General features: G+C 40.9%; 1 protein-coding gene and 1 pseudogene across 1 annotated transcript; both read left to right on the top strand.

Moving 5' to 3' along the window:
• The first annotated feature begins 31,240 nt into the window (after positions 1 to 31,240).
• On the top strand, positions 31,241 to 37,885 carry LOC123781511 (spermatogenesis-associated protein 31D3-like). The gene is made up of 4 exons (XM_087858764.1): positions 31,241 to 31,821; positions 32,710 to 32,755; positions 33,334 to 33,391; positions 33,665 to 37,885. The coding sequence occupies exons 1-4, from the start codon at positions 31,630 to 31,632 to the stop codon at positions 37,845 to 37,847; spliced, it is 4,479 nt and encodes a 1,492-aa protein (XP_087714890.1). The 5' UTR covers positions 31,241 to 31,629; the 3' UTR covers positions 37,848 to 37,885.
• Positions 37,886 to 44,544: 6,659 nt separating this feature from the next.
• On the top strand, positions 44,545 to 54,560 carry LOC148107182 (spermatogenesis-associated protein 31D3-like; annotated as a pseudogene).
• Positions 54,561 to 72,089: the final 17,529 nt, after the last annotated feature.

Genomic DNA, 72,089 nt, shown 5'->3' on the forward strand with positions numbered 1-72,089 from the left:
CATGACTTTGCCATTAAGCGTGAAGTGACTGGGAGAGTCCTCGTGAAAACAAATAAAATCTCAGATCTTCCATTGCTAATCTCTTTGCACTTTGCTTTATTTATAACCGTGGAAATGTGTTGTAGCAACAGCCTATTTCGTAAACACGGCCACCTCATTGCTCCTTGATACACAGCAAGATATTAATAAACAACCACCTCTCATTTTAAGGCAACTTGACATATAGAACTTGGCTAAAAATTAAGCAGCAAATGGATGTTTTAATTTATTACATGTCGTCCTTGTATTTGTTTTAAAGGGATGTTGAGGTGGCCTTGATCTGATTTCTGGTTCAGGTGGGAAGCCCAGATGTCTGTCATCTATCTCCTTATAGCCCTGACCCCCTCAAACATCTTTGGAGCAGAGGGTTACTTCTATTGCTTATAAAAACCTTAAAGATCTCTTGAAAAACTTTTTAGATATTTTTCTCTTTCTTTCAGCATAAATTATGAACCTTCTCCCTCTGCCACTGGATATATAGAGAGAACATTGTCATGGGAAGATGGTCACAAGAGCTACCCGTGGGAAAGGTGGTAAAGACCATTCTAAAGTTTGAGGACTGAGTCCCAGGGGAGCAGAGGAGAAAGGATGTTGAATTCTGTTGGCCAGACTGGGGGTGTGGGTGTGATATGGGGTGACATTAGTGGGGGGCTGAGAAAAGAGATGGAAAATCCAAGAATTTCCTTGGATGGGAAGGGATTGGGAGGGTGTGTATGTGTGTGTGTGTGTGTGTGTGTGTGTGTGTGTGTGTGTGGTGGGGATAGGGAAGAAAGTTTTCCAAAGCAATGGAAGAACCCAGAACTCTTTGTGTTTGTATTTAGAAAGAGAAAGAGGTCTGTACGGTTGGAATGTGAGAACCAACTGGAGGGGTAGGTCCAGGAAAGAGCTGAACACATCTTGCTTCCCTAGTTCATCAATGAGAAAGAACGAAGATGTGGAAACTTTAGTTGGCCCACGTTAAGTTCACCATGATAAGAAAGCAGAGAGTCATGGCAAAAGGACACAAACGGGGGAAAAGGCCAAGAAGGACAAAGCTTTCTGTTTTCTTAGGAATACAGCTGGTTATTATGATTTGAGATGGCAGATGTCAGAAAATATACCACCAAGGGCCTGTCTTAGCAAAGGTGTTAACAGAGCAGGTGCTTTAATGACCTGTGCAGACACGTCAGTGTGGGTAAAGTGGCTCCAAGGCTTGTGGCCACCATTCGTGATCGACAGAGCATCACTGTTTCTTCAGCTTTCATTTTCAGCGTTTTTATTTCCAGATTTCTTTTGGTGATTAATTTTTATCATAAGATTATATTCATTTTAGATGAATAACATTTGTGTTTAAATATGTTTTCTGCACTCTTAAGGCTGATTTCATTGGCCTGAGGTTAATTTTTTCTCCTTGAGGAATATAGTTCCATTTTTGCCAAGAGACTCCATGGGAAAATTCTACTTTATCACCGATTTTAAGTAATTTGAGTATTCCAAATACATCAATTACAATTATATTTGCCAGAGTTCCACAACTGAAGTGTATTACCTGTGCCGAGTATTTGCCATTTGCCAATCCCAGTGAGCTTTTCACCTGTCTCCATTCTGTTCTGTGCCCACCACCGGCTGGGCTTCCGTGCCGGCTGATGTCTGAGGTACCAGCTCGCGCCATCCCTCTCAGGGTTGGGGCAGTCACCCCTCCGTTTGTTCCTGTAGGCCTCAGGATGCTCCCTTTTGTTGGAAGCTCCCATCTGCCATCTTCAGTCCCTCAGCCCCACCTATATCTTTGTTAATCCCTCAGTTGCTCTCTGAACATTCCCAGTTTCCTGCAGGACCTTACTGATGCATTATGTAGATATGCTCACAGAAAGCACATTGAAGATACATCTATGATGCTTTCGTAAGTTTATTAAATCAAGTGCATTCAGCGGAGTACAATTAGGAAACAGCTTTTTTTTCTTTACGTTGAAATGTAACGTAAAACATTTTAAAGGTGTACTGACAATTAACAATGTTCTTTAGGGCTTTTTCTTCCTCACCTCTTGAAAACAGCTCAGACAGATTCGTATTTGGTTATTATTGAAGAGTTATATTTTGGGGTATTAGAAAACCTAGTTCAACCTAAAACAAACACACAAAACCCCAGACTTTCCATCCTGCATGCAATTGAAAAGCTTCCTTCAAGCTCTCTACCCTCTCCTCAGCTCAATTCTGACTGGAAGCTTGGGGTTTGACTGTGACAAACATGGGGAGTATCTCTTCTTCCACTCTTTCCTTTCTTCCCCTGGTGCCCCCAGGCTCCCAAACTGTGGATTTTTGTAAATATCCAGCATGAGAGTAAGATACCAGCCTCCCCTCTGGCCAGCGCTGGCCTTCTCAGTGATTCGCTTGAAAAGCCTTCCTCGGTTGGCTCCAGGCAATTGATGGCATCCCTCTCATCTGTGTATAAAAATTTACCTTTGAGGAACTTTCTTTCTAATGAATTTCTAGCTTTCCCTTTTATAGACTGCCAGGAAGGTGAGCCATGGATGAGCGTGGCCCCCTTTTAATAATTCCTGAGAGGACGTGTCTAGTGCCTCCCTAGGAGGACACTGTCATCTGTTTCAACAGCTTTGCGGCTTTAGCTAAAATCCTGAGACATCAGGAGATGTCTAATCTCATATCCCATTATGTGTGCATATATTAAAAGGCATATTAAGAAGAAGAGGAATACAGATGGAAGGAAGAAAGTGAGAAAAAGAAAAAAATTTGTGAGAAAATAGGGGGAGAGAAAAATAAGGAAAAGTGGAGAGAGGAAAAACAAGAAACGAGACCCCTAACCTAGATGTCCTGAAATTCTTGCTAATGACTTCCCTCATATTAGTAGACTCTAACATTGCCTTGGATGCTAAAGTATGATATTTTATTTGGAAAGAGTTCAGCGTAGTGAAATTAGTGATAAGTTCCCAAAAAAGTAGGCACTGAGGAAAAATAGACACTGAGAAATACTAAATTGCTAGAAATTATTTTTTAATTGTAGCAAACATTGATTTTGCTCCTCTAATATCCATTTCATTTTCCTTGAGTGACAACCATGAAGTTTAGCAGAGATGAATCTTATCTTCAGGTCCAGAGGAGGGCCCTGTTTGGTCTAAGCCCCTCAGAAAAATCCCATTTCCTGCCATAGTGATTGATAGGACTTTAAGCCAATCAGTGCATGGCATTTCCCTAGCACAGAGATTGTTATCAGGATAGTCCAATCGGAGTGAAGTTTGGGACTTTGGTGTGATGGTTCTAAAACCCAACCTTGGCCTTCACTCTGACCTTGGATGTGAATGCAGAATCACTGTCAGTGCTGCTGGCCGCCATTTTATGAGGCCAGCCCAAAAACAAAGCCAACATTTGAAGGCAGACAGAACTGAAAGAAACTGCAGAAAAACTGAGTCAGAGCCTGGACCAAACCATGCCTGGACCAAACCATGCAAAATCCTATAGACTTTTCAGTGATAGGAGCCAGTAAATTCCCTTAATTGTGTAAACCAGTTAAATAGCTTTTCTGTTATTTGCCACAGAAATAATCTCCACCGATAACATTTCTGTTGCATTTGAGTAAATTAAACTGAATTAAAACAGTCCTCATTAAAAGACAATACATTTATAGCTTCTGAATAACGAATACATTTATAGTTTCTGTTATGTGCACATTGTAAAGGATCAAAACTAAATCCCCCAAAGCTGAACCTTACTGCCTCATTCACACAGAATAAGGGCTATGGAACTTCCAGGAAAACAAATATTTTTTTTTATTAAATATTTAAATATTAAAGTTGCTTGAAGATAAAGGAAAAATTACAGATGAGCCAGAACTGAAAGAATTTGAAAGCACAACAGTTATTTTGACATAAACTTCTGCCAAGCTAGGCAGAATGGAAATAAACAGAAAAACAACCAACCGAACAAAAACACAGCTGATAACACTTTAAGGTCATACTGTCTGCCAGTGACTTTCGTATACATCATCACACTGAATTCTTACAATAATGTAAGCTCTTGTCCCCTCCCCCCCGCTTCCCCATTTTACATTTGTGGAAACAGGCTCAGAAAGGAAAAGGAATTTGTTCAAGATCATATAGTTATTTAGTATCAGAGACAGGCTTTGAGTCCAGATTATGCTCTTTCTGCAACCTTGCTGTTTCTTTATAAGACAGAGCTAGAAGCTACACAGGTCTGTAACGCCAGGTAGAGTCGGAGCAGCTCAGCTGAAACTATCGTCCACTGGTTCCAGAGTGCATTTAGCACTTGCTTCGTGTGCTGGAGGCTGTTACACTGCAGACCCTAAGCTTTAGCCTTTTCGGTATTATTTAATTTACAGACAAGCCTGGCCCCTTTCCTTGGGAATAGCAAACACCTAGGGCAGAATTGGATTCGGTCATGTTTGCAGCCACATAACCTAACCAAACATAGGACGCCTTACTCTGATGCACTGCTTCCTTCTCGTTTTCCCAAAAAGATTCACGAACCCTCTGCCAATATGATAAGTGTTGGGGGAAATGAGTTTCTGAATTGTCATTCTAGGAATTGCCTTTTGCAGCTGAAACTTCACCACTTAGTCAAGCCCTCCCCTGCCATCTGCTCAGCTCCAAAACTGCTGCAAAGGTTGAGAGGAGCAACTTCCATTACAAAGAACCGCATCTATGATAGAATTTCCACGCCATGGAACCCTTTCTCATTTTTCCAGCTTATTGAACACGGGTTCCAGGGGATCATGCTTTTAGGCTCACCAGCGCACTGTCATGAGGTACCAGGTCTTCAAAGGCAACCCGTTTATCACCAACTCATTGTTCACAAAAAATTGTCTGAACCAACATCATAGTCCATGCTCGCAAACTCCTCTCGTCCCCAGCTCTGGACCAATCCAGTCTTAGATCGGAAACCGGGTTCCATTTTGGAAACTGGGTTCCATTTAAGGAAACCGGGTTCCATTTTGATGGCTTCCTATCATTAGTCTGTTGGTGTCTGTGAGTGATTTGCTGGCTCCTACTTGGCACTGTTCCTCAGGTCTGATTGTCAGACCCTTCTCCAGTTTTCATCAGGAAACCTTTCTGTGCTATGTTCTGGAACCTACACCCTATCTTTTCTTCCTGAGCTCAAGTTTTTAGTTTATCGAGGACTAAAGTTCTTTTATCATCAGTTCAGCCCTCATAGAGGCCTGGGTAAGTCTTTTATACTTGCTTTCATGTCTCTGTAACACTTCATTCATTCATTCATTCATTCATTCATTCATTCATTCATTCATTCAATGTGTCTGTTTATTAGAGAATTTTTGCCACGTAGTACTTCCATTCGGAGAGATACAAAGTGTTTTAGGTCATGCTCCTTAGAAGCAGAGACTGAGGTGGGAATTCTTATGCAAGACCATGCCCTACTGAGTTGGGCTGGGTTGAATAGTGCCTCCCCTAAACCCATCTCCACCTCAGAATGTGATTATTGAGAAGTAGGGCTTTTGGAGATATCATTCATTAAATTTAGAGGAACATCCTGGATGCGGGTGAGCCTTTCACCCAAGGACTGGTGTCCTTGTAACAAGAGATGACATGGAGAGAAGAAGGTGAAGTGAAGATGGAGGCAGAGATTGGAATGATGCAGCTACGAGCCAAGGAACACCAAGAAGCTAGGAGAGAGGTATGGAACAGATTCTCTCCTAGAGCATTCAGAGGAAGCATGGCCCTGCTGACCCCTTGCTGTTGAAGTCCGTAGCCTCCAGAAGGGTAAAAGAATAAATTTCTGTTGTGTAAGCCACTCCACTGTGTGGAGCTTCATTATGGCAGCCCTAGGAACCCAGTGTATACTGTCTCTGCAGAATATCTCGTCTGAATCTCAGGTGTCCCTGGTTAGGACTGTCTGGGCACCGTGGAGCCCAGACTCCTACATTCTTTGCCTTTGCTTTTCTGAAGCAGCTGTTTCTTCCCCGCATTGACCGTCCGTCCCTGGGTGCTGAAGAGCAAGCAGAGGAACGGACCGGCCCAAGGCTGCTAAGATAGCTTTTACTGCCCCAGCGTAGTTCCCTTCGCTCATTCACCGTGGCACACTTCTCATCAGTAGTACTGGATGCTGGAAGAGAACCTGGCCGTGTTTTCAAAGTTCCAAAGAAAAGCGTTTGCTAGGTGCATTTATCATTTAATATCTTTCTTTTATCCCTGATTCAGCCCTGAACACCCTGCCCATAAAACTAGGTTTTTCCGGTCTTCTAGTCATTTGACAACAACGGCAACAACAACAACAACAACAAAAATCGGTTGAGAAATACGGTTTAATATATGTAAGGGTGAAGATGACATGCGGGAATATTCACAAACTAGGTGCTCTTGGAGGGCAAGGACTGTATCTTTTTCTTCTCAATGCTCAGCACCTGCTACAGGGCCTGGGACATCATAATCTTCCAGTGAACATTTGCCAAATAAATTAATCTGTCATTGCACTGATGACCCTGATTTAGCTCATCAGGGTCACTGGGTAGAAGTTTTATCACGGCATCCCATACACAAATTCTAAAATTGCATCTTTGGATGGGACCATGACTTCTTAGGTGGGGAGGTATATGAGTGAATAGCTATGTTCTCCAAGTAGTACTTCCAAATAAGTTCTCAAGACCAAATACTCACCACTTACCTGTTAATACACTGATAAAGGTATGTGCTTTATAATATGTATTACCAGTACCAAACTGTACTTTTATAATTGAAAATTTTTGTTAGTGACTGAAAATTCTTCATTTCTGGTAGGTTTCCTGGATGTGGGAAGTAATTGCAACATTTACTGAGTGCTTACTATGCACTAAGACTGTGCTAAGCACCGTACACCCAGCAGCTCACTTAATCATTGCAACCTATCTACAAGGTTGATATTATCACCACTTTACTGATAAGAAAACTGCTTTTAGACAGATTCATTAATTTGCCCGTGGCAGAGCCTGGATTCAGATGGTTGTTTTCATAACTGCCAGACGCTCTGCTGGTGAAAGTCAAGCTTTAATGGGCTAAAACTCAAGCTTTAATGGGCTAAAACTCATCTAAGGGAGTTTGATAAAAATATAGATTCTTAGGTCTCATTCTTAGAGAATCAGCAGGTCTAAGGTAATCTAGGGAATCTATATATTTGTCACACAGGTGACCTGAATGCAAGTGGTCCAGAGACCACACTTTGAGAAGCACTGCTCTATATATGAGATGTCAAATATGCAGTGTGATTTATTTATTTATTTTTTACTCTAATGTCGTAGATGCAATATCATTTTCTCCCTTATGGATGCCCAGTTGTTCTAGCACCATTTATTATGATGACCATTCTTTCCCCACTCCCTGTAGTTTCATTTTTGCCATGAATCAAGTGTCTATATATACATGGGTTCTGAACATGACCCTCCTGTTTTATTTCTTCCATGTAATTCTTTTTTTTTTTTTTTTTTAAAGATTTTATTTATTTATTCGACAGAGATAGAGATAGCCAGCGAGAGAGGGAACACAAGCAGGGGGAGTGGGAGAGGAAGAAGCAGGCTCATAGCGGAGGAGCCTGATGTGGGGCTCGATCCCAGAACGCTGGGATCACGCCCTGAGCCGAAGGCAGACGCTTAACCGCTGTGCCACCCAGGCGCCCCTCTTCCATGTAATTCTTAATTATCATCCACTGAAAACATACTTTGAGAAATTCCACTGTGGACCAAAGGGCAAGAAATCTTGGAAAACCCCGTGGATCGTTTTGTGACTGCATGTTAGAGCCATGAAATTTAGACATGGCCATTTACGAAGCAATGCTCAGTTTTTCCTGGGATTCCCCATTTAAATCCACTGGCCTACCCAGTGCAATTTCTGGTATTTGTAGGAATTACTCTTTTTTCCTCCCAACTGTCATTGCTCTCCTTCTCAAATCCTCTTTTACCAAATCAGCAGGACATTTTGGAAAGCAAGTCCTCTTTTATTAAGAGCATCCTATCTTGCATTCAGATGTCATTAGGGAAGAAAGATGACATATAGATGTAGCAGTATTCACCTCTCAGGTTGTTTTTGAACAAACCTTTCCCCTCCCTGCAATTTGTATTGCCTCAAATGGGGTGCCTACTATAAATTCAGCATCACTGGATCCAATTTAAAAATGAGAAAAACAGTAGATTATACGTATTTCCCCACTGGAACAAAAGGCTGCCATTTAAATATGACTCGATGCCAACAAATAATTTTGATATACTGTCAAGCAAACTCTTAAAAACGTCTTTCATTTTTATAGTATTGTGTGATACAGGTTAAAAAACATTTGCAATGAATTGTGGGTGGGGAAACTGAAGCATAGAGCTGTGAAATTATTTAACTAAAACCATCAAGGAAATGGTATCAACAACCAGAGATTCCACTGCCTAACTTTTCAGTTGAGTTCTGGGGTTGGAGGCAGTTAACCAGCTGGATTTTCAAGAAGGGCAAAAGCTCTTCATTAGAAATGGTTCATGCAGATAGGAAAGGGGAAAAGAAAAAAAGGAGAGAGGGAAACAAACCATGAGACTGTTAATGAGAGAGAAGTGAGGGTTGATGGAGGGATGTGGGTGGGGGATGGGCCAGATGGGGGATGAGGACTAAAGAGGGCACTTGGTGTCATGAGCATTATGGGTGTTGTATATAAGTGATGAATCACTGAATTTTACTCCAGAAACCAATATTGCACTGTATGTTCACTAAAATTTAAATTAAAAAAAAAAAAAGATTCATGCAACACCCAAGTGTCCATTTACACCTGCAGTCAAGCAGTGACCCAGCTTGCCACAGGAAGTGTGGGGCTAAATGAAGGGTTGGCATCCAAACGATTACAGTATGGCCGCCTCAGATTCTCAACACTGTTGAGAACTGATACCTTAATAGCATAGAAGTGTTCTGTTTTCCAGTATTGTGATAAACTCATATGAGGCTGTGCTGTGTAGTAAGTATCTTTCTCCATTCTCTGTCAGTGAGAAGCTCAACAACTGAGTGTTGAAAGAACTTCACTTGTTCTGCAGTTGGTCATACAACTCTTGGAGCCTCAACTGATGATGTAATTGATAGTCACTTAGGGAGAAGCAAATGGATTTGGAGACCCAAGACATCACCCACAGCCACTGCACTAATGGAGGAAGGTCATGGGCTTTCTTCCTTATGCAGAGAGACTAGTTTCTCTCTTTTGTGCATAATTAGCTGAACTTTTTCTTCAGTAGACTGTGCGATTCTCCTAGTAAGGTAGTGACTATACTTGTATTTTCCCTGCGCTAACGCAGTCATATTTTATTGTTAAATTGTAAATAAGGGTCATTATGTTGTTAATTGAGATTGATAGTTTCTTGGACAGCCACACCCCTGACAGGCCAATGGACAGTGCTGGGGAACAGGGTGGTGAGCCTTACTTGAAGGTGGAATAGAAGTTTCTCGAGCTTCCCCGATAATAAGATTGACCTAAGGTATTGGCTCAATATTCAGATTTCCAGTCTTTTCCTTTGGGAATGTTGATTCACAGGGTTTGGGATATGTCCTCAGAATATGTATTTTAATAGCTATATGACTGTTCTCATTAGGGGAGTGTGGGAAACACTGCCCTTGGAAGTGTGATTTTGAAAAGGCGATTCCAGTCAGGGGTCCCTGACTCCCAAATAGTCCCCATTGTTCCCGTGGAGATATTTTTCTCTTTCTTAGTCCTTTTCCAACTTCTGTTCTGTACTTGCCACCAACTGCCATCCAGTCCCACTTGGGCAGGTTGTTCTTAGCTCAGATTCTCATGCTCATCACTGTACCTCAGTCTAGAGTCTCCCCTGATCTCAGGTCATTCCCATTCCACACATCGCAGTCACTGTGGTACCAAATGATTTGCTTTTCCATGCCTATCTCAACGTCTTCAAATCTTTTGATCTTTTTCATGTTCCATTTTCTTTTTCTTTTTTGGTGGGGGGTGGTGAGGGGCAGAGGGCAGGAAGAGAGAGAATCTCAAGCAGGCTCCACACCCAGTGCAGAGCTTACCATGGGGCTCGATCTCACAATCCTGAGCCAAAATCAAGAGTTGCATGCTTAACCAACTGAGCCACCCAGGCGCCCCTCACGGTCCATTTTCTGCATAGAATGCCTTCTCTCACTAGTTTACCCACTGCACTTCTGTTTCTTCTTCAAGAGCTCAGATGTCACTTCCTTAAGAGTCTTCCTCAGCTTCCCTAGGCAGAGCTAGTTCTTGTCTCTGTGTTCCCATGGCACATTGGATTTCTCCTACCTGTAACATATGTTCGATTGTAATGATCTGTTTACCTGTCCGTCTCTCTCAGTCGGCACCTTGGAGAGGGACAGTGTCTTCATATTTATATTCCAGTGTCGAGCACAGTGCCAGGTACACAGTAGGAATTTTATAAGTATTTGCTGAGTGAACTTTAGACTTTAATAATTATATATTAAATGATTATTATCAAATAAAAAAGATATGGATTAGTTTATTTATGTAAGTCCAGATATTCATTTATTCATTTATCCATTTATTCAGACAAGTATCTGTTGGACCCCTATTATAAGCTAAGCATAAGTGATTCAGTGATAAGCTAAAAATACACATCATCCTCGCCTTCATGGAGCTTTGAGGTGAGAGAAATCTATTAATACAATAATTATGAAACGAATAGACGATTTGCTACAATGAAAAATACCAAGGATAGGCATATGGGGGCAATGAAAGAACATAATGTGGGGGTGAGGGGTGAAAAGTGATCTAAGTGCTGATAATGAAAAGGAATTATCTAGGGAGGAAACGGAGTGAAGAACCTTCCAGGCTCAGGGAAAAAGCCTGTTCAAAGGCCCTGGGGTAGGAGGGAGTATGGCAAGAACAAGGGACTGAAAGATGGATGGTATGTGTGGGGCAGAGAGAGCAAGGGGACCCATGACCCAAGAAAAGCTGTCACCTAGAGGTTAAGCAGTTGTGTCTTTATTCTAAATGCAGTGGGAACCAGTAGAAGGAAACCTGAGTAGTTTGGCGTGTGTGTAATTGCAGCTTTGTAAGGATTTATACCTATCAAATGATGATTTGCTTTACTATTTATTTTTGTTTTGACCATGCAGTTTACTTCAGGACAGGAATCACGTCTTACATTTCTTAGTGTTCCCATCCTCTAGCACCATACAATAAATAGAGTGGGCGACCAAGAGATGTGTTTCTTGTTTTATTTCACATTCTTGAAAGTGAGGCTTTTTGTAAACACACTTAGAAACTTAGTTAACTAGACCCACTGGATAGCTTAAAATGACATAACATTTTGTGTTTAAATTGTGAGAAACATGGTGATGATATGGTGAATGGACTGCTGGTTATTCACTACAGTCATAATCCAGTAAGACCGTTACATAAGTGCTCAGGAAACCAGTCAGCGTTGGCTTGAGAAGAACATGTTTCCCTTGCTTAATAAAGTCATTTTACCACTGATGATGCTTGGGGTTTTGCCACTAGGAATCAATACTAGAGCTGTAATGATGCTTTGGACTTTTTAAGAGTCCTTTTTGAAAAAGTAGATAAATACCTAATTGGGAATAAAAGGTATATTAATATTTATCAACTGACATCTTTGGGATATTTTGATGGGGATTTAAATATAAAGGAAATTATGTATCGGGGGATTGCGGGGGCATCAGTGATGAGGAAATGAAGTCTACTTCCTCAGTTTTGCTTCTGTTGTCGCCTCTAGAAACGAAAATCATTTTGTGAATGATGGCATTTATTTTGCTATTAACCGAAGCTGAATCTGTCTGAACGTTGGTTTCACCGTAAAACAAAGAGTACTTTTCTTCCTAATCTTTAGGACACTATGAAGTTTAATGGTATCAATGACGAAAAGTGCAATGGACTCTGGGAGATAAATTGCTTTGTCATATAAGCTGAACTGGTGGCACCATTTACCCAAAGCCTTTGTGATTCAATGGAGTTTTCAAATCAACTTCTTAGAAACAAGTTCTTTTCGTAAGGCCAGGAATTCATTAGAACATCACTGTACTAATATTGGGTGTACTTTCTGATCTTCCATCAGATTTTTTCCAGACTTCTTTATTTGCCCCATTGCTTAATTAATTTCTAGTTGCTGGAGGGGACTGGAATGAGAAAGGAAGCCTTTGTTGATGTTTTGGGGCAAGGGTGGTTTTTTCAGAATATTCCATGATGATTTGAAAAAGTAAGAACTCTGTGCATGACAGGGACACATTTCCACCTTGCACAGTCAATGAGACTTTTCTTATTTCCCTCTAGGGCTTTCTCTACTCTGCCCTGTGGATTTCTACATCATTTTCATATTTGGCAGTTGTTCCTCATGAAATGAATTACGACTATGGCAAATCTTGAATTAAAAGTATTTTTAAATGAATAAAGCCATTCTGTTATTAAATGTAACTACTTTATTTCCTCACATATTCACAGGAGATGCCACAGATCTTATTTGGAGTTTTAATAAATTTTTAAAAATCACCATCAAGGAATAAGATTCTGATTACTCAAGCAACCACGCTAACCAAAAACGGATCCACCCCCCCTTTTTTTTACCTTTTCCTCCGAGAGATGTTCATCCTAATTTGCCCAATAAGTCTGAGGCAGCGATTAGCAAACTAAAGGCCAAATCGGGCCAGCAGCCTTCTTCTGTAGACAAATTTTTATTGGAGCACAGCCATGACGACCTATTTAAGTACTGTCCGTGGCTGTCTTTGTTTTACAACAGCACAGTTGAGCAGTAGCAACAGAGAACGCATGACCTGCAATGCTGAAAACATTTATTATCTTCCAGAAAAAGTTTGCTGACCTTGGTCTAAGATAATGTTTCTGTATATTCTTTGACTATCAATTATGTTAGGAGCTCCCCCGGGAAAGCAGAGACCAAATAGGATTTCTCTTTGTATCTTTAGGGCCTATCACACTGTCCTGTTGGAAAGAAGTGCTCAAGTCCAGAATGAATGAAAGTAACCTAATCCAGCTCCATAAATAATCATGCTTTCCCCACCCCAACCTTAAAGACTATGGGAAAGAACCACCGAAAACCAGGCATAGGGTGATTTTCTACTGGGACAGTTTTGGATTGATTCTCAGGAAGATCTGTGTCAATTATTCTGATCTTGGTGTGCTGAACAGAGTTGCTTCTGTTCTCATTTCAGCAATTCAGGGAGGGGAAGACAGGGATGTGGGGGAGGGACCAATGCAACTTTTGCTGCGGCAAGAGAACTGGGGCAAAGGTATTTATGAGGATGTCCCAGTGTCCAGGTGCTGGGCAGCATGGTCAAAGAACAGCTAAACTGACGTCTTGGAGTGTTTGTATTCCCCAAATCAGTCGCCGCAGCAGGCAAATTCTGTCTTAACATTTGGTACTGTGTGAAAAAGGAGATGTTTGGGAGGCAAATGTACCCTGTTCTCTGTACTCCTTCTTCCTTTGTTTCAATGCTCTTGTTGACTTTCCCTACATATGTATATGTAGATTAGTTTCTGTAAAAAAATTTATAGATCTGATACCTTGTTTGCATAGGCATTGGAAAGGCCCCAGGAAAATACTCTTGGCCAGTTTCCTTAATAACCAAGCCAGAGGTGGGAATTACGTAGGAAGTTTATTACCACTCTGGCCCTTCTCACCCTTCTACTGTCAGACATCACTAATAGATCCCTGCATTCGTTCTGACAGAGATAGCCTCCGAATCCTCCCTAAAATGTTCCAAGTAACTGCCACCAATTAGTCAGAATTGGCACACGAGATGAAACCTTACTTGCCAAAGCCGGTTTTGCGTATTTCTAGGTGTGAGAATCTTATTCCACCTTTTATTTCTTCCTTAGCTCCTCATGTGGAAATCGATCCAGGCCCCAAAGGCAGGAATGGGGGAGGACTAGCAAAGCGAGGCATTCTCAGCAGAATGCTGAGCACAAATAAAGATGTGAGGTGACCAGCTGGAGTAAAGCAGAGTCCACATTGGAAAGTCGCATGCGGTGAACATGGAATAGGAAGGAAGAGCTAGGTTAAGGTAAGTGTTGGCATCCAGGCCAAGACATTTGAACGTGATTTGGAAAGCCAGTGCTCTCAAAGGCTGGTAAGGGTATTAGTCAGGGTTCTCCAGAGAAACAGAACTGATAGGATGGGATATGTACACACACACACACACATACACACACACACACGCACACACACAGACAGAGGGATGGGGTGGGTATTTGTCTTAAGGAGTTGGCTCTTGTGAGTGTGGAAGTTGGCAAGTTCAAAATTTGCAGGGTAGGTGAACAGGCTGGAAATTCCAGTGGGAGCTGATGTTGCAGCTTTGAATCTTAAGGCAGTCCGGAGGCAGAATTCCTTCTTTGGAGGACCTCAGTCTTTTCTCTCAAGCCCTTTTCAGATTGGATGAGGCTCACCCACATTGTGGAGGGTCGGATCATCTGCTTTGCTCAAGGTTTACTGATTTAAATTTTAATCATATCTAACAATAATTTCACAGAAATTATTCGTTAGAACAAGGTTAGTTTAAGTAAAACAGTTGATTTAAAGAAAATTATTAAACATTGGATGCAGATGGTATAGGGATATGTCAGGTATATATGTACTAAAATGGCTGAGGTCAGAGAATGGTAAGTGACAGACTCGCTATACTCTTGTCACAAGGAAATGTCATAAGGAAGTGGGGTTTTAGGAGATTAATTCTGCTGCCTTGAACAAAGGCCATGGACAGAAAATATTCACCAACAAGTAATAAATATGAAAATGTTCTCTCTTGTTATAGTAGTAAAATTATGCTTTTTTAAAGATGCTAACTTTTTGCCAAATTTCCTGAATCTAATTTTCCCAGTCTGCTTTTTTAAAAGTAGTTGTTTATGCCTTTTTGCCCCCTGTAACAAACAGAAGTTTTAAATTTTATGTAATCTTAGTAGTTGGGTCTTTTGCTTTATGATTTCTTAGAACAATTTTAAGCTTAGAAAGTCATCCTGGGTTTTTTTGTTTGTTTTTTGTTTTTTTTTTGTTTGTTTGTTTTTTTAAAGATTTTATTTATCTGAGAGAGAGTGAGAGCACAGGCAAGGAGAGCAGCAGAGGGAGAGGGAGAAGCAGAGCAGGGAGCCTGATTCAGGGCTTGATGCAGGGCTCTATCCCAGGACCCTGGGATCATAACCTGAGCCGAAGGCAGATGCTTACCTGACTGAGCCACCCAGATACCCCTCATCCTGGGTCTTAAATTCACAGGTCTAACACCTTGTTCGAGTGGGCATTTGGAAAAAGATATTTTTAAATATTTAATTTTTTGATGTATCTGGGACTTATTTTGTTATACACTATGAGGGATGCGTCTAGACTAATTTTATTTTCCTTAAATTCCTACTCAGTTACTCCTGGGCAAGTTCCTTTGTAGTGATGTCATTTTTATTTTCTAGCAAATTCTTATACGGATCCAAGATAATTTCTGGACTAGCTCTAGTCTGTGTTCTGTATCTATACATTGTTTCTTCTTTCAATAGTAAATTATTTTAATGATATGGCCTTATATTTAAATATCTAATGTGGCTAGTCCCATCTCATATGCTTTTTTCAAAATTTTCTGTGATAAACTTATTTTCCTTCCTGGGAACATCAGAATCTAGTCAGATTCTCTAGAAGTTTCATAGAATGTTAATTGGATTTTGTGTAGATCATTATGAGGGTTATAATGAATTCATGTATAATTCATTTATGTATGAATTTATGCACATTTTCAATCAACTTTTGATGTTTGTGACTATAGAGCACAGATAAGATTAGAGTCAATGAATTAATCTAAAATAATAATGAAGACATTTTATCTCCATTGCTTCCTTCACTTGAGCAATTTAGTTGTATAAATAGCCAAATTGAATTTAATTCCCTTCATTTTTGCACCTAAATGTCTGGTCTAGATGTAATCCAACAATCAAGGATCCAAAGACTGGCCTCAGGGAGCAGAATAAAAGAAACAATGATACACATTGTCAGTGAAAGAATTTAGAAACTCTTGAAGGGTAATTCACATTTCAACTTTTAACTTTCCTTTTAATTTCCTGGGACTGCAAATGGAAACCCACAATCCCTTCTGCAGGGATCTTCACCTGGGGTGTTTTAGAATTTCTTTTTCTCATTTCCTCTGCCCTTCTCATGGTGGTAGTATCTGCACCTGTTCTCCTGGCTCTGGCTAATTCTTGGTCCTCTTGAATCTCTCCTGGCAGCAGAAAGCAGTGATCAGACAGGTTGAATGATTCAATGGAAATGTAATCTGATCTCATCTTAGCCACATGTAAGAAGCAACCTGCTGTGAACCAGAATTGTAATGCTGGGAATTATCTGATTCCCGCAGCCCTCTCTTCTTTCTCTGCCCTGGTGAATGATGGCCAAGGAAATTTAAAGCATGTAAAACATGGTAAACGTCGATTTGTTGACTTGGCCATTGAACCGGACATTTTGCCTTCTTGCAGGTAAAACTAAAGATAACAAGTTCTAGATTTTATTTATAAGGGCAAAGCTTTGAAGTGTATTCACTTAAGTTGCTTCTTGATTCAGGGAGGGCTTCTTTTCCTTTAAACTATACTTCCAGCTTTGGAGCCAGGTGCAAAAGAAAAGCAAATCAAAACACCAACCAAAAAGCAAAGGAATCTCTGTCAATAGAACACCTGAGCTGCAAAGATGGACGACCTGCAGAACAGAGTTGACATGATGTGATCGGTCAGTTCCCAGATGTGAAGGAAAGGAATCCTCTGCAGCTGGCTAAGGAAGGCCAGATACAACGCAGGAAAACCGAGAACTGGTAGGAGAAAGTGGAGAGACTTATAGAAGAGAGAAAAACTGGACATAAAAGTATAAGGAAAAGAAAACACAGCAAACTTTAGAGTCGGTGGTGATCCCTGTTACACTCCCGGCCCCCAGCGATCACAACTCCCGGTATTTGCCCTTGTGTAGTCCTCGCTCTTTGAACTGGAATAGGGCCTGTGACTCATACTCCGTGACTAGAAGTGGCAGAGTGATGCTATACCCCTTCCTGTGTCTGTACAGGAAGCCTTAAGAAGTTCCGCTTCTGGGCTCTGAGCCCTGATCTTCTTTAGAACTCTGTACTCTGTTGGCGTTTTATGGAGAGGCCATGGGAGAAAAGCCCAGCCATTCTGTGCCCCGCCAAGCCCAGGCCCCTGCTGACTGACCAGCTGAAAGAATCCGTACGAGTGACCATTGGCCAGGTCAACAGAAGAGTCACCTGGCTAAGCCCAGCCCAGATTGCAGAACTGTGAGCAAATAAAACGTCCATTGTATTAAGCCAGGAAGTTTTGGGCTGGTTTCTTCTATTACAAAACATAACTGTTGGTATGATAACAGAGGAGAAGCATCAAGGACCAAGGCCCACGGACTCTGCTGTCTGGGACAGCATGGTGTAGAGTGAAGATGCAAGGCCTGGGACCACAGCAAGCTCGGGTCATAGCCTCACTTTTTAGCTTTTTGCTCTGTGGCCTGGGGCAAGTTATTTAGTCTTTCGGGGCCTCAGTTCTGTTATCTGTAAAATGAGAAAAATATTTCTTCCCTCACAGGATAGTTAAGAAATGAAATGAGTGAAAGTTTGGGGTATATATTAAGTACTCACCAAACATGAGTTCTGTTCCATTTCCTTCTTAGGGTTCCCTCCCTCACCCCCGCCCCATCCCAAGGGCTGACCTAAAAGACCTTAACTCTTAAGGTCTTAAGGGTAGTCCTGTGCCCTGCTAAAGGTCACTCTGTCATAGGTCAGTTTTGCACTGTGTATGTATTTGATAAACAACCACTACGTTTATATGGAAAAGAAGTAATCCATTAAATTCGAAGTGGTGGATTTTTTTTTTTTTTTTAATGGTGGTAGGTTTTGGGGCCAGTGTGCATTCATGTCTATATCCTGGACTTACACCCCTTCTCCTCTGGAGTACCACAACTGTTTACTAGACTAAGCTTGGGTCATGAAGGAACATTACACCCAGTTTATTTTATTGCAGAAGGTATGAAGGCATGCACTAGATTTCCATTAGATTTTCACAGAAAACCCACATTGCCATCTCTATTGTTCGTGAAGGTCACTTAGGCAAAAATTGCACATTTTGAGGCAGCACTGGGTAAAATTTGGTGCCAATTGAACCCCTGCCTTTATACTGGAGGGGTAATTAGGACCCTGGAAGGAAAGAAGTCCCATATTGAGTGTCTGAATTATGTTAAAATTGTGCAGACTCCAAGTTTCCAAGCCTTCTGAGAGAAAATACACATATACATACACGTACACACATGCACACACACGCATGAAAGAGAGGACTAAAGAGAGAAGAAGTAAACCTGCTGTGGCCTCAGTTTCCAATTGGTAAAATGAGAAAGCCAGCCTACAAGGTTCTCCAAGGTAATTTCCGGCTCTGAGTGAAGCAGACCTCTCAAATCCTGGGCCTGTATTAGCCCTTTGTGGGCAGGGAAATGAAGAACACAGGTTGCTCTCCAGCAAAACTTTAATTGCAGAGCTTTAATTAGAAAAAGAATCAAAATTCTCTTTCAGATTATGTTTTTTTAATTTTATTTTTAATTGTGCTTTTATTGTTTCCATTTTATTTTAAAAGAGAAATGAAAGCTGCAGTTTGCCAAATTGCTGCACACTTTTCCTTGCTATACAACTACCCTAGCAAGTTAACCTGAAACAATTTTCTAAAATGTATTTTTAATGAGAAACTGAGATCCCTGAAATTTGTCTTGAACATTTTTTTTTCCTTCAGACCTCTTATAGGGCTCTGGAGTTTCCATACCTCAGTGCCAAGGGCATGGCAAAGGAATTCGTCTCAGTTTAGTAATTACCTTATGTTAGTCTTGCTCAAAGTTGTTTTTCTCTTAATTGGTTAGAAGAGCCATTCAAATGCTTTGATTCTAGTCATCAAAGTTCCAATGGGAAGGGTAGGTGAATGTGCATGGAATGTTTATCCTATAAAAATGGCCATATCCAAAGCTTATGCAGAGTCAAGTCTTACAGGGGACTCTGAATAAGGGCAGGTCAATGTGAAAGAAAGCGTGAGAAAATGAAAGAGCTGATGTTAAGTCTGGGAGTATCCTTCCCTCTCCAAATTAGGCCTCACGATTATAGTGGACATTTATTTTTGCCCCTTCTCATGGCATGAGGGAAAGATCTTCCCAAAGTCCCCCTTTGTGCTTCCAGAATGCTGACTCACTCCCAGACTCCATAGTGGAGCATGCACATTAGCCCACAGTTTCTCAGACTTTCTGTGGTGAAGGGCCTGTTTGCTTCCTCTCCCACTCCCCCATCCACCATGGGCTGATACTTGCATAAAATACAGTGCAAATGAATCACTGAAAAAAATGACACACAAAACAAAGACAGACAAAATACAAGCCTTGGTTTTAATTATTAGACTCAATTACTCTGTCATATTGTAATAGAAGATTCTAACCACCCTCAATTTCTTTTTTTTCTTTATGTTAATCACCATACAGTACTTCTTACTTTTGATGTAGTGTTCCATGATTCATTATTTGCATATAATACCCAGTGCTCCTTGCAACATGTGCCCTCCTTAATACCCATCCCCCCACCCCCTCCCCTCTGAAACCCACAGATTGTTTCTCTCATAGTTCATCTCCTCCTCTGATTCCCCCCCTTCAGTTTTCCCTTCCTTCCCCTAACGCCCTCCATTCTATTCCTATGTTCCACAAATGAGTGAAACCATATGATAATTGTCTTTCTCTGCTTGACTTATTTCACTTAGTATAATCCCCTCCAGTTCCATCCATGTTAATGCAAATGGAGGGTATTCATCCTTTCTGATGGCTGAGTAATATTCCATTGTGTATATGAACTACATCCTCTTTATCCATTAGTCTGTTAAAGGGCATTTTGGCTTCTTCCACAGTTTGGCTATTATGGACATTGCTGCTATGAACACTGGGGTGCCTGTGCCCCTTCTTAACTATCCTCAGTGTCTATACATGTTGCAGGTGGTAACAAGCATGTGGAAACAGGTACTGGTCCATGGACCACACTTTGAGTAGCACTGACTTAGACCAGGCCAATAGTACTCTCCAGTTCCCGGTAATCATTTCAGGAGTGTTCTTATGACCTGAGCTGGTGCCATTCACCTGAATGTTAGGGCTTTAGTTGAGAACACTGGGACAATTCTGTTTTTTCTTGGCTGGATGCCATCTTGGGACCACAAGAGATGCTGCTTGAGAATGAGTCAACACTGAGAAAGCAGAACCAGGGGATAGTGAGTCAGAACCCGGATCTACTCCTATATTGCAGAGAAATAAAAGCCAATAAATTAAAAGTGTGCAAGCCAGAATTCATCTGGTTTTCTATCATCTGTGAGGGAGTCTTATGTGATTACAGTGATTAACTTGCATATTTCTTCATGAACTCTCAATCAGCTTCTCTTTTGCCAGCCCTCTTTCCAAAAGAGTATGCCATTCTGCTGGTTATGAAGCTTCCCACTGCCCTCAGTACAAAGGTCAAATTTCTTAAACTGTCATTCAAAGCCTTTCACCGTTGATTCCCCTTCTACTTTTTCAGCCCAATTTTTGCTACTCTCATCCTCAGGCACGTACCATGCTTTAGCGTGACCAAACATGTATTTTTATGTATGTTCTAGGTGTGCTCATGTTCCCTCTGGCTGAATTGCCTTTACTCTTCCCACACCCTTTTCTGGCTTTCTAAGAATAGAACCTTGAGAACATAAAGTGTTCATTACTCTTAAACATTATGCATCACCATCATTCCTGCTGATTCAAGGGCTAATTTTGCAAGTGCTGGCAGGAGGGCAAATTGATGCACTCAGACATTTGATAAAACTTGCATTTAGACCCTAGAGATCTCATGTCATAGGGAATCTAATATGGTTTTACTAAACAAATCTCAGGAAGCAACATGCTTAGACAATGTATGACTTTAAGTTACTATAAAAATGAATGAGCAAGAAATGAAAACATATGTCCACGCCAAAACATGTACAGAAATAGCAGATTTATTCATAATAGCCAAAAAGTAGAAACAACCCAAATATTCAACTGATCAATGTGTAAATACAACATAGTATATCTATACAAGGGAATATGTTTGCTGTAAAAAGAAAGAAGTATTGATACACGATACAACATGGGCGAACCCTGAAACATTATGATAATGAAGGAAGGCAGATACAAAAGGCCATATATTGTATGATTCCATTCATATGAAACATCCAGAATTGACAAACCAATAGACAAAGTAGATTAGTGGTAACCTAGGGTGGGGGCAGGAGGAATGAGAAGACTGAAGGGTGAATGAAGCCTATGGGGAAGAGTTTCTTTTTAGAATAATGAAAATGTTATAAAGTTGATTGTGATGTTCTAAAGTTGATGAATGCACAACATTGTGAATACACTAAAAGCCACTGAATTGCACACTTTTAATGGGTGAATTATATGGTATGTGAATTGTCTCAATAAAGTGGCCTTTAGAAAAAAAAAAAAAAAAAAAGAAAGTGTATAGGAGTGTTATTCATAGTTGCCAAAACTGGGAAGCAGCCAAGGTGTCCTTCAATAGGTGAATGGATAAATCAACTGTGGTACATCCAGACAACGGATATTACCCAGTGCTAAAAAGGAATGAGCCATTAAGTCATGAAAAGACATGGAGGAGCCTTAAATGTATATCATGAAGTGAAAACAGCAAATCTGAAAAGGCTACACACTGTAGGATTCCAACTAGATGACATTCTGGAAAAAACTCTGAAGACAGTAAAAAGATCAGTGGTTGTCCGGGGTTAGGGGGCAAGATGGGATAAACAGGCAGAGCATAGGGGATTTTTAGGGCAGTGAAACTACTCTGTATGATACTACAATGGAAGATACATGTCTTCATACATTTGTTCAAACCCATAGAATGTACAACGCTGAGAGTGAACTCTAATGTAAACTATGACTTTGAGTGAGAATGATGTGTCATTGTAGGTCCATTGATTGTAATAAATGCCCCCTGGATTATTGAGAGTGGGGGAGGTTGTGTGTGTGTGGTAGGGAGGCAAAGGGACATACGGGAACTCTGCACTTTCTGCTCAGTTTTGCTGTGAACCTGAAACTGTTCTAAAAAAAAAATAAAGTCTACAGAAAGAAGAGGAGGAAGAGGAGGAAAGGGAAGAGGGAGAAGAAGAGGAAGACGTCCTGAATACCTCACAAGGCTCATCTCAGTTGGCACCAGCTATAAAATTTTCCCTGACCCTTCTCTCTTCTCCTTCCTGGCAGAAGAATTAAGTACTCCTTTATCTGTGTTTTCATTGTGTTCTTATTCCTGCTTCCTTTACAGTTCATATCACTTTATTATAGTGGTTGCAGGTCTCACTAAACTATGACCCGCTCAAGGGCTGAGGCAATACCTTGTTTTGTTGATGTTTCTACTAGAACTACTACATAGTAGAGTTCAATAAGTTTGGTGTGTGAATGAGAGACGTCTTACAGCTAGCTACTGTTGTCAATACAGTTTAAAAGGATCTTGTCCCAGAATCTGTTCTTTAGGCCTTTTGCTATCCTGAAAACAGCTGTCCCCATGTGGTTCGTCCCAGGGACACTGATGAGGATGGGAATGAGCGAGCATTGAGGACTGTCCCTAGAAAATGGAGAACATATGAGAATCTTAAACCAATGGCTTATCGAAACTTATCTATATGGAGTCTCTTCAAATAGAAGCATATTACTCTACTAGAACTTTTGGAAAATCCTCCTCCTTGGAGACAATGCAACCAAGTGCAGTATAAAATCCAGGACCAGACTTATGTGGTGACACAGGTCAGCTGGGAAGATGTCATGGGGTTGTGAGAGGATCTCACTCTACCAAAAGCCACCTCCGGATGGCTGCCTGAGATGCTCCTGTGAAAGCTTTGTTACAAAGCTTAGGGGTTAGAGGTACGTAAACTGTGGGAGATGTATTCCTGAGAAGGATGGCATTTTAAACTTCTGTTATTCACTTATGCTTTACTGAGAGTCATACGTAAAATGGTTCTTGAAAGCAGGTTTTCAGAGGGCAGTGGAGAAAACCTATAAAGACACTGGTGCCAAGAGTGAAAAGGAAAAGGTACCTAAAGGGGTAATATAAAAACAAAAGAACTTTACTTTTCTTCACAAACATGCCAGCATTTAATGGACAAAATGGATATTCTTAGCCACACAGCTGCTTTAATTGTAGGACTAGGGTGACTTTTTAAGAAATCCCTTAGGGGGATTGAGAGCACCGGGGATTTCGTTGTCAATGCTCCACTACTTGCAACTTACTGATCTACAGAAGTCACTTGCCCTCTCTGATCCTCGGTTTTGTTCTTTCATAATAGGGACACAATAATACCTGTCCTGCTTACATCATGGGCTGATTGTGAGGTTGCTCCCAGTAAAATTCTTTAAAAATTAGCAAATCATTTACACTTGATGTTAGTGTAGAGAGGATAAGTGCTGTGAACCTCCCCTACTGAATATCAGTTGGGGTTATTTTTGGTGAGATCATATATATATATATATATATATATATGGAGAGAGAGAGAGAGAGAGAGAGAGATGTACCTTTAATGTCTTGTTCCTTTAAATTTTGAAGGAACTTCTACCAGGTTCTGAAAAAAGTTTTAACTCAAGGCACATAAATGTACCTAAGGATATCTAGCCCACATATGCCCTTTTAAAAGAGAAAAGCCATTCTTTGACTATCTTATTCTCAAAGAATCATCAATTTGTATCAGAAAATTGGAGAGGTTAGACATGCAGAGCTGCCTTTCTAAGGAGCATGATGTGTTTGAGCATTTGCGACCCACAGTACCTGTCACTTTGTTCATCTGTTCCAGAGATCACCTGGCAATTCACAAATGCAGCAGGACACCTGTCCCATGTACCTGTGTAACTCTCAGCCGGTAGAGGGCTTTTTGGTAGAACAGCACCATGAGGTCCTTAAGGACAGAGACCAGGACTTAAAGGTGTTTGTATCTCTTGGTTGCCAAAAGTAAATATTTATTAAATGAAAATGTGGCTGGGACTGCATGTCAGGATGAGGAGGAAGTGGTGCGTCTTGGCAGATTTGATCTTCCAGGCAGGTTACCTGTTCCTGCATAATTGAAAGGAGACTCTGCTGGGCCAGGGTGAAGGCTGTCCTACCTTTTCCCAGACGATCAGGTTAACAGTGTTAGGCCAGGGGTGTCAAATAAAGGGCATCACAATTTAAGAAAGACATGAGAAGTTAGAGGAGGCAGTTCAGAGGACAGCTGTCATGAGGATAAAGAGCTTAGAAAAGAAGACGTAGCAAGAGTGGAAGGAAATATTGGGATTATTTAAACCCGACAAAAGGAGCCTGGAAAAGTGTCATAGGTAGTTGATTTTCAAACATATGTGGGGATGATTATATAGGGTGGAGCTTCTAAACACTTTTCCATGGCAAGGCACTCTTAGATAAAGATATACAAGCCCACAAGGGCAATCAGGTGAGCCTCTCCAAGACTACATTCTGCAGAGAGGAGTCCAAGATGGCAGAGGAGTAGGAGACTTAAATCTCGTCTGGCCCCAGGAATTCAGCTAGAGAGCTATCAAACCATTCTAAACACCTACCAACTCAACTGGAGAATGAGGAAAAGAATAGCAGCAACTCTATGAACAGAAAAGCGACCACTTTCTGCAAGGTAGGATGTGCGGAGAGGTGAATCTGAGGTGGGAAGATAGACCATGGGGTTGGGAGTCTCCGTCAGTCAGCTACCAGCAAGTGCTAGAGCCGAGGAGCACAAAATCAGACCTTTTAGAAGCCTGCTCCGCTGAGGGACATTGCTCTAGTGACTAAGTGGGGGGTGGAACCCTCGCTGGGACAGTGTGGTCTCAGGACCCTCAGGGTTACAGAAAGACCAGGGGTGCCTGAGTGCGGCAGAGCTCCCAGGTATTGGAGCAGGGAAGCCGGCAGCACAGAGTGAGCCGAGGAGTGGGCTCTCAGCTCAGGGTGGCCATAAACCGTGGTCTTGGAGCCGGGGCCCAATCAGCAGAACCAGGGAGACTCCCCTTCCTCTCCCGGGAGGAGCGGTGTGGGAGCGCACCACAGGAATCTGTTGGATTTGGAGACTCCAGACAGGACCATGTGCCAGAGATAGAAACGCTCGGTCACAGGCCTGTGAGCACAAGAGTGGACCAGGGAGACAGGAGTGAGTGACTGCTTTTCTCTGAGGGCGCACTGAGGAGTGGGGCCCCGAGCTCTCAGTTCCTCTGGGGCCAGAGATTGGGAGGCCACCATTTTCATTCTCACTCTCTAAAGCTGTACCAAAAGCCTTCAGGGAACAAAAACTGCAGAGAGCAAACCTGAGCAGATGACTTAGCTTGGCCCCTGGCAAAGGAGGTGCAATCCCACCGGGGAAAAGACACTTGAGAATCACTGCAACAGGCCCCTCTGCTGGAAGATCAGCAAGAACATCCAGCCAAGACCAAGTTTACCAATGAATAAGAACTGCAAAACCCCAGCTCTAGGGGAGCACAGCACATAGAATTCATGGCTTTTTCCCCCAAGATTCTTTAGTCTTTCAACTTTATTTAAAATTTTTTTTTCTTTATTTCTTTTTTCTTTTTTAATTGAATTATTTCCTTTTTCAACCAACTTCTCATCAATTCCTTTTTTAAAATCATTTTTAATTTTCATTTTTATACTCATATTCTATCCCTTCATTGTATTTAACCTTATTTTTTGTATAAGTTTTCTTTCTTTAAAATTTTGGGATGCAGTTTCTCCTAACAGACCAAAATATACCCAAAATCTAGTGTATGGCTCTTGTCTATTCACCCAACTGATCACATTCTTCTTTTTTTTTCTTTTTTCTCTTTTTGTCTTTTCTTTTTTCTTTTTTGTTTTACCCAGGTGTTGGGTCTCTTCTGATTTGTTTAGTATGTATTTCCCTGTGGTTGTTGTTGCCATTTTAGTATTTTGTTCTCTCATTCATCTGTTCTTTGCTGGACAGAATGACAAGATGGAAAAACTCGCCTCAAAAAAGAGAACAAGAGGCAGTACTTATTGCCAGGCACCTGATCAATATGGACATAAGTAAGATGTTAAGATGTCAGGACAGAGTTCAGAATAAGGATGATAAAGATACTAGGTGGGCTTGAAAAAAGCATAGGAGACACTAGAAAATCCCTTTCTGGAGAAATAAAAACTAAAATCTAACCAAGTTGAAATAAAAAAGAATATTAATGAGATGCAATAAAAAATGGAGGTTCTAATTGCTAGGATAAATGAGGCAGAAGAGAGAATTAGTGATATAGAAGACAAAATAATAGAGAATAAAGAAGCTAAGAAAAAGAGATAAACAAGTACTGGATCATGAAGGGAGAATTCGGGAGATAAGTGATAACATAAAGTGAAACAATATTAAACAATATAAAAATAATTGGGATCCCAGAAGAAGAGGAAAGAGAGAGAGGGGCAGAAGGTATATTGGAGCAAATTATAGCAGAGAACGTCCCTAACCTGGGGAAGGAAACAGGCATCCAAGTCCAAGAGGCACAGAGAACCCGCCCCCTCCAAATCAATAAAAATAGGTCAACACCCCGACATCTAATAGTTTTACTATTTACTACTATTTCTCAGAGACAGAGAAAATCCTGAAATCAGCTCAGGACAAGAGGTCTATAACCTACAACAGTAGAAACATTAGATTGGCAGCACACTTATCCACAGACACCTGGCCGGCCAGAAAGGACTGGCATGATATATTCAGGGTACTAAAGGAGAAAAATATGCACCCAAGAATACTTTATCCACCTAGACTGTCATTGAAAACAGAAGGACAGATAAAAAGCTTCCAGGACAAATAGAAACCAAAAGAATTTGCAATCACCAAGCCAACCCTACAAAAAATATTGAAAGGGGTCGGTCCTCTAAGCAAAGAGAGAGCCCAAAAGTAACATAGACCAGAAAGGAACAGAGACCATATACAGTAACAGTCACCTTACAGGCAATACAATGGCACTAAATTCATCTCTCTCAATAGTTACCCTGAATGTAAATGGGCTAAATGCCCCAATCAAAAGACACAGTCAGATTGGGTAAAAAAGGCAAGACCCATCAATATGCTATCTGCAAGAGCCTTGTTATAGACCCAAAGACACCTCCAGATTTAAAGTGAGGGGGTGGAAACCATTTAGCATGCTAATGGATATCAAAAGAAAGCTGGGGTGTCAATCTTTATATCAGACAAATTAGATTTTAAACCAAAGACTATAATAAGAGATGAAGAAGGACACTATATCATACTTAAAGGGTCTGTCCAACAAGAAGATACAGCATTTGTAAATATACCCCAAAATGGGAGGAGCCAATTATATGAGCCAATTAATAACAAAATCAAAGAAACACACTGACAATAATACACCAGTAGTAGGAGACTTTAACACCCCCCCTCACTGAAATGGACAGATCATCTAGCAAAAGATCAACAAGGAAATAAGGGCTTTAAATGACACTCTGGATCAGATGGATGTCACAGAAATATTCAGAACATTCCCTCCCAAAGCTACAGAATACACATTTTCTTGAGTGCACATGGAACATGCTCCAAAATAGATCACATCCTAGGTCACAAAATCAGGTATCAACCGGTACCAAAAGTTTGGGGTCATTCCCTGCATATTTTTAGACCACAATCCTTTGAAACTGGAACTCAATCACAAGAGGAAATTTGGAAAGAACTCAAACACATGGAGGCTAAAGAGCATCCTATTAAAGAATGAATGGGTCAACCATGAAATTAAAGAAGAGCTAAACAAATTCATGGAAACAAATGAAAGTGAAAACACAACTGTTCAAAACCTTTGGGATGCAGCAAAGGTGGTCCTAAGAGGGAAGCATATAGCAATACAAGCCTTTCTCAAGAAACAAGAAAGGCTTCAAATATACAACCTAACCTTACACCTAAAGGAATGGGAGAACAGCAAATAAGGCCTAAACCCAGCAGGAGAAGAGAAATAATAAAGGTCAGAGCAGAAATCAATGAAATAGAAACCAAAAGAACAATAGAACAGATCAATGAAACTAGGAGCTGGTTCTTTGAAAGAATTAATAAGATTGATAAACTCCTGGCCAGGCTTATCAAAAAGAGAGGAGAAGGAACCTAAATAAATAAAATCATGAATGAAAGAGGAGGGATCACAACCAACACCAAAGAAATACAACTAATTACAAGAACATATTATGAGCAACTATACGCCTAAAAATTAGACAATCTGGAAGAAATGGATGCATTCCTAGAGATGTATAAACTACTAAAACTGAACCAGGAAGAAATAGAAAACCTAAACAGACCCATAACCAGCAAGGAAATTGAAGTAATAATAAAAAATCTCCCAACAAACAGCGCAGGGCTGGATGGCTTCTGAAGGGAACTCTACCAAACACTTAAGACGAATTAATACCTACTCTTCTGAAGCTGATTCAAAATACAGAAATGGAAGGAAAACTTCTAAACTCTTTCTATGAGGCCAGCATTACCTTGATCCCAAAACCACATAAAAACTCCACCAAAAAGGAGAATTACAGACAAAATCCCTGATGAAAATGGATGCAAAAATCCTCACCGAAATACTAGCCAACAGGATCCAACAGTACATTAAAAGGATTATTCACCACGACCAAGTGGGATTTATTCCTGGGCTGCAAGGGTGGTTCAACATCCACACATCAATGTGATACACTATATTTTTAATAAAAGAAAGGACAAGAACCATATGATCCTCTCAATAGATGCAGAAAAAGCATTTGACAAGGTACAACATCTTTTGTTGATTAAAACTCTTCACAGTGTAGGGATAGAGGGTACATACCTCAATATCATAAAAGCCAGGCTATCATTCTCAATGGGGAAAAACTAAGAGCTTTTCCCCTAAGGTCAGGAACATGGCAGGGATTTCCACTATCACTACTGCTGTTCCATAGTATTAGAACTCCTAGCCTCAGCAATCAGACAACAAAAAGAAATAAAGGCATCTGAATCTGCAAAGAAGAAGTCAAAATCTCACTCTTTGAAGATGACATGATACTTTACATGAAAAACCCAAAAGACTCCACCCCAAAACTGCTAGAACTCATACAGGAAACCAGGAAAGTGTCAGGATATAAAATCAGTATAGAGAAATCATTGTATTTCTATACACCAACGAGGCAGAAGAAAGAGAAATTAAGGATGTAATTAATGTAATCCCATTTACAATTGCACCAAAAAACATAAGATACCTAGGAATAAATCTAACCAAATAGGCAAAGGATCTGTATTCAGAAAACTATAGAATACTCATGAAAGAAATTGAAGAAGACACAAAGAAATGGAAAAACATTCCGTGCTCATGGATTGGAAGAACAAATATTGTTAAAATGTCTATGCAACCTAGACATTCTATGAAATAAATGTTAAAATGTCTATGCAATCTATACATTCAATGAAATATCTATCAAAACACCATTAACATTTTTCACAGAGCTAGAACAAATAATCCTGAAATTTGTATGGAACTAGAAAAGGCCCCTAATAGCCAGAGGAATGTTGAAAAAAAACAAAGCTGGTGGCATCACAATTTAGGACTTGAACCTCTATTACAAAGCTGTCTGAGTAACAATTATAACAATTATAATTATGATATAAGTACCATAAGCTGAGTAACAATTATACATATGTGTTCACAAGGTGAAAAATAAGTAGATTTATGATTTATAAATGTCTGTATATGTACATCACACATATAATTTAGTGTAATAAAATATTTATACTACAATGAGTTTTTTTTTTTTTTAAGATTTTATTTATTTATTCGACAGAGATAGAGACAGCCAGCGAGAGAGGGAACACAAGCAGGGGGAGTGGGAGAGGAAGAAGCAGGCTCATAGGGGAAGAGCCTGATGTGGGGCTCGATCCCAGATCGCCAGGATCACGCCCTGAGCCGAAGGCAGACGCTTAACCGCTGTGCCACCCAGGCGCCCCTACAATGAGTTTCTTAATAAACTATCATTTCATTGCAAAAAAAAACCAAAGACTGCATTCTGCAATAAGGCTGTGACACTCCTGGGTCTCACCTTGCCACCAGAGGACTGAGGGGATCAATAGCTTAGCATACTGATACCTATCTTTGCCTTTGTGGAGTTTATGAACTGTATGTTTCTGTTCCTCCCCAAATTCATATGTTGAAACCCTAATCCCAATGTGATGGTATTAGGAGATGGAGGCTTTGGGAGGTGATTAGCTCATGACGGTGGGGCCCTCAGAAATGAGATTAGTACCCTTAGAAAAGAGACCCCAGAAACTTCTCACCCACTCTTTCTGCCACATAAGGTTGTAGGGAGATGTACCTGCTTGTGAACCAGGAAGTAGTTCTCAACAGACACATATTTTCCTGTGCTTTGATCTTGGACTTCCCATCCTCCAGAACTATGAAAAATATGTGTTGTTTAAACCACCCAGTCTATGGTATTTCTGTTACAGCGCCACAACTCACTGAGAAAGGATTTGTATACCTATTAGGGAATTAATGTACAGAACACAGACGATCTATATTTTAGGTAGAGTAAAAACTAGGGTCAAGATCTTATGAAAGATTGAAATAAAAGGAGAAAACACTTTAATTCTTCAATTTGAAAAATACTGGATTGTTTTTTCAAAGAGTGTGTGTGTGTGTGGCATGTCCCCAAACCTTTTATGCAGTTTAGCTTCACTAACTTCAGGAAAGTAAGTCCTACAGACTTACCCCCAAGACCGTTTGAAGGTTTAATTATTTACATTTATTTTATACTGATTTTAGTTTTGGGAATATTGAATAATGCATTATTGATTTTAATTGAGTCAGCCTCTCTGAAGATACTAACAGCTGAATAAAACAAAAACTAAAATGTGCTATGCAACATGAACAAAACCAAAGTGTGAAAGAACTTTAAGGTCTATATCTGGGCTCATCTAAAGGCAAAAACTTTTTTTTTTTTTTTTTTTTTTTGGTAAGACTTTATTTGATAGAGAGCACAAGCAGGGGAGCTGCAGGCAGAGGGGAAGGGAGAAGCAGGCTCCCTGAGGAGCCCAATGTGGGGCTCAATACCAGGACCCTGGGATCATGACCTGAGCTGAAGGCAGTTAACCAACTGAGCCACCCAGGTGCCCCAAGCAAATACATTCTATAGGAAAGATGGATTTGAGGACATATGTGATCCTGAGTGTAAATGTCAGGGTATAAGCAAAAATTCCAGGTACTTTTGCAGACTTTCAAGACAGGGGAATTGGTAAGACCCAAGTCAAGGTCTCCAGACAGTAAAGGGGGACCCAGGTAATATACGGGTTATAGGTGGAACAAGCAGAACATTTCATTAAGGTAAGCATATATGATATGACAGAAAGGTGTAGGGAAATAGGATGGCAGAGCAGGACAGAGAGACCTGAAGGACCCGGGAGTGGTGGAGGGGGTCTTCTGGGCTAGTGGATGGGAGAGGGGCTGTGGACACACCCTCTTCAATTGTTACCCCTGCCACTCAGAAATCCTTTGTGACTCTTCAGTACTCTGTGATGTAAGCCTGGGGAGGGTATATATTCAGCATCTCAGCGCTAAGAGCTCAGTTGCCTACGAGCAGCTTTGCGATTCAGACAATGGAGTTCAAAGACTTGAATGTTCTCTCATTTCTGAATACTCTTACTGAACCATGTCTGAGCTTTGACTCGACATGCTTGAAGATTGACCCCAACTTCACCTTCCTGTGTGGGTTGGGATTGCTCCTCCTCTTCCTGTGCTACCTGATGGGAATTCCATTTCCAACTTGGAAAACCAAACCCACCCAAAAGGTAAGGAATCCTGGGGGAGCCCTCAACACAGAGTACTATGGTTTCCATTTCTAATCCCAAATTTTATTAATTTATTTAAAATATTTTACTTAAGAGAAAGCAAGAGAGCACAAGTAGGGGAGAGGGGCAGAGGGAGAGCTAAGTAGGGAATCTAATGTGGGGTTGGATCCCAAAACCCTGGAATCATGACCTGAGCTGAAGGCAGACGCTTAACCAACTGAGCAACCCAGGCACCCCTAATCCCAAATTTTAAAATGAGTTTGGTAGGGTCAGAGAAACACCTAAAATGGAAATCTTAAGAGACATTTGCTCCTCTAGAAGAAATGGTCTGGCAGGGATAAGGATTAAGGACGGACTAAGGTTTCTACTTGAAACTCAGTCTTATCTGGGTATGGTGGTGGGTCTTCAGTAAAATCCCAAACACAGGTATTTTGTAGTCCTGGATTGGGTTATTTAGCGAGTAGGGAATCTGTAAGAGAATGAAGTTTTCCAGGACTTGATCATGTCAGGGCATCACTCAAGCCTTCTTTTGTGTGGGGCTGATCAGGAGAACTGTGTTGAGTCTCTGAGAAGACACTGGGGTCTGAGGTATGTCGTAAGATACAGGTTCCTACCTGACGGAGCACAGATGTGACCATCAGGGTTCAATTTCTATGTCCTCATTGAACAAAGGACTTCTGACTGAGAATATCGTGTGGACTTCACAGAAAAAAATCCTCCTTTGAGTTTTTCAAAATAAATATTGACATTTTATAACCTTAAAAATTGATAAAAGCAAGGAACACAAAGTTCTATTAATTAAAGTTCTCCTATTCTTGGATAAAGAATGTTTCCATTTCTGAGAGAAGAGTGAGATTAATCTCAACCCATCATTTGTTTTTGTTCCAGCGTCAGGGCAGAGCCAAGAGGAGGAGGAAAGGTGGGACTCTGAAAGGTAAGGTTCTGCCTATTTCACCTGAGCTCTCCAAGGGTGACCCTTCTTGTCCTTTCCATGAGGGCCCAGGGCCTTGATCTCTGAGGATGCCAGCTACTAGATACAGTCCCCCTCTTAGAAAACAGAGGCCTCAGAGGAGAGGCTCATGGAAAGGCAGAGCGTAAAACCCTTCTCAGATTCCCTGCTTTGCCCATCCCTGAGCATGAAGCAGTGTTGGGCCTGGGCAATGGGTGTTGCCCAATAGATGGCCATGTGAGATGTCAAGAGTCAGAACTTCTGTCTCCTGACTTTGTGAAAGACTTGTGACATCATAATATCAGGGATTCTTCCCTGAGGTAACCACTGACCTCTGTGCTTCACAGAGGTGGTCTGAGAATCACATGAGATAATTTACATGAAAGTACTTTATACATGAAGCAAGAATACTAATCAGGTTCACATCGTTGACCATTTGACCTCATCTGTTGATTATTGGGGCTTTCGGAGTCTAATATCTCATGTATGTTCCATAAGGGGACTCTTGCATTAACACCTGTTTCTATTTTCACTACATATAACACATTCTCCTGGTTTCCTAGACTACAGATGCTACCAGAGAGAAGTGGAGGAAACCCGGAAGCTGATCTCTGTTTTAAGGTGGTGACCAGTCTTTCTCCTTCTATCCTGATCCCTCTTAGAGCACATTTTATGCATTTGTAGGGATTCAATGCAGCCTGCCATAGTCATGGGAGGGGGTAGCCATAGGAACAGGAACTGGGGTGAAGGCTACTGAGTACCTTGTGAAGTCATAATGGTGGGGCATTGTGAAGGGGCAGCAGGCTTCAGGCGGCCCCTCCCTTGCCAGGCCAGCATGTCTTCCTCCCCTTGTTCCACTCCTGGCTATAGCTTTGTACCTCCTGTCTCCTGCAGCCCCCTAGGCCGGCATCATGATACCATCCACTTTCGTCAACTGTTATGTCCAGACTCCTCCTGTGAGGTATGTAACAGTACAACTGCTGAGATCAATCGGCTGCTGTTCCCGGAGGCCCTGCGAGATGCTCCTCCCTTGGCTACAACAGCTCCTGTGACTTCCTCATCGTTCACTCTCTCCCCTGACTCCTCAGCAGTCCCTCCAGGAGACCTAATATCAACTTCTCTGCCTGAGCTTTCCCCACCACCTGCCTCCAACTTCTCACCTAACCCAGTGATCCCCGTGGCTAACTTTTTTCCACCCTCACCACCGGGTGATTCTTTGCCACCAGAGCCTCTTACTTGCTTGGATTCCAAATCCCCTGTGGACCATTTCCCACCCCAGCCCCTTGCCTTTCCTCCTCTCCCACCATTAGATGCTCAGACAGCGGATCCTGTTGTCCAAACAGAGGCCACTTTGTCTCTAAATACCATCTTCTCTCTGGACCCTACCCTTTCCCAAGATATCAACCCCTTACCGGACTTGTCCCAGCCAGTGAATCACACTGAGACCGTTGCTTGTCATCATGCACCACCAACCGTGTCTGCTTCACCACCACCAGACTGCAGTTTAACTGTGACTAAATCTAAATCAATTTCCATCTCAACAAAGCCTGTTTCAGAGAGCTCATCTCCAGATAGCCCTAGTGGGTTGTCTACTTCTGTCCCAAAAATCACAGGCACCGACCACTCCAGATTGTCAATTTTAGACTTCCCTGGGTGGCAAACTCATGCCAAAGGCTTCTTCCCTTCAACCTTGGCTCCATGTGATTTCCATCAAGAGTTTCTGGCCCTCCATTCTTCAGAGGCTTCTTCCAGGGGAGACCCTGCAGCCAACTTTGTAGAGACTGGTAACCTCTCACTTCTCAGCCCTGATGGCCTGGCACTTCTAGAGAAACAAGTCCAAAAGAGGAGTGACGTCCTGATGTGGCAGGAAATGAAAAAGGGTTCTTTTCCAAAACAAACAACTGCTGATAAACATGACTTGGCAGCCTCCCTTCCTTTCAGGAGCAGCAAAGACCAATCAAAGGAGCTGCATATGCATCAGCAGCCCCCATATCCTACAACTTTGGAGGAGGGCCATTTACAGCAAACCCCTATCCAGCTCTTCTGGGGTCTCCCAACTCTTCATAGTGAGTCCTTGTTCTCTGCCGCCCATGTTTCAGATGATTGTTCCTCCATCTTTATTTTCAACAGAATCTCAAATGCCTCCACAGAGCAGGAATCCCCAGTAGTTCCCCATCCTCTTCCTCTATCCTTGCCTGAGAACCAGCCTCAACTCCTGACTCAAACCCAGCCCCAATCCCAGCCCCCACCTATCCCTCAGGTCCAGCCCCAGGCCCACCTTCAATCCCCACTCCCAATCCTGCCATCTTGTCCTCTACCCCAGATTAAGATCTGTGGAGTGTGTTATCACAGACCTCAGAATGAATCAGAGTCTCTCATGTCAACTGAAATGGAACATCTGGAATGGAATGTGTTGCAGAAGGAACAGGAAAGTATGTGGGGTTTACCCACTGTTGTCCAAAGATCCCAGGAGGACTTTTGTCCTTCAGCTCCTAACCCTTCTCTTAACCGTAGGGCCTCCCAGGCCCATGTTGCAATCTGTATCCCTCCTGGTCAGTTTCCTCTCAGTGATGAGCTTCGGACAAAACTAGAGCGTCACCTTCGAAAGAGGCTCATCCAACACCGGTGGGGCATGCCCCGCAGGATCTATGAGTCTCTATCACTGATGACGCATCCAAGTATTTTTTCAGAGATACCTGAGTCACAGCACTATCGTGGACGCACATGGATCTCTAAGAGTCAGAGTAAATTGAGCACATCTGAAAGCATCTATGAGGGGGCCTCAGACATCCTTCAGCTAGAGGATGATGACCTGGAGAAGGACGATGACCAGAAGGACAAAAATGACCCGGAGAAGGACAACAATGACCTGGACAAGGACAACAATGGCCTGGAGAAGGACAACAATGACAAAAACTTAACAGTGTCTGTGGAGACTGCAGGTCAGAGACAACTTGAAAATGCTCTGAAAAAACATCTGAGCAAAAAGTTAGAAGAAATCAGTGAGGGTCGGCTCCCTGGGACTGTGCATAATTCATGGCATAGGATGAAGCAGGCATTGCTTCTTTCTGAGAAATCCCACACTGAAGTAAAACAGAAAAGTTTGTCACCATCAGTGGTTGAGGACTACTCCCTGAATACCTTCCAGGAGCTTCCCTTTGTTGAATCTAGTGCACAACAGATGCTGGAAGCCCATATTGAAAGGTTTCGTAAGAGGATGACATGGGGACTTCCCCCCAGGGTCCTTGAATCCATAGAGCTCTTTAAATCGATAGAGGCCACATCCTGTTCTAGCTTTTCCTCCTCAACCAACCTGATTTCTGAGGTAAATTCTAAACCTGGGAGCTTCAACTCCCTTAGAGGAAGCTCTAAATATCTCCATGGAGACAAGGAAGCAACAGCGAATTCAGCCCCCATCCTGGATCGTCCTCTCCCTGCCACCTCAACTGTGGGCAGGGAAGAACAGAGAATTCCGAGGCAATCACCCTCTGATATTAACCAAGAGTTTGCAGAGGATGTTCAGAAAATTAAGGATGGCAGACAGACTTGTACACCTGTCAAACATGACACCGTAGGCAACAGATGGCCCCCAAAGCTGCCTGCAAGGCAAGCTGGGGCCAGACAGGAGCCAAAGGATAAGAGTGCAAATTCCAGCGGTAGAGGAGGAATGCAACAAGGCAAAAAGATGAAGAATCTAGAACCTGCTGTTGTGCCCACAGTGTCCAGGGAGATATTCAGGGCCAAGGAACTTGATGCTCACCAGTCACAGTTTAATATCTTGACAACCAGCAAGCCAGGAAGCTCCCAAATTGTAAAGGTGAATGAGAATAAAGTCAAAACTACTGTCCCCATTAACCCCCCCCCACCAAACATATCAATTCCCCAAGATCCTAAATCATCAACCCTTAAAGAACAACTGTTGCATGAGTTAAAGCTGAAACTGGAGAACAGAAAGCATAGCCAGGCACAAGCCCAATGCACTGGCTTGCCCCCTGCTGCAGATACTTTGACTTATAAGGCCTCACTGACTCATGCCCAGGGTGTCTCCACTGGGGACATGGGAGCTTCCCAAGTGCTCCATGTCCATTCAGAGGACACAGGAATTAACAGGGAACAACAGCAGGAGCCCTGGGTCCCTAGGCATGTCTTAAGGAAGTGCCAGAACAATCTCCCACCAGCTGTAATGACCATGAGCCCTCGGGCCTCCAAGGCAAAAGAGCTTGGTGGAGGGGATGCAGGATTGGGGACATCCCAACTTAGAAGAAACAGTTTCCACCCTACTGAGGATGTGGCACTGAAGAAGAGGTTCCCAGCTCGGGATGTGGTATTGAAGGAAAAGCTGGAAAGCAAGCCTTCCCAGACCCTATCACAGATGGGTCAGCCTCCTTCTGAAAGCCTTTTCAGAAAAAAAATGAAGCATTTTTTGCAATGGCTTAATCCTGGGATAAAATGCAAAAAGCAAGAAAACTTCCAGGAAAAGGGAAGCCCCCTATCATCTGTGGAAAGCAGAGGCCTACTTAAAGGTCGAACTGCCTTTACTGGGACGACCAAAGCTCAGAAAATTACGCCAGACGTTGGAAAGTTCCTAGAGGAGAAAATGAGGTGTCGGCATGCAATAGATAGCACCTGCCCTCGACAGCCCATTCCCTCCCCAGTCAAGTTTGGGAAAACTCAGCAGAAAGCACAAGTGTGGGCCCAGGCACAGCCTGTCCAGGGGTATCCCCTCAACTACAGGGCTCCCTCATATAGGGGGACAAATACCAAGTCCTGCCACCAAGAAGTTGTCTGTGCTGGCCAAGGCCATACTGGAAGCATCAGACAGATCAGAGACCAGTATATGCCCCAGAAAGCTGTGGCATTTAAGGACCAGCTACTGCATCAGAAGTACCCCCTATCCATGGCCCACAGGGAGCCTGCGCCCCACCCAAACACCACCTGCAGGCATCAGGCTGGCCAGGGGCCTCGGGTCACTCTTACCACTGCTGAAGGCACTGCGTTCAGAGAGCTGTCTCAACTATTTAGACAGAAAACCCTTCTCCAGAATTTCCAGGAGGGGATATTTCCCACTCCAAAATAATCCCTTGTGAAGAATATTGATTCTCTCCAATAAATGTTTCTCTAATAGTAATGTCTGTTCTGTGTACTGTACTGGGGGCATGGGTTTAGGGCAACTCAGTTCAGCTGTTACTGATTGCTTCCTTTGGCTTCTAAAAGGTGACCAATCTCCTGAGCTCTTGAGAAATAGATATCATGGGCTTTTGGGGGCTTTGGCGGGCCACTTCAGAGATGAAATCTCTCTCCTGCCCCTTACTGAAAATGTATAGTAGCTCACAGCTTACTCCTCATGGAATGTTTTGTACCCTTTAGAGCAAGTCTTCTATATCTGAGGAGGAAGATCAGGTATAGTTTTCAGAAAATAATGATTAAGCCACTGTTTTTTCTTTACTGTTATTGTGTTTACAGTAGCTTAATACGGTAGCTTAATAAGGTAGCTTAATCATTATTTAGAAGTCAGTGATCAGGGGTGCCTGGGTGGCACAGCGGTTAAGCGTCTGCCTTCGGCTCAGGGCGTGATCCCGGCATTGTGGGCTCGAGCCCCACATCGGGCTCCTCCGCTATGAGCCTGCTTCTTCCTCTCCCACTCCCCCTGCTTGTGTTCCCTCTCTCGCTGGCTGTCTCTATCTCTGTCAAATAAATAAAAATAAAATCTTTAAAAAAAAAAAAAAGTCAGTGATCAGAGGATCCCACAGGTGGGTGAACTCTGAATGGGAGTGTTTGGGGGCTGTCATCCCAGTTGATCTTGGGCTGGCTGGGGTAGGGGTGAAGAACAGCATAGATGTTGCTTAAGAATCTGTCATGTGAGTCACATTAAACTTGACATTGAGGTTTCCCACCGGAAGTGCTTCCCTTTCCTGGGCGTTTCTTCAGGCTGCCTGACTGATGATGTTTTTTGCAGAACAAAAGCACCATTTAGCTTTAGGTAGGTTTGTTGACCAGGTAGCTACCACCTTCCAGGGTAAGAACCTTTGAAGAAATGAATAGGTAAAAGTGACCTTCCTGGTGGAACAAAGGTTTGTCTATGTCTAATCATCCCCTTATCATGACCCTGTCCAGCTCCCCTCCTTCCTCAGTCTGATCCAGGTACCACTAGTTTGAGGCAGATTGGATCATGGCACAGCCTACTGATGCCTTATACCAAAAAGGGGAGGCTGTCCGCATGGCATCCCCTTTGGGGGAAGGTGATCTTGGTGCCTGCCTTCCATCCATGCTTGATGGCAATGTATAAGATATTGCCTTTAGTATGGATAGGATGGAGGTGCCGTCTTTGATATCCATGGCCTTAGTGGAGCCATGGTAGATCTTCCCCAGAAGACATGCAACTTATGAACCAGAGGTCAGTTCTAGACTGTATACCAGGGTACACATATTTGCGGACTTACCATGGAACTCCGTGGAATGCTTTTCTTTTTTTCTTTTTCTTTTTTTTTTTTTTTTTGACCAAGACTGCACACATACCCACACTTACAATAAGGTTCTGGAGGGAAGGCAACTCCACTTGAGACTAGAACTCAAAAATGGGATGAGTGTCCTAGAGAGCACCTGAGGTAGTCTTCTGGACAGACTCATGACTGTTCAGTGCTAAAACAAAAAAGCAGATGTCCACGACCTCTTTCACCACCACACTTGTATCTTCTTGTCCAGGGTTATCATTGACCCTTCAGTACCTGAACGTTAGGGTCACAGAAAGAATGCTGTGGAGGCCTTGAGAGGGATAATAGGTGGGATGGGCCCAGGGCAGGGAACCTGAAGAGGTGAGGAGGTACTGACTGGAGGCTTTAACATCTATGTGGATAAACCAGTCAATAACCCAGCCTGCCAGTTCCTACATAATCTCATTTTAGGGTCCTTTATGGCCAATCCAGTGCAGTTATCACCACCCTGTAGAGCTTATTACCAGGAATACTACTGCCATCAGGAATACTATAGTCTGACATTCTGTCCTTTTGCCTCATTTTTCAACTCCAAGTCATTCATTTTCCCCTTCTTGCCTATCCACCAAGGCCTTGTCTTTTTTCCTCATTCCCCAAGGTAGAACTGATGGTTTATCAGGTAACCAACATTTAAAGAGCTCCAGTACGGCATCGGAAATAGAGTCCATGGTACTGTAATAGTGTTATCTGGTGACAGGTGGTAGCTGTAGTTGTGGTTAGCACAGCATAGTATAGTATAGAGTTGTATACCCGAAACTGTCATATTGCATCAATGATTCTTCAATTAGAAAAATAAAAGGCTACAGTAAAAGTGGGCCCCATCCAATCCCCTTCAGTTCTTCCAGTCTGGCAAAATCTTGTCTCTCTGCCTTTTCTAGAAATCCCTTTCTGTAAGTAACTGATTACTGTTGGATTAAATCTCACTTATCACAACTGAGTCTACTTACAATTGAATCTACTGACGCCACAAGAAATTCGGCCCCAGCACAACCTGGAAATCATTCATTCATTCCACAAATACTTATCCCAGACTTACTAACGTGAACAAAATAAATGGAGTTAGGTCACTATTTCCTTAGTACATTCTCTGCTCAGTGTTATTCAGATCTATTTTATTTTATATTTTATTTTAAAAAATATTTGAGAGAGCACAAGCACAAGCAGGGGGAGTGGAAGGGGAAGAGGGAGAGGGAGAAGCAGGGTCCCTGCCAAGCTGGGAGCCAGACGTGGGTCTCAATCCCCGGACACCAGGATCATGACCTGAGCTGAAGGCAGACACTTAACGGACTGAACCACCCAGGCGCCCCTCAGATCTATTTGAAACTTCCTTCACTTTCCTCAAACTTAGGCCATCTTCACTTCCCAGGAGATGTGCTGGGTCACAGTTCACAGAAGAGCAAGAAAGCCATGACATGGGAGCTTTTCATAAAGCAAAGCAGAACAAAACAAAAACCTTCCAAACATTTTCCCATTCCTCTTTTTCTTCTTCCTGTTTTATGGACAGAGGTTTCCTTCCCAATCTCAAAGGAAATATACTTTCTAAAATGTCTTTATTGAGAGATAGTTAAATTCTAGACTAAATGGACTGATCTACCCTTTCCAGGTCTCTTTCTGCCCCTTTTCCTGTCCTTCTGAGGCACCCAACACCTTTTTTTGTTTGTTTTTTTAATGCTTGTTACTACAGAAATGTTTAACATGTACAATAGCAGGTAGAACAATATAACTTCCCTCATATCTCTCCCCCAACTTGCACTATTATCATTTGGCACGTGTGATACATCCCATCTTTTACACTATGATTAAAGTGCAAAAGCCCATTTAAACATCTTGCCATCCATCTCTGAGGCATATGCTATGTGCCCATGTCAAAGCTCTCACATTTCTTTGATATTTATCACTTGTGGAACATACTTATTCACAACAGGTTATGCAGCATTGGTAATGAAAAAGCACTGACCTTTAGAGGCTTTGGCAATCAGTTCTGCTCTGCCTTCCAGTCAACCCTGAGGAGCCATTTGAGTGAATTCCTCAACTCCACACAAGAAGTAGTCTTACAGAGCAAATTCAGGGCACAATTTCACTGTCCCTTAATCACATAGTAACTGTAACAAGCAAAAAGTATAGAAGGAGAACACTGTTTATGTTGATAAAGACTTGACACTGCTCTATGTGTTTTCAAATATTTAGAAGAAAAATTTGTCCTGTCACTTTTCAAATGAACTATTGTGTTTTCAAGTTAAACACAGTAGATCAAACACTCCCCTCTTTCCCAAAATGCCATTAAAAGTAAAAGATTAGATGAAAAAATGCTCAACATCATTAGCCATCAGGGAAATGCAAATCAAAACCAGTATTTGCTAGCACTTCACACCCACAAGGATGGCTAAAATCAAAAAGAGAATACAAGTGTTGGTGGGAACGTGGAACCCCACACAATGTTGGTGGGAATGAAAAATGGTGCAGCTATTTTGGAAAACAGTCTGGCAGTTGCTCAAAATGTTAAACGTAGTTATCATATGACCCAGCAGTTCCACTTCAAGGTATATACTCACGAGAAATGCAAACTTAGGCCTACACAAAAACTCGTAAACAAATGTTCATAGCTATCTTATTCATAAGGTCAAAAGATGGAAACAATGCAAACATCCATCAACTGAGAAATAGGTAAATAAAATATGACCTATCCATATGACATATATTTTTGGAATAAAGACCAATCCATCACAACATGGATGAACCTTGAAAACTTTATGTTAAATGAAAGAAGCCAGTCCACTAATGACCACACATGATCTATTCATATGAAGTGTACAGAACAGGGAAATCTAGAGACAGAAAGTAGATTCATCTTAGAGCTGGGGGGAGGAGGGGAAACTGACTAGCAGAGCAAACAAAGTGCTGGCAAATCAATTCACACTGCAATATGCAGGAGACAAGCAACCTGGTGGCACTAGAGAAAAAAGAAGTTAGGGGTTCTGTGTTAATAAGTTGAATTTTTGTTCTTTTTTGTTTGTTTTATATTGCATATAATTTCTAAATTTTTTTTTGAGTGGGGGTGCTCACTGCCAGTATTTTGTAAAATCTTGTTGAAATGTTAGCATGCTTCAAATGTGCAGAGAGGATCCCAGGTTTCTTGCGTGGGAAAGAACCTGAGACAAGTGTTTTAAAGTTGGCGTTGCACACATATGGGGTCTGGGTATGGTGGAGGCAGCAGCTACTGGAATCAAACCCAGAAATCTCAAAGGTTGGGTTAAATTCATTTTTCAAATATGTATTTGAAAATAAATTTGTGGAAAAGTTGCATACATGGTAAAAGCATATACCCTTTATCCAGATTTACCTATTAAGATTTTGACTTATTTTCATCCTCCTTCCCCTTCTCTCTACATAGGAACACATATATATGCATATGAAAATTATGCATACATTCTTGAATATATGAGAATACATTTCATGCATCATGTACTTTCTCCCTGAATATTTCATTGTGTATTTTTTAAGAATATTACAGAACAGTCATCTCCTTCATTAAATTTCATATTGACATAAAACTTTTAACTAATCTCCCACTCATAATCCATTTTTGTCAATTTATCAAGTAATGTCCTTTGTGTGTGTGTGTGTGTGTGTGTGTGTGTGTGTTTAAAGGAGGTTTAGGATCACATACTAAATCTAGTTGTTGTGTATCTTTAGTTTCCATTAATCTGGATCAGTTTCTCAGCCTTTTTTAGAACAAGGCCATTTATGAAAAATAAATTTGATGTGTCATATTTAAAACCCCTTCTCACCTGGAAATTTTTTGGGGTGGAGCTTATCTTGCTCAGGCTTTAAAGGATGTTTTTATAGTTGTGAGAACAGGGGACTTAGAGACAGTCAAGACCACACTTCCTATTTAAAAACAATTCCAGAGATGCAAAGATATGTGGAGGGATTTTTCTTAACAGACAAACCTGCAGTCAAGGGAGGGTATGTGAGGTAGGGTGGGCAGAGACAATGGTGAAGCTGTGGATGCACGAGAAGAGAGGTAAAGAAAGGAGCTGTAATTACTGGTAAACCCTCCTCATATAGAGGGGAAGGACTGGGTGTCTAGGGCCAAGACTGATTCATCAGAGAGGGAATGCAGGCGAGTCGAGTAAGGGAATGGTACAGGGCTTAATTTCAATAGTTTATAATCGAAATAATGAAGCCGTAAGGGTTCCAACTATTAAATGACTAGTTAGCATGAGGAGATGAAATAAATACATATAAACCCTCAACAAAAATGACATTATTGTTTAAAATGGATAGAGATGACAGTGGGTATCTTGGTGAAAAGTTAGAAGGTATGTGGGAAAAATACTTTTCATGGAAGTAAGCATAGGTGTCATTAAGAACACCCCAAACGGTACTGCTAAATATAATTGTGCTCATTAGACATTATGCTAGAGGAGCCCACTTCCTAAATCAAGATGAGTTTGGTCCTGTGAGCTGTGATCCAGCACAGTTGCTCTGTAAAATAAAGAAATCTTTAAAAATGTTGGGGGGGAGAAAGGGGATTTGACAGAAGAACAAGGGAGCAGCAGGGTGAGATACTATATGTGTGGAAGAGAAACTATAGGGCATGCTAGCCTAAGAGGGATTTGGGGAAATAAAAGAGTTACTAAAATTTTTTAAGTTGTTTGCCACAAGTCCTGGGCGTGTCATGCCCTTGTCTCCCTCTTTGTCATGCTTTCGGTTCTTTGGTACAGGCTATTCTGCTTTCTCATGCTCTTTGGTGAACTTGGATTCTTTTGTGGAGATATGGGGGATGGGGCTGCTGCTGAGTCTATTTCTGGTTTCATACAGGTAAAAAGGCATAAGGGAGAGCTGCAGCTGAAAGCAGAGTAGAGCTTGGGGATGTAAATCCCTGGGTATAGCAAACCTTCAGCGATGAGGTGAGGTCCAAAGTGAGATCACCACTTGGTAAAAAGGGTCTCAGGTAATATCAGGGTAACAGGTGGAACAAGGAAATTTCACTAAGGTAAATACATGATATGGTGACTGGGTGGAGTAGGAAGGTAGGTTGGAGGCATCTAACAGGTCATGGAAGGATGGACACATCTGCTGGGCTGGATAGTGGGGGAAGGGTTGCATGTGAGTTTCTCTGTCCTGTGTTGTCCCCTCCCCCACACTCAAGAACCTTTGGTGTCTGTACTACAGCTCTGTGATGGGCCTGGAACTCTAGTCTAGAACATGTATTCTCAATGCCCAGCTGCCTCAGGCAGCAGTGCATTTCCAGTGTTGTGAGTCATCTTTGTCTGCACCATGGTGGAACTCCAATTAAACTTGCTAGGTCTTCCCATCCTTGCCTTCCTGTGTGGGGTGGGGCTCCTTCTTCTGGTGCTGTGCTACCTAAAGAAGAAACCGTGTTTACCAACATTTTGCAAACAGAGAGATGTCAATCAGGTAAGTAAAGTAGAGTCTCCCAGAGATATTGAATCTTTCTTTTCAAATAGATGAACTCAAAGCCATCAACTTCCAAATAATGCTTTTGCTGAATCTTACAAATTTTAAGATTCTACTTTATTTTATTTTATTTTATTTTATTTTATTTTATTTTATTTTATTTTATTTTATTTTATTTTATTTTATTTTAAAGTAGTCTCTATGCTCAGTGCAGAACCCAACACAGGGCTTGAACTCATGACCCTGAGATTAAGACCTGAGCTGAGACCAAGAGCCAGATGGTTAACCAATTGAGCCACCTAGGTGCCCCTTAAGTTGTATTTTATTTATGTATTTTTTAAGATTATTTGTGTATTTATTTGACAGAGAGAGAGAGAGAGGGAGAGAGAGCACAAGCAGGGGGAGCAGCAGAGAAAGAGGGAGAAGCAGGCTCCCCACCAAGCAGAGAGCCCGACATGGGGCTCAATCCCAGGACTCTGGGATCACGATTTCAGCCAAAGGCAGACACTTAACCACCTGAGCCACCCAGTGTCCCCCCTCCACCCCTTTAATTGTATTTTAATTTCCATTTGGTTTAAAATATTTTTTTTTCTTGAGTCTTCTTCCTTGACCTGTGTATTAGTAGTGTGTTATTTAATCTAATCTAAACATTTTGGGATTTCCAGCTATCTTTCTGTAGTTGATTTCTAGTTTAATTCTACTATAGTCTGAACATCATACTTTGTGTGATTTCTGTTTTATATTTGTTAAGGTGTGTTTTGTGGCCCTGAATGAGGTCCATCTTAGTGAATGTTCCATGTGAGCTTGAGAAGAATGTGTATTCTGTGGCTGGATGAGGTATTCTATAAATGTCAGTTAGATTAATTTGATTGATGTTGTTGCTTGGGTCAACTATATCTTTACTGTTTTTCTGCCTACTGAATCTGCCCATTTCTGATAGAGGGCTGTTGAAATCAACAATAACAGTGGATTCCTCCATTTTTTTTTGCAATTCTTCCAGTTTTTCCTTACATACTTTGACACTATGTTGTTACATGTGTACATGGTAAGGAATGTTGTGTCTTCTTGGAGAATTGACCTCTTTGTCATTATGCAATGCTCCTCTTTACCCCTGATAATTTTCCTTGTTGTGAAGTCTGCTTTGTCCAAAATAATACAGTTACTCCTGTTTTCTTTTGGTTAGTGTTAGCATGGCATATTTTTCTCTGTCCTTTTGCTTTTAATCTACCTATATCTTTATACATAAAGTGGGTATTTTATAGACAACATATAATAGGGTCTTGTTTTTTTTTATGCACTCTGACAGTCTTCTCTTTTAATTGAATTTAGACTACTTCCATTTAGTGATTTTTAAATATAGTTGGATTAATATCTCTACCTGGTCTGTACTGTTTACAATTCATTATACCTATCCTTCCCCTCTTTTTCTGCTTTTTCTGGTTTTAAACAAGCATTATATATAATTCAATTTTCTCACTTTTGTTAGCATATCAATTATTCTTTCTTTTTTTTTTTTAAAGATTTTATTTATTTATTCGACAGCGATAGAGACAGCCAGCGAGAGAGGGAACACAAACAGGGGGAGTGGGAGAGGAAGAAGCAGGCTCATAGCAGAAGAGTCTGATGTGGGGCTCGATCCCATAACGCCGGGATCACGCCCTGAGCCGAAGGCAGATGCTTAACCACTGTGCCACCCAGGCGCCCCCAATTATTCTTTCTTAAAAATATTTTAGTGGTTGTTATAGAGTGTGTAATATACATTTAAAACTACTCTAAGTCCACTGTCATATAATGCTATACCACTTCATAGTTAGGCAGGAGTGTCCAATTCCTCCTGTTCCATGTAACATTGATGCCATTCATTTCACTTATTCATATACTATAATCACCCAACACATTATCATTATTATTATAGGTCAATTGAGAATAAGATGAATGAAAGTTTTATTTTATCTTCATTCATTCCTTCTCTTCCTTTCCTTTATGTAGATTGGGAGTTATTTTCCTTCTCCCCAAAGAACTTCTTTTAACATTTATTGCAGGGAGGTCTGTTGCTGATGAATTCCCTGTTTTTATTTGTCTGAGTTTTTATTTGTATTTCACTTTTGCAGGATAATTTCACTAGAAATAAAATTTTGGATTGGTATTTTTTTCTTTTAACTCTAAGTATTTCACTGCAATGTCTTACTTGCATGCTTTATGATAATAGGTCATAATTCTCACATTTTTTTCCTCTAGAGGTATGGTTTTTATTTTCCTCTGGATTCTTTCAAAATTTTATCATTTGTTTTCCTACAGTTTGAATGTGGTGTGTCCAGGTATAGACTTTTTAGTTTCCTGCTTGGTGTACTCTGAACTTCCACAATGTGTGGTTAATCTGTCATTAATTTTGGAAAATCTTGGCCATTATTACTTAAACCATTTGTTTCTGTTCTTTCTTCTCCTTCTGGTATTCCAATTACATATATGTTACACATTTTGAAACACAGTTCTTGGATAACACAGATTTTAGCATTAAAAAATTCTTTTTCTCTTTGTATTTCAGTTTGGAAACTTTCTAGTGACATTTATGCAAACTCATTTATTCTTTCCTTGACCATATGCAACCTACAGATGAGTCAATCAAAGGCATTCTTCATTTGTCAGAGTGCTTTAGGTTTCTAACATTTCTTTTTGATTCTTTCCTAGAATTTCCCTCTTCTGCTTACATTCCTCATCTGTTTTTGTATGTTGTCTACCTTTTCCATTAGAGCCCTTAACATAATAATCATGGTTATTTTAGATTCGACATATAAGAATTCTGAAATCTGTGTCATATCTGAATGTGCACCTGACTCTTGGTTTGTCTATTCAGATTGACTTTACTTGTCTTTTAGCATGCCTTGTAATTTTTCTTTGAAAGCCAAAAATAATGTATTGGGTAACAGGAACTGAAGTAAACAGACTTTTAATGTGAAGTCTTATGTTAATCTCATTAGGTGTTGCGCTGTGTTTAATATTTACTGTAGCTATACATGTTAGAGGCTTCAGTTTCCTCTAGTGTCCCTGTTCTTGTCTCCCCTAGTGTCTTTAGGTTTCCCTAAATCTCTCTATATAGAACCTATACCTTGCAGCTCTTTTTAGCTATGATCCTGTTACTACACTGGAGCCCAGTAAATACTGTAGTAATGTGTTGGGGGAGGGATATGATTAAACATCTGTCTTTTAAAGGGCTTATGTCCCTGGATTGTGATGTTCACAAGTGTTTAGAAGGGGCTGCTGTAATTGGGTAATTTACCTTCTCCCATGTGTCATAAGGCTCTGGTAGGCTTTTCCCCTGCTGAGTAGGCTTCTGTTATGGAGAACACTCTGGGAATATTTCACAATGCTTTCGAAATGGTTACCTTTCTCTCCAACTCTACACTCCCCTGGTAGAAACACAAGCTTTTTTTTTTTTTTTCCTTTCTCTTTCTTTCTTCTTTCTTTCTTTCTTTCTTTCTTTCTTTCTTTCTTTCTTTCTTCCTCTTTCTTTCTTTCTTTCTTTCTTTCTTTCTTTCTTTCTTTCTTTTTCTTTCTTTCTTTCTTTGTAGCTCTTTACTGTGAGAACCAGGGGGGAACAGTTCCTGGTAATAAAACCCATAAATAAGTGGGGGCCCCCATTAGATTGTGACCCCAGGAAATTCTCACTCTCATGCTAGCCCATATGCATCCTCCAGCAATTTGTCAAAGTGTGTATTTAAGTGTTTCCTACCAGAAGAGCAGTGCTGAGCCTCCAGTGGCTTCTGTTCCAGGTAAGCTAATCCTAACAAGATTTTCCACATTGCCACTCTCTGAACATTTGGCGTAGTGGTTTTCCACTATGGTTCCAAGAAAAGCCATTGATTTTTAGTTTGTTCAGCTTTTTGCTTCTTTCACAGAGTGAAGTGATGACTCTCAGGCTTTTTAAATGTTAGAGCTAGAACCAGAAGTTGCCCTTCAGAGAATGATTCTTTATTTTCCTGCTCCTCTTCTCACATTTATAAATAAGTTTGGTAGGATCAGAAAAACACCTAAAATGGGAAGTCTAAGGAAAGAGTAGACATTCACTCCTCTAGGAAAGAGATCTGGCAGGGCTAAGGGTTAAGGAATGACTAAAGTTTCTACTTCAAACTCACAGGCTATCTGGATGTGGTGGTGGGTCTTGGGTAGTCCTGGATTCGGTTATTTGGATAGCATGGAATCTGTAAGAGAACAAAGTTTCCCAGCAGTTGATCATGAGTCACATTCCCATGTCAGGCATCACTTGATCAAGCCTTCCCTCATGTTGCATTGATCAGGAGAACAGTGCTGAGCCTCTGAGAAGAGACTGGGCTCTGAGTTATGCCCTAGGATACAGGGTCCTACCTGAGGGAGCACAGATGTGACTATGTGGCTTCAGTTTCTATGTCCTCATTGAACAGAGGACTTCAGACTGAGAATATCAAGTGTGGACCTCACAGACAAAACCCTCCTTTGAGTTTTTCAAATAAGTAAATCTTGAAAACATTCTATCACCTTTAAAAATTGATAAAAGCAAGGAACACAAAGTTATGTTAATTAAAATAAAGTTCTACTATTCTTGAATAAAGAATGTCTCCATTTCTGAGAGAAGAGTGAAAGAGATGAGTCCCAACCTGTCATTCTTTTATTTTTGTTCTAGCATCAGGACAGAGCCAAGAGGAGGAGGAAAGGTGGGACCCTGAAAGGTAAGGTTCTGCCTATTCCACCTGAGCCCTCCAAGGGTGACCATTTCTGTCCTTTCCATGATGGCCCAAGTCCATTATCTCTGAGGAGGTCAGCTGCTAGACACAGTCCCTCTCAGAAAACAGAGGCCTCAGAGGAAAGGCTCATGGAAAGGCAGTCAGAGCACAAAACCCTTCTCAGATTCCCTGCTCTGCCCATCTCTGAGCATGAAGCAGTGATGGATCTTGGCAATGGGTGCTGTCCAGTAGGTGGCCTTGTGAGAGGTCAAGAGTCAGAACTTCTGTGTCTTGACTTTGTGAAAGACCTGTGACATCATGGATACTCAAATTCCTCACTGAGGTACTCACTGACCTATGTTTCTCATAGGGTGATTTTCAGTGTCAGTTGGGATACATAATGCATAAAGAAGCCCATTGTGAGTGATAAAACAATATAACTCTTATATTTGTCATTGATCATGTGACCTTATATCCTAATTCTTGGAGCTCTCCAAGTTCAATCTACCAAGGGTATCACTTAAAGGACACCCTACTCAGCCTCTTATAAGATCTCTTGCTTCTATCTTCACCATTGTCCTTGTTTCCCAGTTGGAGAACGTGCCAGAGCAAAGTAGAGGGGGCAAGAGAGGTGCTTTCTCTTCTGTATAGGTGACTAAACATTACCTTCTTTTCTCTACCTCCATAGCACAGTCCATGAATTTCTAGAGCCTTAAGGAAGCCTGGCATTGACGTGGGATGGAAAATTCTCAGAGTCAGAATGTGAAAGTCTTGGGGATGTAGGTGGGGGGGGGGGTCTACCTTTACCAGACCTGCAAAGGTCACATATATTTGTTCTGGTCCTGGCTATGGCTTTGTATCTTCTGTCTCCTGATTCCCCCTGGGCCGGCATCATGATACCATCCCCTTTTTCAACTGTTATGTCCAGACCCCTTCTGTGAGGTGTGTAATAGCACAACTGGTGAGGTCAGTCGGCTGCTGTTCCCAGCGGCCCTGGAAGATGCTACTCCCTCTGTGATCCCTTTGACTTCCATAGCTCCTGTGACTGACTCATGATTCACTTTGTACCCTGACTTCTCAGCAGTTGCTCCAGGAAACCTAGTATCAGCTCTTTGCCTGAGCCTTCCCCACCACCCCCACCATCCTCTCACCTAACCCAATGACCCCTTTAGCTGACTTTTTCATACCCTAACCCCCTAGTCACTCCCTGCCACTAGAGCCAAAAGCCTTCGATTCTGAATTCCCAGTGAACCATTCCATTCCCAAACCCCCTGCCCTTCCACCTCTCCTACTACGTGACATTCAGAAAGGGGATCCTGTTGTCCAAGGGGATCCTATTGTCCAAGAGGCCAGTTTACCTTTGAATACCATTTCCCCTCTTGACCCTACCATTTCACAAGATATCAACCTAATCCCAAATCTGTCCCAGACAAGGAATCCCACTGATTCATTTGCTTGTCATCATGCACCATTAACCCTGTCTGGTTCACCACGACCACATGGCACTTCAGCTGTGACTCAATCTAAATTGATTTACATCTCACTGAGGCCTCTTCCTGAAAAGTCATCTCCAGATAGTCCTGGTGGGTTGTCCACTTATGTTCCAACAATCAGAGGTGGTAACTGTTCAAGCCCATCAATTTCAGAATTCTCCTGTTGGCAGGCTCATGCCAAGAACATGCTCCACCCCACACTATCATACTCCTATTTTCAGCAAGAGCAAATTTACCTCCATCTACCAGAAACTTATGTCTGGAGAGACTCTGCTACTAAGCACAAGGAGGCCAGTGGGCTTTCTTTCCCTGGCGCTAACTTCCAGGCACTCTTGGAGAGACAAATGAAAAAGAGAATGGCTTTCCAGATTTTAGAGAAGAAAGTATTTTCCAAACAAATATGGTCAGAATACCGATGGACATCTTTAGGGAATTCACTGCAGCCATTTGATGTACAGGTCACCACAGCCCCCAAAACTGGCTGGGACACTGAAGGCAAACCAGAGCAGCTGCGTATTTATCAGCAGCTCCTCTATGTCAAGTATTTGGGGGAAAACTTGCATCAGAAATATAGCCAGCTCTTCTGGGGTCTTCCCTCTTTGCACAGTGAGTCCTTAGTGGCCACTCTCTTATTTTGTAGCAGTACTTCCCCACTAGAGTCTCACATTGTCTTATTCAATGGAATTCATAACCTTTGCAGTCAAAATGCAAGATCAAGCATCTCCACCACTTCCTCATTCCCATTCCCTTCCTCTCCCCAGTGTACATCCCCAATTCTTGCCTCAAACCCTGTCCCAATCCCAGCCCCTACCTTTCACTCAGGTGAATCCCCGGGCCCACTTTCAATCCTGCCTCCCAAACATACCATCTTCTTCTTCATCCCAGAAATAGGGACTGTGGAAGGTCTTTCCATAGATCCAAGAATGAGTTAGACTCTCATATCTTGAATGAAAATCAACACCTGGAATGGCATGTGTTACAGAAGTAACAGTAAAGTTTGTGGGGTTTAGTCCCCGTGTTCCAGAAGAAACCATTTGTCCTCGACTCCCAATCTTCCACTGGTTAGCTGGTCATCCCATGCCCAGGTACCAGTCTCCATCCTTTCTGTCCATTTTCATATCACCTGTGAACTTCAGGAGACCCTGGAGTTACACAGTCCAAGGAAGGTAATCCCATGCTGGTGCCTCCATGTCTATAGAAATCTAGAGTCCCTAGCATTGATGGACTGTCAGTGTAAATTAACAGAATTCTCTCAGCAAAAAGGCAGACATGTTCACTCACAATTCTTTGAGCTTCAGGGCCATAGTAGCAAGGATCTAGCAAAGATTGAACTGAGTCTCCCAGGAAGTTTCCATGAGAGGATCCCAACAAATTTCCAGCTATGTAAGGATATGAGGAGGAATCTTGGGTATATCCTAGAGAAGAGCCCAGAAGAAAGCCCACAAAGGTTCTCAGAATGCTACCTAGGGAAGGGTTTGAGGGCTGCCTAGGAGACAACAAGTAATTGTGTGTATGTCATTCAAGGAATTACTCAGGGAATGAATTATTAAATGTCTCAAGGAACGACACAGACCAAAATCAAATGAAAAGCATTCTTAGATTACACATGAGCAAGAAGTTTTGGCAGATCACTGCGGGTAGGATTCCTATAGGTGTGTGTGATTCATGGCTGGCTGATGACAATACATTGCCTTATTCTAGGAGTTCCCAGACTACTATGGAAAATACAAATTCAAAAAAGAATACAGTGGGTGGTTTTGCTGCCAGATCACCACTCTAGACCTTTCTTTTCTTGATCCCAATACATGAGAGGTGATAGAGGTCCATATTATAAAATTTCACAAGAGTCAGAGGTAGGGTATACTCCTCAGGGATCTTGAATTCATAAAATTTTATATGTTGAGAGAAGCCAAAACATGGCCTCTTCCCCAATTTGACTTTCCCTCCTCAGCCATGCATCTTTCTGGAGTGGATTACAAGGCTGAGTTTTTTAAACCACTTGAGGGAAGCTCTAAAACTCTTTTGGGAGACAGGGTGAGAAGAACAAACTCAGTCCCCATACTGGATTGTCCTCTTCCTGCTATGTCATCTGTGGACAATGACACTCTGACAATCACACTCTGACACTGACCATAAGCCTGCAGAGTATATCCAGATAGCTGAGTGTGGCAGCCAGACTTTTCAGCCCCTTACACACAGCATCAGAGCTCAAATCAGACCCAGTGAGATTGTACCAGACAACACATGTGGCCCAGAGGTTTCCACAAGGCAAGCTGGGGCTGGACGTGAGCCAAGGGATGAGAATGTGAGTTCCAGCAACAGAGTAGAAATGGTTCAGGGCAAAGTGATGGTAGAGAAGAATTTAGAACAGTTTGCCGTGTCCAACCTGTCCAGAGATATATTCGACACCGAGGAGCTCTGTACTCAATCTTGTGACAACTTGACAGCCAGTGAGTTGGGAAGCTCCAAAATGTTAAATTTCAATATGAGTAAGGTGGAAACTGCCCTGGCCACTGAAGATCCCTCAGCAAAAATACTGGCTCCCCAGGATTCTAAACTATCAGACCTGAAAGGACAGCTCCTTAGTGAGTTAAAGTTTAAATTGGGGAGTGAGGAGCATGACCAGGCTCGAGGATGTCCCACTGACATGCCCTTCACTTCAGATAGCTTGACTTCCAAGGCTTCACTGACTCAGTCCCAGAGTGGCTGCAGCAGGGACATGGAAGCATCCCAGGTGCTGCATGTCCAAGTGGAGGACAGCAGAATTAGCATGGATCAGCAGCAGGAGTCCTGGGACTCTAAGCTGGTCTTCTGTAAGTGCCAGCCTAAGAATTCCCCACAAAGAAAAAGTGCAAAGAAAGTGAGACCTCAGGGTTCCAAAGCAGGAAAATGTAGAAGTGAGGACTCAGGAGTAGGGACATTTGTAGGCAGAAAGGAGAGCCACCATGTTGAGGACAGAAAATTAGAGAATCCTTCCCCATCTCTGTCACAGAATGAACAGTTTCCTCCTGAAAGTTACTTCAGAGAAAAGATGAGGCAACTTTTTCAGTGGATGAATTCCAAGGAAAAAATCGCAGGGCAGCAGGCAAGTCCCCAGCAAAAAGCCAAGTTCATGTCAACCTTAGAGCAGCATCAAGAGCCAGTTGAAAGTGTGGCTACTTTCATGAATGATGGGTCTCCTGAAGCATACAGGCTCATGACTACCATTGGGAAGATCCTAGAAGAGAAGCTGGCATGTAGGTATGGATCTGAGGCCTCAGAGTTAAGCCAGCAGCAGGAGGAACTACAGTTCCAGGGAGGGCCTGGCAAGAGACATCCTTCCAACCATCGGGCTCTCTCTGACCCACAACAAAAGAAATGGGCAAGTATCAAGTCCTGCAGCCAAGAAGCTGTCTGTGCTGACCAGAACCGTCTTACAAGTGTCGGACAGAGCAGAGACAGGGTCAGACATCCCCGGAAAGTTGTGACCTTCAAGGACCAATTATTTAGCCAGAGTCAACCCCCTTCTTCTCTGCCCTCCGGGGAGTCTGTGTCTCATTCAAGCCGCACCTGTGTGCATCAAGTACGCCAGGCCCCTTTGGCCACCAGGGGTGACCCTGATGAAAGTACTGTGTTTAGCAATTTGACTCTTCTACTCAAGCAGAAAATGCTTCTCCAGCACTTCCAGGGAGAAAAATTCCCCTAAAGGAATCATTTAGTCCTTGTTGAGAAAGCCTCACAGTTTTCATGAAAATATATCCTCTGATGAGTACAACCTTCAGCACAACCAAGAATATTAATCCCCAATAAATATTTCTTCTAATAGAGAGTGGTATTTTCTGTCTGCTGCACTGGGACTGGGGCATGGGCTTGTTCTTCGGGAAACGAAGAAGTGCATTTAACTCTTACTGATTTCCTCTTTTGGCTTCTACAAGTGCACCAGTCCCTTGTAAGAAGCTGGACAGTGGTCTTCTCAGTTTTATCCTGGGGTCCTTTATTTGACCCTGCTCAGATGTCCTATATTAAAAACATTTAATTTTTTCTTTTTGTAGAAAGTATAAAAAGCTTACTCTGAAAACCTTCATGCCTTTACAAAGTGAACCCTTAAAGTCTAGAACTTGGTTCAAACTCTCTTTTCATCTGCTCCCAAACTATCTGTAGGGTGGGATGAGTTACTATGTCACCTAGGCCTCCTCTCCTGGAGGCTACTCAGGGCTTATTAGGGCCCAATGATACCATTTCAGCAAGACAGTATATGGGATTGTCTTTGAGCATGAAGACAGTACCTCCAGGGATATTGCCAGGCATGTTGTCCTGCCCTTGCAGACATGCAACATTTTACACCAAGGTTACAGTAATTTAGGACTGCATTAATTATCTATTGTTGTGTAACGGATACTACAAAATTTAGTGACTTAAAAAATACACAATTATTATTTTACACTTTTTGTGGGTCAGAAATTTGGGTGAGGCCTACCTGGATTTTCTGCTTCAAGGCTGCAGTTAAGGTGTCAGCTGAGGCTACATTCTCATCTGAAGGGTTGACTGGGGAAGGACCAACTCCTGTACCCATTCACACAGGTGTTGGCAAGATGCAGTTTCTCAAAGCCTGTTGGACTGAGATCCTCAGTGCTAGCTGGCTCTTGGCTGGAGCTGGCTGGTTCCTTGTCATGTGGACTTCTCCAACATGGCAGCTTACTTCATCGAAGCAAGGAGAGAGTTTGCAAATGCGAGAGAAATTACAATCTTTTGTAAACTAATAACATAAATGACATCCCATTGCCTTCCCTTTATTCTATTAGTCAGAGGCAAGTTACTAACTCTAGCCTATGCTCAAGGGGAGGGATAATTACACAAGGGTGGGAACATCAGGAAGTGGGGATTATTGGGATCTTCTTAGAAGTCTTCCTAATGTACGGGTTTCTTCTTGGACACCCTACTCAGTCTGGTGAAGCAAAAGTAGCCAAAGTTGCCAAGTGGATCTTTGTCCTCATTCATATCCAAGTCAGCAAGGTCAAAGCTGTTTAATAGCTAAATGGAGTGGCGGCTGTAAGTAAACATCAAAGATAGTCTTTGGTTTAAAATCTAATTTGTCTGATATAAGGATTGACACCCCAGCTTTCTTTTGATATCCATTAGCATGCTAAATGGTTTCCACCCCCTCACTTTAAATCTGGAGGTGTCTTTGGGTCTATAACGAGGCTCTTGCAGATAGCATATCGATGGGTCTTGCCTTTTTTATCCAATCTGACTGTGTCTTTTGATTGGGGCATTTAGCCCACTTACATTCAGGGTAACTATTGAGAGAGATGAATTTAGTGCCATTGTATTGCCTGTAAGGTGACTGTTACTGTATATGGTCTCTGTTCCTTTCTGGTCTATGTTACTTTTGGGCTCTCTCTTTGCTTAGAGGACCGACCCCTTTCAATATTTTTTGTAGGGTTGCCTTGGTGATTGCAAATTCTTTTAGTTTCTGTTTGTCCTGGGAGGTTTTTATCTGTCCTTCTGTTTTCAATGACAGCCTAGGTGGATAAAGTATTCTTGGGTGCATATTTTTCTCCTTTAGTACCCTGAATATATCATGCCAGTCCTTTCTGGCCGGCCAGGTGTCTGTGGATAAGTGTGCTGCCAATCTAATGTTTCTACTCTTGTAGGTTACAGACCTCTTGTCCTGAGCTGCTTTTGGGATTTTCTCTGTCTCTGAGATTTGTACGTTTTACTATTAGATGTCAGGGTGTTAACCTATTTTTATTGATTTGGAGGGGGTTCTTTGTGCCTCTTGGACTTGGATGCCTGTTTCCTTCCCCAGGTTAGGGACATTCTCAGCTATAATTTGCTCCAATATACCTTCTGCCCCTCTCTCTCTTTCTTCTTCTTCTGGGATCCCAATTATTTTTATATTGTTTCACTTTATGTTATCACTTATCTCCCGAATTCTCCCTTCATGATCCAGTACTTGTTTATCTCTTTTTCTTAGCTTCTTTATTCTCTATTATTTTGTCTTCTATATCACTAATTCTCTCTTCTGCCTCATTTATCCTAGCAATTAGAGCCTCCATTTTTTATTGCATCTCATTAATAGCCTTTTTGTCTTGACTTGGTTATATTTTAGTTCTTTTTTTCTCCCGAAAGGGACTCTCTAGTGTCTTCTATTCCTTTTTCAAGCCCAGCTAGTATCTTTATAATCATTATTCTGAACTCTGTCCTGACATCTTAACATCTTACTTATGTCCATATTGATTAGGTCCCTGGCAATAAGTACTGCTTCTTGTTCTCTTTTTTGAGGTGAGTTTTTCCATCTTGTCATTCTGTCCAGCAAAGAACAGATGATTGAGAAAACAAAATACTAAAATGGCAACAACAACGACAGAGAAATATATGCTAAACAAATCAGACGAAACCTGAAACTTAAAAAAAAAAAAAATTAAAAATTTAAAAAATACCCCCCACCCAAAAAACAAAGTTAATATAATCAGACAGGTTGACAGAACACAGGAATACATTGGATTCTGTATTTGTTCTGCATGCTGGAAAACTAGATCTCAATATTGTAAAGAAGGAACAACTTATATGTGTACAAAAATAAAATTGAATATAATGAAAGGATAGATTGTACGTATAAAAATGAAAATTAAAGGAAAAAATAAGAAACAAAAAAAAGGGGGGGGGGAATATACACATACAGGTGAAAAGAACAGAGCAATGTACCATATCCTGAGTGCATTTTGTTTGGTTTGTTAGAAGAAACTACATCATAATATTTAAAGAAGGAAAACCTTATATATTTACAAAAATAAAATTAAATACATTGAAAGAATAGAATATATCTGTAAAGATGAAAATTAAAAAAGACTTTAATAACACAAGAAAACCAAAGAACCCAACCAAAACAAAAAACTAAAGAAGGAGGAGGAGGAGGAGGAACAGGAGGAAAAGAAAAAGAGAATATGATCAGATAGGTGAAAGGGACAGAGCCATACACTCCATTCTGGATGTATTTTGGTCTGTTAGAAGAAACTGTATCCCAAAATTGTACGGAAAGAAAAACTGACGTATTTACAAAAACAAAATTAAATAGAGTGAAAGGATATAATGTAACTGTAAAAATGAACATTAAAAAAGATTTAAAAAAAGAGTTGATAAAAGAGAAATTGTTTGAAAAAAAGAAAAAAAATTAAAATGGAAGGAGTAAAGAATGTGGGAAAGAAACCATGAATTCTATGTGCTGTATTCCCCTAGCATTGGAGTTCTACAGTTCTCAACGTTAGGCAAACTTGGTCTAGGCTGGACGTTCTTGGGGATCTTCTGGGGGAGGGTTCTGTTGCATTGATTTTCATGTGTGTCTGCCATTGGCAGAAGTGCACCACCCTTGCAGGGGGCCAGACTAAGTAATCTGCTGGATTGCTGTATGTGGCTTTTGTTCCCTGAGGTCCTTCCTTGCAGGTTTAGAGGATGAGAATGAAAATGATGTCCTCCCAATCCTCAGCCCTGGAGCTGAGAGCTTGAGTGCGCCCTCAGGAAAAAGCAGTCAATTGCTCTGGTCAACCTGGTCTCTGTCTGCTCTCTCTGCTCACCCAGCCTGTGACTGACAGTTCCTATTTCAGGCATGGGACCCCATTTCAAGTCTCCAAACCCTGCAGATTCTTGTGGTGCACAGCCATCCCGCTCCCCCCAGGGTGGGGGGAAAAGGGGGGGTGTCTTCCCCGTTCTGCTGCTTGCTGGACCCCTGCTCCAGGAGCAGTCACCTGACCAATGCCACGGTTTGCGGTTTATGGCAACTCCAAGCTGAGAGTCCACTCCTGGGCTCATTTAGCACAGCTGGCTTCCCAGTTCTGATGCCCGGGAACTCGCCACACTCAGGCACCCCCATTCTTTCTGTGACCCTGGGGATCCTGAGACCACACTGCCCGACTTAGGATTCTGCCTGCTTTGCCACCTGGGCACCTTTCAGACAGGGACGTCCTTCACCGGAGTCGACTTCTGAAAGTTCTGATTTTGTGCTCTGCTGGTCTATCACTTGCTGGTAGCTGGCTGACGGAGGCTCCCTCCCATATATCACCTCGGATTCACTTCTCTGCTTCTCCTACCTGGCAGAAAGTGGTTAGTTTTCCATTTGTAGAGTTGCAGCTATTCTTTTCTTAGATCTCCCCTTGATATCTTAGGTGTTCAGAATGATCTGATAGCTATGTAGCTGAATCCCTGGGACCAGACAGGACTAAGGTCTCTTACTCCTCTGCCATCTTGGACTCCAATCTCAAAGTAGATTTGTTAATCCCATTTTATAGAAGGGCAACCTGAAGGACAGAGAAGGTACTATATATTTAGTGGGCTAGCATGGAAGAGGGAGCCAGGGATGGGGAGCCCCCTTATGCTGGGAGGAATTATTTGGATATAAATGACAGCAAATATAATTTAACTGACTTAAAAAAAGAACCTGTTGACTTAGGTACCTGAAAAAGTCTGGGAATAAGGTGGCCTAAGGCAGGAGGGCTCATGCTGGGGCTCATTTGTTGCCTTCAAGATTCACTTTCTATCCATTTCTTGGCTCTGTATTCTGGACTGACTTGGTGTCTGACAATTTTGTAGTTTTGAGTGTATCTTTTAAGCTTTAAGCAGAGCTAAAAATGGGTTGTCTTTTTCAGTAGTCCCTGCAAAAATTCTATTGTGCCTTATTGGCTCCAGCTGGGTCATATGCCCATCCCTTACCAATCATAAAGCATAAATTTATCTTTTGGCCAAAAGCATAAAATTATCCTTTGGCCAAGCCTGAGTTATAGATGCATTCTTAAAATAGGAGTGTTAGAGAAAGACAACTCCACCTGCATATCGACTGAGACTGAGAATGGGGTTAGTTCCCTGGAGGTCAACACAGGGAGTGTTTCCAGAAGGTGAGTGAATGCTAGTATCAAAACAAAAACAGATGTCTACTCTTTCTCTTTCTCACTGCCCATTTCTGCTTTCTTGTCCAGAGTTATGCCATGACTAAAGCTTGGAGTTGCAGGAAATGCTCATTCTGTGGAGACTTAGGGATAGGAAAGAGGTAGGTTGTGGCCCAGGAGAGGAACTTGAAGTAGGAGGAATCAGTCAGAGTCCCCAACATCCATGTGGATAGACTATCCAATAATCTGTCCTCTCACTGTCTACCCCTTCTCATCCTTGAGCCCTCTACCTCCATTCCAGTTTAGTTATGGCCATACCCTAGAACTTATCACCAGGAACACTTCTGCCATCTGAAAAGACAGTCTGACATTCCACCCGATTTTATCCTTTCAGCTTAAGCCCTCAGTATGCCAATTCTTCAACCTCTTCAGAACTACAAGACACTTTATACATCTCCCTGTCCATCTGACAATGTTTTGTCTCATTTCCTCCCTCTCCAAGGAAAACTTCATAGTTCATCACTTAATTCGAAACCTAAATAACTTTGCTTTCAACAGCCTTTCATCTGCCATGGCTGGCCAAAGTCAGTTGCGTCTTTTTTAGACCAGTCTTCTAATAAGGGGATGATTCCTCTAGGAAGAAATCAACGTAAGTATCTTGATGGCACCATAAATATTCTATAATAATGGTCAGCTTCAACACTGCCTGAAAACAACGCATTAGTTCCTTCAGTGTTTACTGCGTATTGGTATTCTAAACATTAGGAGCACGCCAGCGAAGGAAACCAAGCTCCCTGTCTTGGTGGAGCTCATACGCTTGTTCCTTAGTCAATTCTCTTGCCTAAGTGCTCAAAACAATTTCACTTTCCTACAATTTCTCCACACTCCTCACTCTTTGAGCATGTGTGCTGGACCACAACAGGGGGATGAGAAGTCACCAGAACTTTTCATCATTAAAAAATTTCAAATCAAAATGTGAACACCCATCCCTTCTCTCCTCTTTCCTTCCTATTATTCTGGAAGGTTTTCCTCGGGTATCTGTCCTTGCTTTCCAAATTACAACTTTTTTGCACTGTTGGAATATTTGGCTTAATCATCTGCTTTTCTAGAAGACCGAGACGATATTTACCTCGGTACAGTCTGGCACGTCCAGCAGAATTCAGAAACCTCTGAACAGAAGAGCAACGGGAGGGATTTCGAAGAAGAGGTTCCGACCAGAGCGCTCTGGGGGTGGAGCTACGCCCAGGGTGAGACACGCCTGGGGGTGGGGCTACGTCCCGGGGCAGTCACACCTTGGGGCGGGACACGTCCTGGGCGGGCGGGATTACATCCAGGGAAAGCCACGCCTGGGGGCGGGACTACGTTCAGGGCAAGCCGCACCCTGGGCGGGGCCCCGTCCAGGGTAAAGCACACCCAGGGGCAGGCCCACGTCCTGGGCGAGCTGCATCCGGGGGCGGAACTACGTCCAGGGACAGCCACTCCTGGGAGAGGGACTACGACCAGGGTGAGCCGTACACGGGGCGGGGCCACGTCCAGGGTAAAGCACACCCGGGGCCGACCGTATCCGGGAGCGAAATCCAGGGGCGGAGCCTAGGAGGCTGTGGGGTTTGGCTCCTTGATGGCGACTGTGTGACTGTTAAACTTCTCACCTCAGGATTCTGGATCCTCTCTCCAGCACTCTTTGAGGTCGGAGTTTTGATTTGCCTCAAAGTCAGATTTTGGCGAAGGCTTCTCGGTCCCAGAATGACCTTCCCTTCTGCCCTGCCAGGACGTTTCTCACGGTCTGCCTTTTCCAGTCTGACGGTTGGTCCTCGAGGCCTCTCAACGACTAACAGCCTCAGAGAACGTGCTGAGGCTTGGGGGTGGGGCCGCGCCTGGGCCACGTGAGCCCCTTTTGCGGAGGTCACTGGATGGAACTTCTGGAGGTGATCCTAGTAATTAATATAGCGGCGGTACTGACTGTGCAGTTAAGACTTCATCTTGAACCAGCGGTGTGGTGTTGTACAAGAAACCTGTCTCAGATCTCATCTAATATGTGCAGAGATAATATCTAACAGGGGTGGCCCTGAGACCTGGAATGAAGAAGTGAAGAGTTTTGAGTAGTGTTAAGGGTTGATGTTACTGAAGGGTTTGGGGTCGCTTGTGGTGACCTCATGGGCCTTCCAGCCCCTGGATAGCCCAGTGCCTTGGAAGTGCCTGCACTGGTCAGGGCAGTGAGACGTCAAGATGCGAGTTCATACACTAAATTAAGAGTCATCATTTCTGATTCTCTGCAGAGCTGGAAGGATGCCTACAGTTTGCTAGTTGTTTTCAAAGGACCCAAAAAGAGCTTTAATTGCTGGGACCTAGTGGTGAGTCCAGTAGGAATGGTTCGTGGAAACCTCAGGTATAGGCCAATCGAGGCATTATGGGCAGGGTAGAGGCAGAACCATCTTTCACGCCTTGCATGATCCAGGATAGCAGGACCTGAACCTCTCCAGCAGGCAGAAACTCTCAGGTAATTGCCTTAAATTGCAGGTATTGATATATCCGTGCCGACTGTGTGTCCTGGCTCTGTGTTGGGAAGTGTCACCATGTTTATCATAGTAAGAGGTGGAAGAGAATCCTATTTGTGACTATTTACAGTATTAGAAAGTATTAAATGTGAATTTGAAAGATACGGAAAAGTAGGCTAAACCTCATAGATTCCCACCTTCGAAACAATTACCGTTAACTTTTTGAAGCATCTTCTTAGAGATTTTGCTATGCCTACTATTAACATTGCTTAAATAATACATACTTTAACAGAAAACACTATCACAAACATTTTTATGTTATTATAAACTTTCATAACATTTTTATGATAACATTCTGTTAAGTGGTAAAATATTAAACTCTACTTTTTGTTGACATTTGGTTAGTTTCTAACTTTTGAAATTTTAATATTTTGCTTGCCATGTTTGGTCATACTTGTACTTGTTTGTAAACCGTCCTGTTCCAAACAGCATAAAGCTTTTCCTAAGTGTCTGATTAACCCATGATTCTGCCCTAGGTCAAATGCTTTTTTCTTTCTCCAGCCTCCTTAGATGAGTTAATGCGCTCATGTGGTTAGCTGATTCAGCACTAGACTCTCCTCTGAGTATCAAGCTAATGAAACCAGCTGCTTGCTAAACATCCTCAATGTAAGATCTTGCAAACTGAACCTGTTGTCTTCCTTTATCTCTAACCTTCTCTTCCCCATACAGTCCTAGTATTAGCAGCACCTGAAAATCCAAGCAAGAAACACAAGAGCCATTTTATATTCTTCTCTCTTTATTGTAGAGTCAGCTACTATGTGGAGAAGCTGGAAAAATAGGCTGTGCAGAGAAATCTTAGACCTCTCACAGTACACTACATTCCCCCAAATAGATTATAAGATCCTTCAGGTCATGAGATGTATTTTTGTAATTAATTTTAATTATATTAGTAATATATGTTCTCATTCTCCCAAGTCAAAATTAAAACGTTCTAAATACTCTATTCCAAAACAAAGTGTCTCATTCCACATCAATCAATTAATTAATTTCTTTGTTATTTATATCACTATAGACTATTGATTTCCTACTTGATTCAATTCAGTCTGCTACTATCAGTATTTATTTTGGTGCCCAAATTGTCATATTTACCTAATTACTTCAGTCTGACTTCTGTGTTCTTTTGATTTATCTTAATCATTTTTTACTTTCTGACACAAAAAGGTGTTTCAAGCTCATTGTATATTTTCCCTGTATAATCCCTCAGTTCCTGATTTCTTTAATGGGAAATGGTATTTAAAAGTCAAGGTCAGTTTGCTAGATGTGTTCATTATTATTGGAATGTTGCTGCTTGTGGGCCCTCTCGATAAATAGAGTTAGGGAATCTGTGTATATATATGTGCATGCACACACACACATTCACATATTTAAATATTAATTTCTGTTTCTCTGTCTCTACATGTGTTGAAAGTTGTGAGTTCACACCAATACTTTTAGTTATAATCTAACTCCACAGGGTTCATTCTAGTTTTCTCCCTTTCCAGTTTTGTAACTTCTTTCTCCAACAGTGAGAAATCTGGTTCCATTATTTTTTTTATATATGTACTTATTCAATCAGTTCTCCTGTATGGAGGCAATTTCTCATCACTAACACTGTCTCCTCCATGTATGGATGTCCTCCTCTACCACTAGTGCTTAGATAACAATATGTGTGGCAGGTGTGTTACATAGACACCAATACTGCGCCAGTCAACCCTTCTATACCAAGCTCCTCTTCACGGTGCTGGGCTCTGACTCTCAGCTCTGGGACACTGCTGAGGCTTCTCTAACAGCCCTCCCCATCCTCTTTTGGTGTGGATGCCCATTTTGCTTGGTTCACCTATTGGCTCTAAGACTGAATTATTCAGAAAGGGAAAAGGAAGAAAAATGCTGTATCTTTTTCCTTCCACCTTTCTCGAGATATAATTGATATGCAACAAACTGCATGTCCTTAAAAGTATACAACTTGATGAGTTTTGGTAATGAAATTGTCATAATTAAAATAAACATACCCATATCTTCCCTTTCATTTTTGAGTTTTTTAAAATTAAAGTTTTTATTTTGAGATAAATGGAGATTCACTTGCATTGTAAGAAATAGAGAGATCTCATGTATACTTTATTCAGTTTCCTCCAATCATACTACCTTATAAAAAACTACAGTATAATATCACGACCAAGATATCGGCATTGGTATAGTCAAGATACAGAACACTTCTGTCATTACAAGTATTCTTCCTGTTGCCATTTTATAGACACACTAACCTCCTGCCCCTACTGTCCCATCATCAGTCTTCCATTTTTATAATTTTGCCATTTCAGTAATATTTTATAGTTATGGAATCATATACAATGTAACTTGCTGGAATTTGCCTTTTTTACTCAGCTTAGTTCTCTGGATACTCATCTAGGCTGTTGTGTGTATCAGTAATTCACTCTTTTTTATTGCTGAGTAATATTCCATGACATGGATGCAATGTAGTTTTTTTTTGTTTTTGTTTATTATTATTATTATTATTTTTAACCATTGGTTGAACAACAGCTGAGCTATTTTCACTTTTGGCTGTTATGAATAAAAATACTGTGAACATCTGTATACAGGTTTTTGTGTGAACATAAGCCTTCATTTTTCTGTGATAAATGCCCAATAGTATAATTGCTGAGTTGCATGTTTAGTTTTTTAAGAAATGGAAATTGTGGCTGTACTGTTTTATATTTTCATCAGCAACATGAATGATCCAGTTTCTTTTCGTCCTTGTCAGCATTTGGTGTTGTCACTATTTAAAAAAAATTTCTTTAGCCATTCTGATACGTGTGTAATGATATGTTATTATGATTTTAATTTGCACTTCCTGCATGACAAATAGTAAACATTTTTCTTGGGCTTTTTTGCCATCTGTCTTTTTGGTGAAATGTCTCTTCATGTCTTCTGTCCATGTTCTAATTGGATTATTTGCTTTTTTTTTTTACCATAGAGTTTTCAGAGTTCTAATATTGTTGATACTAGCCTTATGTTTGTAAATATTTTCTCCCAGTCTCTAGCTTGTCTTCTCATCCTCTTAACAGTCTTTTGCAGAGCAATAGTTTTAAAGTTTGATGAAGATCAATTTATAGACTTTTCCTTTTATGGGTCATTTTTTTGGTGTCACATTTAAGAACTCTGTGCTGAGCTTTAAATCCTGAAGACTTTTTCCAGTTTTTTTCTGGAAGTTTTATACTTTTATGTGTTACAGTCAAGTCTGTGATCCATTTTGAGTTAATTTTTATGTAAGGTGTGAGACTTAGGCCAAGCTCCTTTTTTTGGCATTTGGATGTCCACTTGCTCCAGCACCATTTATCAAAAAGTTAGCTTTGTTCCATTGAATTGCTTTTGTATTTTGTCGAAAGTACATTGAACATTTTTGTGTGGTTCTATTTCTGGGTTCTCTATTCAGTTTCATCGATGTATGTATCTATCTCTCTGTTAATTACCCACGTAGTCTTGATTATTGTAGCTGTAAAGAGCTAGGTCTTAAATTAAGCTATGTCTATGATTGACTCTTCCTGCTTTATTCTTTTTTTACAAAATTGTGTTAGCTCTTCCAGTTCATTTGTCTTTCCCTATAAATTGTAGAGAATCTTGTCTACAAAAAAATCTGCTGGGATTTTGATAGCAATAGTGTTAAATGTGTATGTCAATTTAGAGAGAATTGACATCTTTAGTATGTTGAATCTTCCAATCTATGAACATAGTATCGCTGTCATTTCAGTATCAGAGTCATATATCATAAAATAAATTACATAGTGTTCCCTCCTCCTCTATTTTCTGGAAGAGATTTTATGGAAGACATTTTGTAGAACTGGTGTTATTCTTCTTTAAACATTTCGTTTAATTCTCTAGTGCAACCCTCTGACTCTGGAGATTTTCTTTTTGGGAGTTTTTAAATTAAAAATTCATTTTCTTTTCAGTTACAGAGCTATTCAAATTACCGGTTTCATATTAGTGGGTTGTGATAGTTTGCACTTCTTAGGAAGTTTATCTATTTCACCTAAGTTTTCAGACTTACTGGCAAAAAATTGTTGAGAACATTCCCTTATTATTGTTTAAATGTGTTTAGGATCTGCAGTGATGTTCCCCTTCTCATTCCTGATATTGGTAATTTGTGACTTCTTTAGTTTTTACCTGATAAGTCTGGCTAGAGTTTTATTAATTTCTTTTTTAATCTTTTCAGAGACCTATTTTTTGGTTTCATTGATTTTTCTCTACTTTTTTTGTTATGTGTTTTCTATTTCATTGATTTCTTCTCTTGTTTTTATTATTTCCTTTATTTTACTTACTTTGGGTTTAATTTGCACTTTTTATTTTTTATTTTTTTAAATTTTATTTATTTATTTTTTTTAAAGATTTTTTAATTTATTTGACAGAGATAGAGACAGCCAGCAAGAGAGGGAACACAAGCAGGGGGAGTGGGAGAGGAAGAAGCAGGCTCCCAGCAGAGGAGCCTGATGTGGGGCTCAATCCCAGGACTCCGGGATCACGCCCTGAGCCGAAGGCAGATGCTTAACGACTGAGCCACCCAGGTGCTCCTGCACTTCATTTTTTTAGTTGCTTAAGGTAGAAACGAAGGTCATTGGTGTGAGACTTTTCTAATATAGGCATCTAGTACTATGAATTTTTCTCTTAACATTGCTTTAACTACATCTCAGAAATTTCAGTATGTTGTGTTTTGTTTTCATTCTGTTCAAAATATTTTTAATTTCCCTTGATTTCTTCTTTGATCCGTAGGTTATTTAGAAGTTTTTATTTAATTTCCAAATATTTGGGGGATTTTCACAGATTTTTCTGATACTAATTTAAAAAAATTTTCTGTGGTAGAAGTACATACTTTGTCCAGTTTGAATAGTTTAAATTTATTTGGGGATGTGTGTGTGTGTGTGATTTATGTTTCAATATAGAATGTGTACTATTTTGGTAAATCTTGTACATTCTTCTCTTGTGTGGAGTATTGTATAAATGTTAATTATGTCAAATTGACAGTGTGTTCAAGTATTCTATGTCCATACTGATTTTTTGTTTATCTGTTCGGTCACTTACTGAGAGAGGGTTATTTAAATCTTTGACTATATATTTGCTGCAACATGGACGGCACTGGAGGAGATAATGCTAAGTGAAATAAGTCAAGCAGAGAAAGACAATTATCATATGGTTTCACTCATCTATGGAACATATGAAGTCGGAAGATTGGTAGGAGAAGAAAGGGATAAAGAAAGGGGTGTAATAAGAAGGGGGAATGAAGCATGAGAGACTATGGACTCTGAGAAACAAACTGAGGGCTTCAGAGGGGAGAGGGGGTGGGGGAATGGGATAGGCTGGTGATGGGTAGTAGGGAGGGCACGTATTGCATGGTGCACTGGGTGTTATACGCAACTAATGAATCATGGAACTTTACATCAAGGACTAGGGATGTACTGTATGGTGACTAACATAATATAATAAAAAATATTATTATAAAAAATAAAATAAATCTTTGACTGTAATTGTGGATTTATCTATTTCTCCTTGAAGTGCTGGTTTTTCTTCATGTATTTTGAAACTTTGTTATTAGGTATATCAATGTTAAGACTATTCTTTGTTGTGTGTGGTCTTTGAAGTGTCTGTTTTTTTGGCTTAGTGCTCAGCTAGTGGTTTGTTAGAGATTTTCTTAAATGACTGGGAAGAAAAGAAAAAAAAAAAAAAAAAAGGAGAGGAAGGAAAAGACTCCAGGTCTTTGCAGGTTAGCTGTGTGCTGGAGCACTCACTTCCTGTTTTGTTGAGCCTAAAGATTAGCTACAGGTGAAAGGGTATTGTTTTCTCAGGTCTTTTCAGTACATATGTCCTGCCATGTGTATGTCTGTGGCTTCTAGATTCTCTGGTGTATTGAAGAACTTTTCAAAGCTTCCTGGAGTCCCCTCTTCTACCATTTTGCATCACTTTCCTCTGTCCAGCTTTGTTTTGATTAGGATGGTTTAAAAAAAAATTAGTTTGTTTCTTTGTATTTGAAGTGTGGTTTTCGTAGGCAATATGTAATTAGGTCTTGCTTTTTAATCCAATCTAACAGTTCCTGTCTTTTCTTAGTTTTAATTTTTTTTTTTTTTTAAGAGAGGAAGAGAGAGAGGGAAGGAGTAGAAGGAAAGGGAGAGACTCTTAAGCAGGCTCCCAGCCCAGTGTGGAGCCTGATGCAGGGTCCCATCCCATAATCCTGAGATCATGACCCTAGTTGAAATTAAGAGTTGGACACCCAACTGACTGAGCCACCCAGGTGCCCCAAGTTTCCATCTTTTAGTGAATGTTTAGACAGGTGGTAGGTAGAATAATGGCCCCCAAGAGATGTTCAGGTCTTAATCCCTGGAACCTATGAATATGTTACTTTATATGGTATAAGATAATTAAGTTTTCAGATAGAATTAAGAGTATTTATCAGCTGCCTTAAAATAGGGAGATCCTGGAATGCCATGTGGGTCCGGTGTGAACCCGTAATATCTGAGAACTATTCCCAGCAATAATCAGATATATTTGAAGACAGAAGGAGAGGTAGAAGAAATTCAAAACATGAGAGAGTCTTTGATCTTCTGTTGCTGGCTTTGGAAATGGGGAAGGCAACCCTGACCCAAGGCATTCAGGCAGGTACTAGAAGCTATAACAGCCCTCAGCTGATAGAAAGTAAATAGACATCGGTTCTACAATTGGAAGGGTCTTAATTCTGCCAACAGCTTGAATGACCAAGGAAGCAGATTCAGAGAGTCTCCAGGAAGGAATACATCTTGCAGATCTTGGTTTTAGCCTGATGAGACTTGTACCAGATTTCTATTGTTCAGAACTGTAAGAGAATTAATTTGTATTGTTTCACGACACTAAGTTTGTGGTAATTTGTTACGGCAGCAATAGAAAGCTAACGTAGACTATGTATAATGTGATATTGATTTAGTTGGGTTTGAATCTATTTTCTTGCTATTCATTTGTTCTTTGTTCTTTGTATTATTTGTAATTCTTTCATATATTTCAACCATATTTGGATTGAATATTTTATATATCATTTATTATTGGGGCTTATTAATTCTGTGCTTTTTAGTGGTAACTTTATTGTTCATCATACATATCTTTATTTTTTTTTATTTTTTTTTTAAGATTTTATTTATTTATTCAACAGAGATAGAGACAGCCAGCAAGAGAGGGAACACAAGCAGGGGGAGTGGGAGAGGAAGAAGCAGGCTCATAGCAGAGGAGCCTGATGTGGGGCTCGATCCCATAATGCCGGGATCACGCCCTGAGCTGAAGGCAGACGCTTAACCGCTGTGCCACCCAGGCGCCCCTATCATACATATCTTTAATATATTACAGTCTATCTTAAATAGTATGCCACTTCATATAGTGTCTCTGTTTCTCTTTTAGTGTTTCTCTTTTACTTGTTTTATTCTGTTGGAAATATCTGTTTAAATGTATGTCTCCCTATATTTGTCAGAACTGTTTTGGATGCAAGTGGATAGAAATCTAACCCAAAGTAATTTACTCCATATGGAATATTTGCTAATTCCTGAACCAAAAATGTGGTCATAGGGACAGAGATATTGATGGGCCAGACTAGGTTATGGGCCCACCTTTATGATCAGAATGGCACTGGGTTCATTGCTCCATGAGATAACATGAAGTGGGAGTATACTTTCTGAAAGATCAGGTGAATTGGATGGAAAAATATGCTTGACAGAAGAGAAACACTAGAGTTCTCATTTTCACTACATTCCCAAAATAGACTGCAAGCTACTTTAGGTCAGGTTTTTTTTTTTTTTTTTATTACTTTTTAAAATATAAGTAATGTATGATTAAATTATCTAAATTAAAAATTTAAAACAGTCTCCATAAGTTTAAAGACCCCCACTGATCACACCTTCCTAGGAGGTAAACACTCTACCACTGTCATCAGTCTGGTATACACTCTGTGCTATTCATTCACCTAGAATATGTATAGTTTACTTATTTCACATAAAAAGGTATCATAATATGCATATTGCTCTGCAGCATGTTTTTTTTTTTTTAATTCAACAGATAGCTTGTCAATCCACCCATAACAGTGCACGTAGATATCCCTCATTCCTTTTAACTGCTGCATAGTATTTCTTTAAATGGATATTCAGTAGTTTTTGTTTTTTGTTTGTTTTTTTTTAGATTGCTGCTCATTTGTTTCCTGTTTTTCATTATTATAAATAATGCTGCCATGAACACCTTTGTATATGCCTCATTGTGCATGTTTTCAAGTCATTTTCTAGAGTATATACCTAGAAATGTAATTTCTGGGTCAAACTCTTTGCAGTTTTCAAATTGTTTGCTTAAAATTTTTAATGAATAAACTTTTGAATAGGAAGTACATGCACTTGGTAAAAAAATATTGAAAAGATCTGTAATGAAAAGTAGTCTCTTTTAGTCTGGAAGAGTTCTTCAGCTGATGCTTGATAGTCATAAATGCTATATATTACAAAGCATTAATTTTATAGTATATCTTTTAGTTTGGATTTGTCTGATGTTTCCTCATATTTAGTTTTAGGGTATATGTCTTTGGTAGGAATAGCACACAAGTGAGACTGATTTCTTATTTTGTCCTATGAATTTTATATTTATCAATATTAATCCTACTACTGATAATGTTCAATTTAATCATTTGATTAAGGTGTTGTGTACCAGACTTTTATACTTTTTTCTTTGTAATTACTATTTTGTGAGGAGTTGTTTGAGACTATGTACATATCTTTTTATTCATCAAACTTTCCAATCTTCATTCATTTATTCATTTCTGTTCAGATGGGCTCATGGTTTTCTAACTTATTTAGATAATTAGAGTCTGTTATTATCAATATTTATTTTGATGTTCATATTGTCATAGGTTTGGACAGTGGGAGCCCCTCAAACTAACTTCTGGGTACTTTTGACATATCTCTATCATTCTTTGAACATTTTCTTACTTTCTTATATATATCATATATATATATATATATCAAGACCATTTGGTATTTTCCCTGCACCAGTCCTATAATCAGCCATTTCTCTAAGATATCCTGGTTCTGTTTGCTGGAGTATGGTATTTAGAAGCCAATATATGGGTGCTAAGAGTGCTAAGTGTGTTCATTGTTACTGGAGTATTATAGCTCCCATGCCTTCTCATTGTACATGCACACAGTATGCATCTGTATTTATACTATATCTATATGCATTAAAAACTATGAGTTTACACTAACATCTCTAATTCCAGTAAAATATCCAACATTTCAGGGTTAATTTTAGGTTTTTCCCTTTCCATATTTGTAATCGCCTTCTCCAATAGTGAGAAATCTGGCTCCCATTACAATTATTATTTTAATTAAGATATAATTGACATTTAACAAGCCTCCTATTATTCTTAAAACAGAGAGCACTAGTGATATTTGGTAGACCAATATTAATTTTTCCTGTTTCTGACTTGGGTTGTACTAGGGGCAATAATCATGTAACATGAAAACATATATGATTGAGTTTTATTTGATAGTTTAATGTTAATGTATCCCTTAGAAAATGTCAAATGGAGTAGAAACTCTAATTTCATATTTGTAGGTATTTATGCTGTGTTATCACTGTCAAGAGAAGCAAAATCTTAATTTGACATCTTAGCAGATAATCATAGTTCAAATGAGGGAAATGAATTATTTGATATGAAACTGTCTTTATAAAAAATATTACTGACTTTACATCTTTAATGGCAATAAAAGCAACGGATTCCAAGTTGCAACTATGAGCAACCCTCTATGAATTTATTTTAAACATTTATTTAAAATTTTTTTCTCT

This window comes from Ursus americanus, chromosome 34 (genome assembly GCF_024610735.1).
Source record: "Ursus americanus isolate L20-20 chromosome 34, mUrsAme1.1.p, whole genome shotgun sequence".
NCBI classification, from domain to species: Eukaryota; Metazoa; Chordata; class Mammalia; order Carnivora; family Ursidae; genus Ursus; species Ursus americanus.

Excerpts from the sequence above, each read along its gene's own strand:
- LOC123781511 (XM_087858764.1), top strand. The coding sequence starts at position 31,630 with ATGGAGTTCAAAGACTTGAATGTTCTCTCATTTCTGAATACTCTTACT. Across the intron at positions 31,822-32,709 it reads AAACCAAACCCACCCAAAAG|CGTCAGGGCAGAGCCAAGAG; the intron begins GTAAGGAATCCT and ends TTTTTGTTCCAG. Across the intron at positions 33,392-33,664 it reads AAGCTGATCTCTGTTTTAAG|CCCCCTAGGCCGGCATCATG; the intron begins GTGGTGACCAGT and ends TGTCTCCTGCAG.